This window comes from Urtica dioica, chromosome 7 (genome assembly GCF_054948205.1).
Source record: "Urtica dioica subsp. dioica isolate 48M chromosome 7, U.dioica_male_clone48M_v1_H2, whole genome shotgun sequence".
Classification (NCBI taxonomy): Eukaryota; Viridiplantae; Streptophyta; class Magnoliopsida; order Rosales; family Urticaceae; genus Urtica; species Urtica dioica.
The window spans coordinates 26,041,641-26,113,729 of NC_142762.1; the positions used below are offsets into that span (position 1 = coordinate 26,041,641).

General features: G+C 39.2%; 3 protein-coding genes across 6 annotated transcripts; 2 read left to right on the forward strand and 1 right to left on the reverse strand.

The window, feature by feature from the left end:
* Positions 1-16,252: 16,252 nt before the first annotated feature.
* CLT2 (CRT (chloroquine-resistance transporter)-like transporter 2) lies at positions 16,253-19,540 on the forward strand. The gene is made up of 10 exons (XM_089619194.1): positions 16,253-16,713; positions 16,805-16,950; positions 17,360-17,397; positions 17,644-17,759; positions 17,878-17,977; positions 18,053-18,088; positions 18,173-18,223; positions 18,370-18,493; positions 18,639-18,764; positions 18,846-19,540. Exons 1-10 carry the CDS (start codon positions 16,304-16,306, stop codon positions 18,989-18,991), a joined length of 1,293 nt encoding a protein of 430 aa, XP_089475320.1. The 5' UTR covers positions 16,253-16,303; the 3' UTR covers positions 18,992-19,540.
* A 70-nt stretch (positions 19,541-19,610) lies between these two features.
* Positions 19,611-22,552, reverse strand: LOC149390558 (Sas10/Utp3/C1D family). Its single transcript, XM_089619195.1, has 9 exons — positions 22,448-22,552; positions 22,282-22,341; positions 22,068-22,155; positions 21,649-21,828; positions 21,341-21,523; positions 21,073-21,240; positions 20,844-20,998; positions 20,562-20,688; positions 19,611-19,901 (listed from the first exon to the last, which is right to left on the reverse strand). The coding sequence occupies exons 2-9, from the start codon at positions 22,311-22,313 to the stop codon at positions 19,890-19,892; spliced, it is 945 nt and encodes a 314-aa protein (XP_089475321.1). The 5' UTR covers positions 22,314-22,341; positions 22,448-22,552; the 3' UTR covers positions 19,611-19,889.
* An 11,055-nt stretch (positions 22,553-33,607) lies between these two features.
* Positions 33,608-56,260, forward strand: SAB (HYPERSENSITIVE TO PI STARVATION 4). 4 transcript variants are annotated; one of them, XM_089620447.1, is made up of 23 exons: positions 33,608-34,212; positions 35,071-35,182; positions 35,473-35,733; positions 36,090-36,355; positions 36,654-36,876; positions 37,220-37,390; positions 37,499-37,576; positions 38,628-38,879; positions 41,750-43,855; positions 44,576-46,454; positions 46,845-46,945; positions 47,306-47,662; positions 47,862-47,980; positions 48,212-48,461; positions 48,709-48,933; positions 49,235-49,374; positions 49,862-49,934; positions 52,539-52,640; positions 52,756-52,929; positions 54,029-54,370; positions 54,461-54,628; positions 55,150-55,531; positions 55,624-56,260. In XM_089620447.1, exons 1-23 carry the CDS (start codon positions 34,142-34,144, stop codon positions 55,737-55,739), a joined length of 7,968 nt encoding a protein of 2,655 aa, XP_089476573.1. In that variant the 5' UTR covers positions 33,608-34,141; the 3' UTR covers positions 55,740-56,260. The 4 variants fall into 4 exon arrangements, with proteins under 4 accessions (XP_089476573.1, XP_089476574.1, XP_089476575.1 ...); XM_089620448.1 differs by having other exon boundaries at positions 54,041-54,370; XM_089620449.1 differs by lacking the exons at positions 33,608-34,212; positions 35,071-35,182 and having other exon boundaries at positions 35,532-35,696.
* The last annotated feature ends 15,829 nt before the right edge of the window (positions 56,261-72,089 follow it).

Below are 72,089 nucleotides of genomic sequence, written 5' to 3' on the forward strand. Positions count from 1 at the left end.
TTGAAGCACTAAAGACGACTGTGTATATATTGAACCGAGTTCCAACCAAAACTACTTTAAAGACGCCTTTTGAGTTATTAAAAGGTTGGAAATCCAATTTGCGACATATACGCATTTGGAGATACCTGTCGAGGATAGAATCTATTATCCACAAGAGAAACTAGACCCTAAGATTATTAGTGGTAGTGACCAACTGCATGACTCAGTCTCTACATTGGATCATTATGAAGCTCAACCTTCTAGCTCAAGTGATAGACGGATTATCATACACTCCTCAAGCTCAATCGTGTGTAAGACAACTAGCTACTGAAATTCCACAAGCTAATGATGCTGATCCTTTAAATCAAGTTGATGATCAAGATCATGTTGAACAATCAATCGAACAATCAACTGAACAACAAGATCTTCAAAAAAAAAATTGATGAAGCAACATTAAGAAGATCTACTAGAGTTAGAAGATCAGCAATCCCTAGTGATTATGAAGTGTATCTGTAAGAAATGGACTGTGAAATTGGAGCCAAGAATAATGCCAAAACATTTTCACAAGCTATAAGTTCTAAAGAATCTAACTTATGGTACAAAGCCATGATTGAGGAGATAAATTCTATGGCAATCAAATATGGGATCTCGTCGAGTTGCCTGATGGTGTCAAAGCCATTGGATGCAAATGAGTCTTTAAAACAAAGAAAGACTCACAATGCAACATTTAGAGACATAAGGCAAGACTTGTAGCCAAAGGGTTTACTCAAAGCGAAGGAATCGATTACACAGATACATTTTCTCATGTATCAAAGAAAGATTTTCTTTGCACGATTATGGCATTAGTAGTTTATTTTGATTTTGAGCTACATCAAATGGATGTGAAAACGGCTTTCCTTAATGGAGATCTAGGGGAAGATTTCTACATGAAACAATATGGAGGATCCTCCTCTAGTGATGGGGAGCATTTAGAACTCAAATCCACGAGATCAAAAATCCACATTTAAAACTCAATTGTTTTTCATCCGCGAAATTCAGCAAGGTGATGAAATTTACTGTTTCAATCGGAGAATTAGAAAAGCCTCAATTTGATTTCAAATTCAAAACCCTAGAAAAATCCAAATACAAATTTGTTCATGAGCCTTGCCAACCGAAATAAGAAGAATAGGAAGAACAAGAATGAAGTGACAAGAGTTACCCATGAAGAATCCAGCGAAAAACTCTCTCTATCACTCTTTCTCTCTCTCGGCCGTCTCTTCACGCGCGCAACTCTAGCAAGAGAAATTAGTCAGCTTCCGCTCCTTCTTTCAGCTTCTCCCTTCTTCTTACTCTCTAAATTTATCTCTTCCACTTAGTCTCGCTCTGTCCCTCTCTTTCTCTTCTCCGATCTCTCTATCTTTTTCTCGTTCACTTTCTTTCTTTCCTTCGATTTTTTTTCTCTTTGTGCGCATCAGATAAGTAGAGGGAGATGGTGGATAAAGGCTTGAAAGAAAGTTCTCGAATTTTGCTTTTTAAATTCTCATATTTTTGTCTTTCATACTTTTCTCCATAACCCAACCTTTTCTTTTCTTTTTCGTTGTTGCAAATTGATCCTTGACAATTAAAGCTTGATATTCCAGTCTAAAATAATGGAAATAAATCTTAGAAAATTAATTACGTAATTTTCTCATCCTTTAGTCTTCGAACAAAATTTATTTCCATTTTCGATTAATTCTCGTCCATTCGAGAACCTTAATTTTCCAACATTTTTCTTAAAATTTTGAGTCGTTACACGTTCAGACGGACTGATGAATTAGAGGTAGTTGGCTAGTCTGACGCTGACTTCGCTGGCTGCATGGATTCAAGAAAATCCATTTCAATATATGTTTTTATGCTAACTGATGGAGCCGTGTCTTGGAGAAGCACCAAGCAGACATTGACTGCTACATCCACTATGGAAGCTGAGTTTGTATCTCGTTTTGAAGCTACATCACACGGTGTTTAGCTGAAGAACTTCATATCTAGTCTTAGAGTTGTCGACTCTATTTCTAGGCCGCTAAAGTTGTACTTTGACAATTCTGTTTTTATGGCTAAGAATAACAAAACTGGAAGTCGAAGCAAGCACATCGACATCATGTATCTAGCCACAAGAGAATGTGTTAAAGATGATAAAGTGGTCATCCAGCACAATAGCACTGATTTGATGATTGCCGATCCTTTAACTAAAGGCATGTCACCAAAGAAATATAAGGATCATGTAGAAAGCATGAGACTTGGTTTCATAATGTAATCTTTCGTTGTACGGTATTTTTATTTTAATTTAATCTTATTTCAGTTTGATATTTTCTCATATGGTATGGTTTATCCACTAAAGAATAAAATGGCTATTGAATTGAGAGACTTAATATATTGTAATGCATAGAAGATAATACTCGCTCATAGAGTACATATCGTCATGACTCATATATTTTGTTTCTTTGTAAGTTTTGAGTTATATTGACCAAGTGGGAGAATGTAAAAATATTTTCTTTTAATATGGTATTGATGAAGAAATATTCTCTCCATTATAAAGGTCCGTATATATTAAGTTGACCAACTAATTAATAGCCAAAATCGTGCTCAAATAAATGGTAAAATCAAGCAATTAACTACAATAGTAGAATTGTGATTTTTCTCATTGATGGTTATGAGGCTATAAATACAAACATTTTAGGGTCCCTAAGCTCACTCACATATTCAAAAAACCAACACCATCTAGACGTGAGAACGAGAGCTTAGAAGAATACTCGAAATATCTCGCCGTAGTCCTCACCGAAAAAAAAAACACAACGATAGTCGGAGGTAAATCGATCATTTTCGCTTCCGCTTTAACGTGTTCATGTTGTTAGAACACATTTAATATGTGTAATAAGTTCTTACAAGATTTATAGAGTTTATAATAAGAGTTATTAATTTTTCCGAAAAATAAAATACGCAGATAATTTATTAATATTCACGATAACAATCATAAGAATAGGGATGGCAATTTGACCCGTTACCCGCGTTCCAACCCGTTACCCGATTTATTCGGGTCAGGTAATACCCGTTCTTTTTGGGTAAACAGGTAATACCCGTTAAGGTTTTAACGGGTCCGGGTACAGGTAACGGAATAGTCATCTCGTACATGGTTACCCGGGACCCGACCCATTGCAATGAAGATGACCAAATTTACAATGAAGGTGATCTAATTTGCATTGAAGACTTCTTTTGTATTTTTTATTTATTTATTTTGAATTTTATTGTTCTTTATATTATAGTAGTATTTTGATATTTTTCACCTAAATTTTATTATTTTTAAACTTTATATTGTTGATGGATTTTTATTTTATAAACGGGGGAACGGGTAAGCGGGTCTACCCGACCCGCTACCATTTTTTAAACCGAGTAAACGGGTAACGGGTTCAATATTTTTAACCCGCTTATCCGGCGGGTATCCCCATTACCCGGCCCGTCTCAAAATCCGGGTAAACGAGTACGGATAACGAGTAAAAAATGTTATGAACCCGGGACCTAGATCTCGTGATTCGTCCTTCGTAGGAAGTATTCGAATTAGTGGCCGTGTTGATTTTTGTTTTTCAGCCTCTCTAACCTAGAGAGACTGCTCTCTAAATTAAAAGGTTGGCTGAAAGCTGTTTTTCATTAATCAAAAAGACCTATTTATAAGTAGGTCAAATTACAAGCGGGCCGGGCCCAAAACGTAAAACCTAGACATAAGATAAATGACTTAATTTAAATGACATAAATAAAAGACATAATTTAAAGACGGATAATTAAACGAACTACTTGGCCCGCGGCTCATTCTCGGTCCCGATGTTACGACACTTTCGATGGTAGGACTTTCCATTGAAAGTGTCTGTAACATTACTCCCCTCCTCCGCGAGGAGCTTGTCCTCAAGCTCGAAATCTGGATATGCGTCGGTGAATGTCTCAAAGTCCTCCCATGTTGCTCCTTCGGGTGCTTCCGCGACCCACTGGACGAGTAGCTGTCGGCACCCTTTGAACCAGCGCGAGCGGTTGATGGAGAGTGGTGTTTGCAGAGTCCGCCCATCATGGGTTGAAGGAAGCTCAGTGATGGTCTCGGGAGGCGGTCCGCGGTGCGGTTTCAATAGGGACACGTGAAAGACATTGTGAATGCGGCTCCCTTCCGGTAGGAGGAGACGATACGCCACCTCACCGATACGTTCGAGTACCCGAAACGGTCCGTAGAATTTTGGTGAGAGTTTGGTCAATGCCTTCCGCGCCACCGTCAGCTGTCGGTAGGGGTGGAGCTTTAACCAAACAAAATCTCCCTCCCCAAAGTCCAACCGGCGGTGATGCCCATCGTATATTGCCTTCATGCGTTGCTGCGCTTGCTGCAACCTTTCCCGGGCCTCCTGGAGGAACGCTGTGCGCTCGACCAGCGCGTGATCAGCGGCCTCTACCTGCGACTTACCGGCCGTGTAATCCAGCAACCGCGGAGGCTCGCGCCCGTACACCAACTGAAACGGTGTGGCTTTCAGCGCCGTGTGGTAGGAAGTGTTGTAGCAGTACTCCACCCACGGTAGCAACTTGAGCCACCGTCGCGGCTGATCCCCGGTCAAACACCGCAGATACATCTCAAGAGTGCGGTTGACCACCTCCGTCTGCCCGTCGGACTGGGGGTGGTAGGCAGAAGAGAAGGCAAGGTCCGTACCGGAGTGTCGAAAGAGCTCACGCCAAAACTGGCTCTGGAAGACCTTATCTCTATCTGAGACGATGGACTCTGGAAGCCCGTGTAGCCGGAATACCTCTGCGAAAAACACATGCGCCACCGAGACCGCCGTGTACGGATGTCCCAGTGGAATGAAATGGGCGTACTTCGAGAACCGATCAACCACCACAAGAATGACCGACTTCCCCAACACCTTTGGCAAGGCCTCGACGAAGTCCATGGAAATGTCGGCCCATATCGCCTCTGGGACTGGCAGGGGCTGAAGCAATCCGGCCGGTTGGAGAGTTTCCCATTTGTTGCGTTGGCATACCTGACACTGTTGGATGAACTCGCCAATCGTCTTTTTCCACCCCTTCCAATAGAAGTCGCGGCGAACTCTCTCCACAGTCTTCTGGATGCCCTCATGAGCCGCGTCATGGAATTCGGAGACTATTCGTTGCACCAAGGGAGATGTAGGCAGAAGATAAGCTCGATCGCAGAATAAGATGAGGCCGTCTCGCACCGCCCAATCGTTGCTCTCCTCGCCGCTGGTAATGCGAACGCGCAGCTCTCGCAAATTCGTGTCTGCCTCTATCTCCAGTCGTAGCTCGTCGAGAATCCCGGCGCGGACCTGCGAAAGTGCAAATAGCGTGCACTCCCCGGTGGCGTCCTCCTCGCGCCGGGATAGCGCGTCCGCGGCGCGGTTCAGGATACCCGCCCGATACTCAACTCCAAAGTCGAAGCCGAGGAGCTTGCTGATCCAATGTTGCTGTGGCGAAGTAGTGAGACGTTGTTCCAAGAGGAACTTCAGGCTGAAGTGGTCGGTGCGGATTTGGAAACGGCGCCCCCCATAAATAAGGTCTCCAATGGCAGACTGCCTTGGCGAGACCAATCAATTCGCGCTCGTAGGCCGGAAGCTTATGATGGCGATCGGCGAGCTTCCGGCTAAAGAATGCGATAGGATGTCCGAGCTGCTGTAGCACCGCGCCGATGCCGCTGCCGGAGGCGTCGCATTCGACAACGAATTCCACCGAGAAGTCTGGTAGTGCGAGGACCGGTGAGGCTGAGAGGGCTGACTTCAGGGCGGTGAAGGCATCGTCGGCCTTGTCGTCCCAGGCAAAGCTGTTCCGACGCAGGAGACTAGTGAGTGGTGCCGAGATAATGCCATAATCCCGGATGAATTTTCGATAGTACCCCGACAATTCGAGGAAACCCCGTAAGGCACGAGTCGTTCTCGGTCGGGGCCAGTCGACAATGGCCGCGATCTTGCTCTGGTCGACGGCGACACCCTCGCGTTGTATCACGTGCCCCAAATATGCTACCTCCCGACGCCCGAACGAGCATTTGGCGCGCTTGAGGAACAATCGGTGGCTTCGAAGGAGATCGAGAACAGTGCGCACGTGACCCAGATGGTCGGCCCACGACGGGCTGTAAACCAGGATGTCGTCGAAAAAGACCAATACATACCGTCAGAGGTGCTCGCGGAAGACCGCGTTCATGAGGCTCTGGAAGGTGGACGGCGCGTTCGACAGACCAAAGGGCATCACGAGGAACTCGTAGTGCCCGTGATGGGTGCGGAAGGTCGTCTTCTCGATGTCTTGAGGGTCTATCCGCACCTGGTGATACCCCGAGGTCAAGTCAAGTTTGGTGAAGAAGGTTGCACCATGTAACTCGTCAAGGAGCTCGTCCACCACTGGTATCGGGAACTTATCCTTGACGGTCTTGGAGTTCAAGTCCCGATAGTCCACACAGAAGCGCCAAGAGCCATCCGCCTTCTTCACGAGCAAAACCGGTGAGGAAAACGGGGAGTGACTCTCGCGAATGATGCCGGTGCGGAGCATCTCGGTACATTGCCTCTCGATCTCGTCCTTCTGTAGATGCGGGTAACGATAAGGCCGGACGGCCACCGGCTCCGACCCGGTCAACAGTCGAATACGGTGATCGCAGGGTCGGGTCGGAGGTAAGCCCGTTGGGGTGGCGAAGACGTCGGCAAATTCGTCGAGGAGAGTGCTCAGCCCCGAGTCTGGGCCGTCGGACCCCTGGAGAGCCGCCACCCTTGCCCGCTGATCCGGAACTTCCACGACCCAAACCACGCGGTTCCCGTCGACGTTGAACTCCACTTCACGGGTGGTAAAGTCCCACATGATTCGGCCTAAGCCGTTCATCCAACGAATTCCAAGGACGGCATCGAATCCTTCCAATGGAATGGCGTAGAAGTCAGCCTCGAAGGAATGGCCTTGGACCGACATATGGAGGTCGCGGCAAACCCCGCCGCTGTCTAGCTTGCCGCCGTCGGGGAGGGCGACACAGAGTCCCGGTCGATGCTCGATCAGAATGCCCAACTGCTGAGCGGTGCTACTGCGGACGAAATTGTGGGTACTCCCGGTGTCGATAAGCACCCATACGAAGCCCCCCGCCACTTCAGCTCGCACTTGAAAGGTGCTGGCCGTGTGTTCGCCCTTAATGGCGTTCAACGAAATCTCCGGAATCTCGTCAACAATCGGCGCCTCCTCGTCGCAGTCCTTGTCCTCTTGAACCAACTCAATGCGGAACAGCTTCTTACAACGATGACCCGCAGAGAACGCTTTGTCGCAGTTGAAGCAGAGACCCTTTGCGCGTCGCTCGGCCATCTCTTGTCCCGTGAGTTTCTTCCAAAGGGGTTTCGGGTTGTCTCCCCCCACTCCAGGCTGACGAGGACCCCCGGGTGTGCCTCGTGGACCGCTGTTCGGTGAAGGACCAGGCTGTCGGGCGGTCTGTAGTGGAAGTCCGCCGAAAGTACGCGTTCGGCGATCGTCCGGAAAAATCAGCTCGTACTGCCGGGCTAAGTTCATGGCGTGACACAAGTCAATCGGTCGTTGAACCTCCACGTGCCGACGAAGATTGTCGGAGAGCCCGGCGCAGAAGTGCCACACCTCGGCCTTGACCGGAACACCCGAGGTACGACCCAACAGGAGCTCGAACCGATCGCAATAATCCTCCACGGATCCGAGATGACGGAGGTGAGTCAGTTCCCCGAGAGGGTTGGTGCTCAAGGGTGGTCCAAATCGAACGTTAACCCTCTCTGAGAACTCCTCCCAGTGTAGCCCTGTCACCTTCCTCCGGAGGGTGTGGTACCACATCTGTGCTCGTCCCGTCAAGCTAAAAGTGGCATGGCGCACCTTCGCGTCGTCGGGGGTCATCTGGTCCTCGAAGAAGTCCTCACATTGTCGCAGCCAAATGATCGGGTCCCCCTTTCCTTCATAGGACGGGAAGTCCATCTTGCGGAATCGAGGAACCGAGCCTCCTGTGCCGCTCAAGATCTGCCCTACATCTCCTTGATCGCTCCACGTCTCGTCCCCTTGCCGATAATCCCGATATTCACCAACTCGGTTTCCCCCACCTCCGTTTCTGCAACCGCGGTCCCCGGTCCTGCCTCGGCCCGGTTCACCGCCGCGTTCCGGGCGGTAGGCTGAACTTTCACCCCCGCCGAATACACCACGGCCGCGAATCCCGAAACCAAGGTTTAAGGGCTCTGAGCCTCGACCGAAGTCGCGACCCAGTTGATCGCTGATCCGGACGTCCCCACTTTCGCGGAATCCAACTCCCCTACCGCTGCGCCCCAACCCTCCGCCACCGAAGGTGTCACTCCCGTCGCCGGAAATCGTGCCGCGTCCCAAGCCGCGACCAAAGCCTCCGTTGCCGCGTCCGACTTCTCCGCCTAGGGTTTCGCCTCGCCCCCGCCCGAGTCCGCGCCCGCGGTTCTCACCTGCCCGCGCGAGCTGATCGTAGTCGTCGCCTAGGGTTTCGACCGGGTCCGGGTCGCTGAACCTTTTTAAGTTCGGGTCGACCTCTTCACCATAGGGATTCGAACTCCCGCTCGCCTTTCCGTGCGTCCCGTCCCCCGCCCCAGCGACGTTCGCTGTCCTTGCCGGTTTCACCGCCAAAGCCAGCGCCTCCAGCCGCTGGTCCACGGTGGTCTGCCTCGTCTGGAATTCTTCATGAAGCTCGTTGAACCTCGCTGCCTGAGCAATCAGCAGCGCCTTGATTTCAGCCAACGGATCGTCTGCTTGTGTCTCCATCACGAGCGGCTCTGATACCAAATTGTTATGAACCCGGGACCTAGATCTCGTGATTCGTCCTTCGTAGGAAGTATTCGAATTAGTGGCCGTGTTGATTTTCGTTTTTCAGCCTCTCTAACCTAGAGAGACTGCTCTCTAAATTAAAAGGTTGGCTGAAAGCTGTTTTTCATTAATCAAAAAGACCTATTTATAAGTAGGTCAAATTACAAGCGGGCCGGGCCCAAAACGTAAAACCTAGACATAAGATAAATGACTTAATTTAAATGACATAAATAAAAGACATAATTTAAAGACGGATAATTAAACGAACTACTTGGCCCGCGGCTCATTCTCGGTCCCGATGTTACGACACTTTCGATGGTAGGACTTTCCATTGAAAGTGTCTGTAACAAAAAATTATAGCGGATATGGGTAACGGAATAGGTGTACCCGACTTTACCCATAACCGTTGCCATCCCTACATAATAATCATATAATAGCGTATTTGTTTCCTATTTATCCAATTTCTCATTAGAGACAATATATGCTTTTTCGCCAGTAAAAAGTTAAAGGCGAAACAAAAAGGGCTGTCAGCCACATAACTTTATCAATTTTTTTTTTCATATATAAATTCATCATAAATAAAAATCGTATGGAATGGCAAGTGCAATCTCACATGGTATCCATGTTACTCTAAACCTTTTGTGTCCACATCCAGTCCTTTTTATGGGCAATCAATCGGTCACATGTGTGCCACGTCAGCAACAGTGTAACAAAATTGTATGTTTCTTATGTAACAAAATTGCGCAAATATTATTTACAGCCTTATATTCTTCTTGCCAACCTGAAAATCCTCCTCTTTGTCTCACCTCGAACAAGAACGGTACCAAACTTGTTTCCCAATTTTAACAGATTGCCTCACTTGAAGCTTAAATTGAGGTCATATAGAAGAAGAGACCCGTTTGAAAGATGACACTCCATTAAAAATATGAGAAGCATCCTTAAATAAGTGAAAACCCATGACCCGTTCGAAGGCATTAGCCATAACTAGCATGTGGCATACCGGCCATGGCATGTCCGGAGGCAACGACTATAGCCTTTTTAGAGCCAACAGCCATGATTCAAGGTTAAACCGGACCGTACATGATTATATGTTTTTTTTTTTGTAGAAAATTAATGGTTTTTTCTTTATAATTATGTAAAACGGTTTGAAACGGTCCAAACGGTTCAAAACGGTCTAGAACGGTCCGATCTAAACGGTCCAAACAGTTCAAAACGGTTTAAACCGGACCGCACGTTCAAAACGGTCCGGTCCGATCCGATTTTCACTGATTTTGGATCGGTCCGGTCCGGTTTAGATTTTTTTGGACTATTTTGAGCAGTCCAGCCTGATTTTTTCCGGTTTTGGATCGGATCGGACCGTGCACATCCCTAGTTTTATTATCCCTAATGTTCTCCTTCAGTTTTGATGTATTAGCTTTGACACTCTTGTCCCAAAAGCAACAATGAATATCATACAACTATGAGCTGAGAATCAAGATTGTATACTCAAATATATTTTAGTTTAAGGATGTAAGTATGCGCTTAGGTGAACAATGGGGACTTAAAATCAACTTTTTGAGCATCCAAACACCACAACTACACTCAAAAGATTAGGAGAGAGTAGAGGAGAAGAGAAGGCCAAGCAAACCCAAAAGAAGAATCAAATTATAAGCTCTTTTTCTCTCATTCGGTAATTTAAACAAATAAAAGCACTAAATGTTGTATCGTTCAAGGTGCATACGTTCGGCCATACCCATTTAAGAAGGAGTGATGCTATCTGACACAACTCACGATTTTTAACTATCCATACACTGCCTGACACGTGTACAATTTTAAACAGTTTTTAGGCTTTTTATTTGTAGAGTCGTGAGTCGTGAGTCGGGATAAAAATCATTACCGTTTAAGAAGACCTACCAATCACCCTGCATTGTTTGAGTAACTCTTATTTACTCATCAGCACGACCATAATCACCACAAATAAACCTTGACTAATAAATGTTGAATTATCATTAATCCCAACTACGAATAGACCTAGACTCCAAACTTAAGTAAAAAAAAAATCAAAGGGGTATTTTATAAATATTTAGGGTAAAAATAATTAAATTAATTAGGGTAAAAAAATGTAAAACAAATTTGAAGGAGGGGGAGCGGGGGGTTCCCTGGTAGGTCTATGTTGACTCTGTCCCTGATCCCCACCACAACGTTTGTATCCCTGATTTTTTTTTCCTAATAGATTAAGTGGCACTCAATCATCTCTAATAAATGAGGTGACTTTAGATGGCTTTACACCCAATAAACGATCCGATAATCAATATGACAAAATTCAACTCAGTCCTTTGGAAACTTTGAAAAATGTTTGTTCTAAAGGTTGACACGAACTAAGAAATCACTTAAACTCAAAATCCAATTTTTAATTTATATCTAAAACAAATTTTAGCCCTTTTATATATGTTTCTTCAACATGTCCCATATCTTTGGTCTAGTGTTGAGGATTCATGGACCCGTATGGACAAAGCTTCTAAATAAATCTATGGAAACAAAAGTTCATAACACATTCGAAGCTTTTCATTCTTGATACTGATCGATTCCACTAAAATATTGATCATCATTCTAAATAAACAAAAGCTTGATTTTAATCTATGATATTTGGCCTCAAACTTTCAATCTCCTCGAGATTCGTTCTCTTCTCTTCAGGATGTGCAGGAGGAACAATGCAAAATTGCGAGCGCTTTTATTGTTATTGAGGATGTTGTTGTCGATGAGGATGTGCATAGTATTGATGTTGTTGAGGTGGGGCCGGTTGCATCGGCAAGTGGTTTTTGGGATTCTTCCATGAGAGATCCGGGTGATTATTCTTCACCCTCGTGTAGTAGTTCTTCGATTTTTGGTATGTGGGGCCGGTTGTTATTGAGGATGTTGTTGTCGATGAGGATGTGCATAGTATTGATGTTGTTGAGGTGGGGCCGGTTGCATCGGCAAGTGGTTTTGGGGATTCTTCTATGAGAGATCCGGGTGATTATTCTTCACCCTCATGTAATAGTTCTTCGAGTTTTGGTATGTGGGCCGATTTTGATTTCTCACGTATTTTGACTCCTTGATCTCCACTCAATCGTAGGTCGGGTAAGGTCCCGAGCACAAACCCCATTTGTTGTGCGAGGAAATTTTCACCGCCTTGGCCGCTTCCTTCTTGTGGAAACTCTTGGAGAGGTTGGCAACCTCAAGTGTCAACGATTTAAGGAGCTCCATCTATCGCATCATCGGGTCCCTCTTGAGCAATTTTCTCTAAACCCGGCATTGGTCGCTGACGAGAATCAATTTTTGAGCAGCGCGAAAGCGTCAGTGGAGTTGTTGTCAATAAGCGACCCATTATTCTCGACATTTACTCGATCTTGGATCGATGGGGTGAGTCCGCTATAGAAGATTTGGAATTGAATCCATCGAGCGATACCGTGGTTCGAGAATTTTCGCAGCATGTCCTTGAAGCGTGCTCATGCCTCATAGAGTGACTCTCCTTCAAACTTCACGGAGTTTTGAATCTCATTCCTTCTCTATCCATCTTCTCGAAAGTGAAAAATCAAGAGATGAACTTTGAGTAAAGATTGTTCCATGTCGTGATTGACTCCTAGGTGAGTGAGGTCAACCACCCTTGCGCGCGGTCTCGGATGAAAAATGGGAAAATCCGGAGTTGAGCAACTTCTTTGGATAAATGCAGAATGTTGAGGTGGCTCTGCAAGAACTTGTTGACATGATCTTGCGGGTCTTCAGAGGGGTACCCGGCAATTGATAGTTTTGCACCATGTTGATGATTGAGATTTTAATATAAAATTTAGGATTTTCCTTCAACCTTCGGGATGCGAATCGCGATTGGTACTTGTCGAATATTGGTTGACCATATTCGAGGATGGTCATTTGCTCATCTTCATCTTCAAGTCAACGACGCGCATGGTGTTTGGGCTTGGTTCCCACTCGATTCCTTCAGGGCCGTGATGTTTGAACGGAGAGCCGTGATGTTTCCATACACCTTCAAAACACAAGAGAACCGTAAGATAAGAAAACAAAACAACTCAGAAAACTAAACTAGTTAATTCGATCAAAAATAGAAAGAAAAAAAAAAATTCCCGGTAACGGTGCCAAAAACTTGATGGCAAATTTTAGATTCACGAAAACCTCTTACGACTCAAACGCATGTGTCGTCAAGTAACTTAAATTATTCTAAAATATATATTTATGTTCCAATACGATGCTTTTCGTGAAGATCCATTTTTTGACTTTAACGTTACTAGTTACGAGATTGTGAGGGATTGGAAAGGTTTTCTTATATCAGTTCAAAAAAACTTTTCTCCGTCCTAGACTATAAATTTAGACCAAACATGATGATCTATTGTATGTCGGAGCTGTTGAAAAATTTGATTTCAGTTCAAATACTACTTATGTCTTATATTTTCGAGTTTGTTTTAGTACTAATGAATTAGTGCTTCTTTTTGTGGTTTTCACGTTCATGATAATCTTTTGTATTTAGTATCAATGGGTACATGTGGCCATTGATACAGCGAATCACACAACTTACTATCTAAATTACTTTAATTAAAAAAAAATACTAGAAGATTTGACAACTATTAGACTATCTCATGTACTTGTAATTTTTAATTTAAAACAAGTTTCATTAAAGATAGTACTAATTTTCAATTAGTTACAACTTAAAGGTATATATAACACAGGTATTAGATGTACAGACTAAAAATTAAAGTGATGTATATATAAAAATTGATTGTTGTTTTTGTGTTTTAGGCACCTCAAAATTAAGGGACATGGAATGTAGAAAAAGTTAAAGTCAAGAATATTTATTTTTTTTCTCCTATTGGTTGTATTAAAATGAGAAAGAAAAAAAAAATACTTTTCCACAAATGGGTCTTATTAGTGTCTATTTTCCTCAAATAAATTGTAGAGAAATTTCATCATATGTTGATTTTTATGCATTTTAAGAATATCAACTATCAAATCTTTTTCAAAAAATGAATTTCTTGAAAAAAAAAATGAAAAAAAAAACTGTATTAAACTTTTATTCTAAATAGATTTGAAAATAAATTGTAAAAAAAAGCGTTTAAAAAAAACGGAGTTAAAATAAGACGAATAAGCAAACCTGTATACAATTGATATGTTATGATTTTAAAATAACTTGGTTTGGTTTTAGAGAATTAAATTTAAAAGGTTAATATGTCACATATATTTAAACTATAAGAATTGAACTCCAACCTTGTCCGATGAATCAAATGCGGTCGTGTTCGGTCGGTGCCGATGCTCCTTTCTTTATCATTCTTGTTTTTTTCTCTCTACTACACCTTTTCTTTTCTTTGGACGTCTTCCAAAGACCTTGTGTGTCTCAATTTTGGAAAAGAATGGGCAGAAGTTTACTTTTAAATAAGTTTTTTCGAGTTTTTTCTTTTGTTGTTGCAAATGAGTTTCTTCATTCGCCGTTTCTTCACCACCATTGTCATGGAACTGCGATTTTGCTGCCAAAATTGCTTTCTACACCAACCCAAACTGCAATGATTACGAAGCTCTCGTCTTCAACAAGTAGTATATTTTTTTATATTTTTTCTTTAATTATTGTTTTATGTTATTGTGTTTGAATTTTGATTTTGTGTTTCACATTTCAATTGTGATTTTATGTTTCGCATTTCAATTGTGATTTTATGTCTTGAAGACGTATTTATCATCTTTCGGATTTTTTTACTTGAGGTTTGGCCGTAAAAGTACTCAGACGTCCTTTCTCGTGGTGGTGGGTCTCAGGTATTTAGATTTATCCATTAACCTTGTACGGTTTATTAAACGAGCCATAGAGTTGCTTTAAATATAGTGTGTACGATTATTTACACACGATGTGTCACCAATCCATCAATTGATTCTAGTTTTGAATTTTATTCAATTTGAGTTCACAATTTTTTTTTGTGGATTGGTGTTTGATATATGTATTTATGGGTATTTTACTCGTTATCTAATGAAAAGCCTATTAATTGTTTTTTTTTTAATTAGCGAACATGGAATACGGAACAAAAGTATAGTCGAAAATATATATTTTTCTCTCCTATAGGTTATATTAAAATGGAAAAGGAAAAAAAACACTTTCCCACAAATAGGTCTGAAATGATGATACTTGTATTACTATAGTGTCTATTTCCCTCAGATAAATCACAGAGAAATTTAACCGTATGTTGATTTTTATGCATTTTAAGAATATCTGACTATCAAAAACTATATTCAATTCCTATTTCTAAATATATTTGAAAAATAAAATTGTAAAAAAATATTTAAAAATATTAAACCGGAGTTAAAATAAGGCAAATAAGAAAAACCGTATAAATTGGTATGTTATGACATTAAAAAATTTTGGCTTGGTATTTAGAGAATTAAATTTAAAATGTCAATATACCACATATTTCTTTTGTAAATAAGCCCTCCTTTAAATTAACACCCTTTAATACTTTATATTGACTTTTTTCTTTTTTTTTTACTGGCATTTTTTTTATAACACATAGCAACAATGATACTCGTTTTAATTAGGGCAGTAATACCATATAATTATATTTGGTAGCCGTTTTTTTGTATTTTCTCTTAAAAATAACATTTTTATATTTTTATTACGAAGATAACTTTTTTTAGTTATATACGTTTTTTTTTCTTTGATTTTTTTAAAAATTAATTTTTTTTTATTGTATTGGGCTTTATTTAACTTTATTTATGGTATACAATTATAAATGCAAGAATATATTTTTTATTTTGAGGAAAGCTCTTGTTACTCGTTGATAAACGGCTCCTCAAAATAGATATATTGAGGAAAGTCAAAAGTTTAAATTACAAAAATAGCGCAAAATAAATTTTAAAAAAAATATATAAAAAACAAAAGATACGGTAAAGCTAGGACAGGTCTGCCCAATGCTAGATGCAAAGACACATAATAGATAGATATAAACATCACGAGTTGCCTCGTAATAAAATTTATTGTTGTTGATACTTTACTTTGTTTTAGTATAAATTTTATCTTTTGTGAGTGTAGACAACTATCTTTTTGTCTACCTATTAGAATACTATTTTTCAATCAGTCTTATTTAACAAAATTAAGATTATTTTAGTGTGTATACCAAATAAAAAAAAGCACTTTTTTATTGAAATATATATATATATATATATATATATATATAATTTAAGGTCTGTGGGTGTATGATTTAATTTTATGGTAAAAAAATTATTTATCTCAGTTATTTCGCATGGAAAAAAAAAAGAGAGACAAGAAGATATGAAGAAAATAATTATTTATCGTTTGAAAAAAAAAATTATTTTTGAAAATATTGAACCCTAAAATGTGGTTGGTATAATTTTCGAGAAAAAAAAAAATTAATAAAAAAATGGGTGAAGCTTTAAACAAATTTTTGACAAATAAAGATTTTTTTTGCATAAAATATCAAGACCAAGACTTTTGACAAATAAATCTGATATAGTCGTAGTCGTCACTCATAAGTCACCGCCACAACCGCGCGATCTTTTTCTCTCTAAACGCGCCATGGGTTTTTATTGCACAACAACCACGTCGTTTTCGTCGCCTTCCATTCCGATCCCTTCGCAGACGACGACGACACGTCGTCGTACTCGGCCTCTGCCTCCATTTCTCTCCTTTGCAACGACCTCTCCGAACTCTCTCTGTTTCTCTTTCCAACGCAACCGAAACAGCCGACCAGGGTTCGCTATCCGCGGCGGCAATGGCTCGCCATTCTCTCCGGAGCCGCGCGGCTTCAGAATCAGAGCCTCGGCTTCAAGCCCTGACTCGCCGCTGGCACTGTCGGACCGTCAGTGGCTCCTCGTCGGCTCGGCGTTGACCGTCGCTTTCGCGGTCGCAAATCGCGTGCTCTACAAGCTCGCGCTCGTTCCCATGAAGGAATACCCTTTCTTTCTTGCTCAGTTCACCACTGTCGGGTGAGCATTTCGAACGCTCTTCCGATTTTGTTATAATAAAAATAAATTTGTGTTTAGTGAGTGTGCAAGGATTTCGATCATGTTGGTACAGGTACGTGGTGATGTATTTCTTGATACTAGGCATGCGATACAATGCCGGGATTGTTACCAATGAAATGATGGACCAACCGAAGAGGCTCTATGTGGCCATTGGACTCCTCGAAGCTGTCGGTGTTGCTCTTGGAATGGCCTCAGCAGGTACTTAATTTCTTGGGATTTGTTTACTAGTTTATTTTTAACAATGCGGAGCATTGCTCTAAGTTCATTTTTTACTTTTTCAAAGACGGAATGAGAGGGAAATGGAATCAGACTTGAGTGCGTTTTGGAATTTATGAAAAGAAATAAGAAAGAGGGTGTTATTTAGGTATGTGGCATAAGAGTTACAGTAAGAAATACGTGGGATCAGACCTAACGGCTGTTCTTTGTTCATCGCTGTGAAGGTTGATTTTCAATTTATACACATCTGTCGCTCAGAAAAACTCTGTTGTGTTTTGTTTTTTGTTTTCGAGATTAAGATGAAGCTAAATAGCTATTACGAATTGTTTAAACTAGGCAGGTTGAGTAGAGTTGGTGTTTAATTCTGCTAAATTTTGTGCGTCCTCAACAGCCATGCTGCCTGGACCAGCCATTCCCCTATTGAATCAGGTACTTCCTTTCGAATTCCCCAGAAAATGGTTACTTCCTTTCAATAAGCCTGTTCATTGCCCTTCTCTGTCCGAACTGCAAGCGGACCACTTATTGGACTGGCTTATATGGTTGGTTCATGAATTTTTCTTCGCAGAGGGCTTAGATGAAGAAATACGCTCGACATAGCTACCACACAAAGTGTTGCACTTTAGAAGCAGATCTAGATTCTCCTTTGACCTTAAGACTCTGTTTGCATATTTGCAGACGTTTTTGGTGTGGCAGCTGATGTTTTCTGTCTTCATTTTGAAAAGAAGATACACAGTGAGACAGATAGCTGGCTGCTTGCTTGTAGCTGCCGGGGTAGCTGTGGCTGTCACAAGGCATTCCTGATACCTTTAAAATGTCCTTCCTGTCATTTGATTTTTTTTATATATATATATATATTACCTTTTTAGCATAAGCATAGGACTAATGGTCATTCATTTTCCTTAATCGCAGTGGTTCCAGCGCTGATCACATGTTATCGGGAGTTGAGTTTGTATGGCCGGCATTACTGATTGCTTCGTGCGGTTTTCAAGCTGGTGCATCAATCATCAAGGTCAAGATCATTTGTATTTATTATGATTACGGTATAAGCTGAATGAGTAGCCTTAACTTTCATCTCTCTGAACAGGAATTCATGTTTGTTGATGCAGCGGCTCGCCTTAAGGTGACACTAATAAGTTTTTTTTTTTCTTTTTTTTTTTTTTTTTGCGTCTAGTGTTATGTTTTAACATTTTGTGTAAATATGCAGGGAAAATCTCTCGACATATTTGTTGTCAATTCCTTTGGGTCCGGATTTCAGGTAATAGTATGGTTTTAATTGCGTACATGTGCAGTGTTATTTTGGTGGCCAGATGATGGGGTTGAATCGAATACATCTTTTTAGATATTTAGGTCGCGTAACTACGAGATATTCTCATCCTACATGCTTTCTCTGTTTCTATATAGGCGCTTTTTTTAGTTCTCCTTCTGCCTTTGTTATCGAAAATCAAAGGCATACCATTCGCTCAACTTCCTTCTTATTTTGAAAGTGGACTCGGTTGCTTTCTGAACATTGGAGCCAATGCAAAAGGCAAGTTCTCGTGGTATCACTATACATACTGGTTTAATCGTGGTTCTGTTTTTTAATATGGCTGGTGTGAGAATCATGTGATCAATTTTTACTATCATACGCTAGTTGATAATGTGATCACATACGATTTTGAGCATGGTTTCAGGATGTGACGGTTCTCCGTTGCTTCCACTGCTGTACATGGCCACCAATCTCATCTTCAACATATCAGTCCTCAATCTAGTCAAGACTTCGTCGGCCGTTGTTTCATCTCTTGCCGTCATGTTATCAGGTTCTCTCTCTCTCTCTCTCTCTCTCTCTCTCTCTCTCTCTCTCTGCTAACATAACACCTACTTGTGTTTGGATTTTGCAGTGCCAATTTCGATTTATATACTTTCAGTTCCATTGCCATATCTACCAGGCGGTTCAACGTTGAGCCCTTTTTTCCTCTTGGGGAGTTTGATTCTTGTCATGGGTCTCATCCTCTACACCTTACCCCAATCTTCAAAGCAATACTGAAATATAATGCTATTTTAGCGCCATTTCCATCCCTGTGTAGATTGATGATGTCTTTTTTTCTATCACGAATCCGGGTCCTTCTGAGAAAATCAAAGCTTCATTGATTTTCTTTTTCATTTTTTGAAGAGAGAAAATATTATTATATTTGAATAAAATGTGATCCTATTCAGAAAGATCCTCTACTCAAAAGGTGTTCTGCTTTCTGTTTGATACAAAGTTTTGCCCACAGACAATGATGCGAAATCCAAACACTCGTGAACCAATCCTGAGCATGTTCTCCTTCTCGTTTAAATTGTTGTCTTAGGTCTTTAGCATTTGTAAAAGGTCTAGACCTCTTATGTGAGTCATCTGATAAGTGTCGTTTTGAAACATTTCCTTGCTTTGCAAGTATTATCTAGTGAGTAACTGAGTATCATCCGACAGGTAACATCGACTAGTTAATTATGGGTTCCGAATTTCAAACCTCATTATTCGAGTGCATTAATCAATTTATTTTATACACTTTTGCTCATATCTCATTTTATTTTATCGTCGTGTGTGAAGACTCATCCCCAATTACATGTATGTTCTTCATTTTTTCTATCTTGAATTTAACCAACTGTTGTAAGAAAGCAGCAGGTTAAGGAAAGCTAAAATCGATCATTTGTTAAACTCATTCCTAATTAATAAGTAAATACAAATAGTGTAATACATTTGCCCATCTTTATCTTAATTGCTTACTCTTGTGCTACAATCCATATTTCTACTAGTAACATAACAAAGGACATCACTGTCTCTTCTCAACTCGCTATCATAGTTGCAAAAACAAATTAGCAGAATCAAGCAATTTTCGATGTGTGAAAAATAAAATAATCTGCCAATAGTGACAGAAAATGTCTGGTGGCAAAACCTTTGCCCCTTAATGCTTTCTCTGCAAACAAACAAAGCAAGAATAATCATTACTCCACCTAATAGACAGTAATTTGAATTACAGAGAAGCATAAAGCTGGATGTGGGAACCATAGAGAACTAAACCATGACCAGTTCAAGCACAAGAAGCCAAAAGGAAAGAAAAATGCACAGCAGAAAAGACATGATACATATTGTTAAAGAAATAAAAATAAACCTAATACTTGGCCTTGTCAAGTTATACCTCGAAGCTGCAAAAGATTGTTTTTGCAAATGACTGTTTTCTTATGGTTAACAACTTGGCTGGTTTAACGTGGAACCACGATTTTCGATATACAATGGGTTTCTTCGTGGATTAAAAGTAAGAACGGAACCTTCAAGATAGCAAGTTCCTAGATGAGTAATTTCTTTAGAAGGAAGGCAAAAGCTTAGCTTCTTTACTTCACATTGCATGCCGAAAATTTTTCCTTCTAGCTTATATGTGGCAAGATTTGATAGGGATGCGACCCATTGATCTTGTTTTGTTCATTTCCTCTTATAGCTTATATGCAACTCTTAAGAGGATTAAATTATCATCTTTCTCATTTCTACTATCTAATTAAACCGTGATGAGTTAATAAAGTCCCGTTTTTTTTTTTTTTTTTTTTTTTAAAACTATCTATTTCAGAAAAAATGGAATTACCTTCCGCTTCCTGAATTTTCCTGATCCACCCCTACCACCGCTAAAACCTCCCATCTGATCGTCATTTTCATCGTCAAATCCCAAAGTCTTGACCTCTTCATAGAAACTGTCCGTCAGACCGACCAACCTGTGATGCGCACAAATATATAACAGTCATATTCCACATTTGTAAAGCGAGCAAATAAATAATTTCTCATGGAAATTGACTAATATTGTGTCAAATGGATGGTGAAGATGAATCAATCCACGAAAACAAATAAGTGTACAATATTGCTCGCATACCCGTTTCTCGATTTCTTCAACTGTTTCTCCTTCCTTTTCTCTTCCTTTGTAAGAGGAGCACGCATGAAGAGATCCTCTTCTCGTCGTGCACGGTCCTCCATCTTCTCCTTAAACCTCGTCAGTTCTCTGCTTTCTATTCCAATAGCATCACTGATCTGCATTTCGGTATGAAAGGTGAATCAACTCCTGCAATATTTGTGTCTAACTCTAATGGTATCTTATAACTTACCTCTTCGGGTCTACCTTCCAAGTCATCCATAAGCTCTCTGACATAATCACTCTGCCTGGCTTCTCGTAAAGCATTCTTCTCCTTTCTGAATGCATTTCGTTCTTGCCGCGAGCTCTTCTCTTCATCCATCGAGGTAGGAGCAAATTTGGGAGGTCGATATACATTATCCTACAGAACCACCACAAATATTTAACAATATCGTGAGATATTACCATGCCAATAACTTCACAGTAAGAACTTATAACGCTCGCTCAGACAAGTGTCTCACCTTGGCAGTTTCTTCTGTTTTCGTGACAAGCATGTCAGGATTCGGGCGGTATCTTAGCGGATCCTCTTCTTCCTCGGATCTCTCAGGTTTCTTTTTACTCTGTTCCACAATATCTAGTGTGCTCGTAGAAACCTTTAAGAGCTTCTGGATCTGGTATTGAAGCTTTTTGTCGATCGGCCGAATCTGATCGAAACCAAAAGGTGAGAATCGCGCTAGACTAAAAAGCTCTCCAAAAATTATCTAGTACTTTCAAACTTTCGTTTTAAGGACCCAGAAAGCCAAAATATAAAAATGTTTATTCAATGTACCTTTTCCAAAAACAATCTGATCTCGGCAAGACTCCGAACCACGGGATGCTCCTCAATCGAGAACCCTTTAGCCTTGCGAAGCAAGTAATAAACAATTGATTGGCAGTAGTTTAAAAGCAATAAATGCTTAGCTTCAAGATAGCTTATTCCTTCTGCTGTTGGAAACTGATCTGCCTTGACCTAATATCATATATTATGGAGTAGAGGAACGATCAATGACACATCAATAAATCGTAATGGGCCGTGATGACTGATGATTTTACAGAACAATTAAGCACATTTTCCCATTCGGAAGCAGAACGCAACAGTTGAATTAACTTGCAGAATATCCACAAATCAGAAAATAGCCTCCTAATAATTGCTTATGCCTTTAATAAATAAATAAAAATGTGTAGCTATAGGCTAACTATCAGTGATACCTTCGCAGTTATAGCTTGCACTTTGATTCTCACAACATCCAATCCACCTTTCATCTCTTTCAACACAGAAACCAACTGAGGAGCATCTCTAACGACAGGAAAACAAAAACCAAAACAATATTGTTACTGATAATTTAAGCTACATAATCCAAAATAAAAAAAAAAAATAAAATAAAAACAATAACAATAGCAATAAGGGGAAACAAAATCTTACTTTTCGATTCTTGATTTCGCTTCTTCCTCCATTAGGTCTGGTACGTACTACCTACCCAACCTGTTGAAACCAAACTAAGATTGATCGCCAAGCAAGAAATAATACTAAAATGAATAACAGCGTTCGGAAGCATGAAGAGAGAGAGAGAGAGAGAGAGAGTGGTTGCCTTCTCTGGTTGCGGCGGCGAAGCGATGACGGCGAAAGATATTTAGGGCACGGTGAGAGAAAGAAAGAGGGCGGGTTGTGTATGGACAGGGCTTAAACAAAGCAAAAATATCGAACACATCCCTTAACTTTCAGGTAATGGTAGATTCATGCCCTTCAATTTGAGTCAAATCACCGATCTTTTCCATATTTACGGAAATTGTCTCCTACGTTAATTTCATAAAAATATGACTAATTACATGTCAAACTGAGTTTCTATCCCTAAAATTTCAAGAGTTAGTAAATATAAGAATTAATGACATTTTAATTTTACTTCAAATCCCACATTTTTTTTATTTTCAGTTTTATGTGGATTTGAATTATTTCTTGCTTTGCACCTAAAACCTAAACATGACAAAGATATTAAGTAAACAATTTATCAGCATAATTACTCATGTGATCAAAAGAAAGATTGTGTACCTTTGAAATAAATTAGAGAAGATGCCATAATTTTTACCTTTTTTCAAATGTCATCTTCAACGGCCAAATGATTATGAAGGAAAACAAAAACTTCCATTAAAAAAAACAATTACTTCCATTTTGTACCCAAAAAATTAAAATAAATACTTCTTCGAAAGACAAAAACTTCTTTTATTTAAAAAGACAATAAAAATTATTGTATATTTTCAACAAGTTACAATAAAAACCAATGAGATTAGTTTTTTTCAATGCTTTGAGGATTATGTACTGAAATGATAAATGATATCATTTGTACCTATACTGGGCAATTATTGCGTTAGCAAATTGCTTTCTTTAAAAATGACTTATTTTAGATACTTGAAAAAAGAAAAAAGATTAAGAAACAGCTTTCGAGAGATTAAACTATAGAAAATATCTTCATAAATTCGGAGAGAAAATAGATAGATAAAAAAAATTAATTTCTATTTCTACTCAATCTTCATGTATCAATGCATGAACTTTGATGAATCAGTCCATGAGTTTTAGAGAAAGTGTTTAGGTTGGCATTGAAGTATTCGGTTCCGTTGTATGATATTAGCACTGAATTTGAGATCCAAACTGCGTTTTAACAATTTGCTAAATAATAAAAAATTTGAAAATAGAACATACTTCAAATTTATCTTTCAAAAGATACACCCAACATGCACGATAATGATCATCAATGAACGAAATAAACCATTTTTTTTCTGTAAAGTGAAAACTTGGGAAGGACCCCACAAATCAATGTGAACGAGGGAAAACGTCTTAGAGGAACATAAGACATGGTGCATATGAAACTCTAGTTTGTTTTGCTAATTGACATATTTCACATTGGATTGTATCTGAAGAACGTATTAATTGGAGAAACAAACACTTAAGGTAGAGTAGATTCGGATGACCTAGGTGACGGTGAAGAAGAAGGATATGTTGTTGTCTAAGATCATAATTGGATGTGAGACATAACTCCATTTGTGGATGTATGAGATAGTAGAGACTCAAATGTTCCTTAGCACACCCAATCGTCCGACCCGAAATCAAGTCCTGAAAGATACAATGAGTATGCTGAACAAAGCTGAACTTTTAAGAGTTGCAGTAGTCTTGCATACAAATAATAAGTTGCAGTCAAACTTTGGTACATGAAGCACATTGACTAGTTTAATCTTTAACTCGAGGCTGAGCAAAACCGAACCAATACACAAAATTGGAAGAAAAAAAAATTACCATCGGCGGTTCTGATCTGTCGTGGAATGGTGCTAGGGACATATGAGTAAAAAAAAGCTTACGATCGCCGCTCATGTGGTCGGTGGTTCCCGAGTCAATGATCCATGGACTCGAGACTGTATTTTATGTGAAAAAAGCTAAAGTTGTACCCGTATGAGCAGATGACATTGCTCAAAGACATGTGAAGAGATTTCGCAGGTGTCGTGGAACCTAACCTGTAGGTTTATCGTGAATATTCCACCATTTATCCTTTGTATGATAAGAGCATTGACAATGATCACACCACCGAGAGTTACGTCGATTCTCTTTATTACTTTCTAAGGACACCATCATGGACGCTTCTATGGTTGTCTCAACACGTGTTGGCATCGCTAAGCACCTGAACTCTACACGATGTACTTCTCCGAAGACATTGTCGATGGAGGGAAGAGGCTTGATTGCTAGAAGCTGACCACGGACCCCGTCGAAGGATGGATGTAGACCTGCGATAAAGTCGAAGACTCATTCTCTCGCGATGAGATGACGATAAGTTGCAGCATGCGCGTTATCCTCCCATTTTGATTGAATGAAGAGGTCGAGTTCTTGCCATAGTTCTTTCATACTAATACAAAAAAAGGTCTTTGTCGCTTCTAAGAAAAAAAAAGTCGCTTCCTTCTAATGGTAAGTCGTTTCTAAGGCTAAATTTCTGGTCATTCAAAACAACATCGTTTCGTTTAAAAATTAAAAAAATTGGCATAGAAAACAAACACTACTATAAAATGGGCTATCCACGTCGCCCCTATAGTGTCACTATAGTTTCTAAGCGACGCTCAAAATATTTTTCGCGTCAAATATGACGTGGCGTGATAAAAACAGGCTACGTGTAAAAAAATTAGGTGTCGCTTAGTGAAAAAACGACACTGGAATGGCGGTTTTAATTGGGCATTGTTTGATTTAAAAGCGACGCTCTGGTTTTCCCGTAGGCAAACGAGAATCCGCCACATGGTGGGGCGTTGCTCGATTAGCGAGCGACGCAGTAGACCTGATGCGTCGCTCACTAATCGAGCGACACACCACCATGTGGCGGCTTCTCATTTGCCCGCGGGAACTGGGGCGTTGCTTATAAATCAAGCGTCGCCCAAATTCTAATATATATTTCGCTATTTAATTAGTGAAATTGCGATTTCACTCTCTTCTTCACCGAATTCTTTGTAACACCTCTTCTTCACCGATAACCACTCTTGAAGCTTCCGTCGATCCTCCCTATTCTGTCCAAAGATTCTGTCGTTGTTGGTCCTCGCAATTTTGTCCAAAGGTAATCTCAGTACTTTGATATTTAATTTTAAAGTTTTTCCCGAATTTGAAATTTTGATATTTTTTGGGGTTTTTTTCCGTAATCTTAGTTTCCACCACTGCCCATCTAATTCTCGATGTGCCGTTGATATCATTGGACTCCGCCGCTTGTATTCCCGACCGGCCACTTAAGGTTCAAGTTTTTTAAAAAAATTTCCTTGTTTTTTAGTATATATAATCGGTTTTAAATTTTTTTCGTTTTGCTTTCAAGATTAGCAATCGTATTGACTTCTTTGACAGCACTGGGCCACTTCGATCATGTCTCCGTGCTTACGGCCGAGGTGAGTTTTTTTATTATATTTTATTGTATTTTCGGACGTCATTTGATATATGAACAACTCTTTAGGCATAAAAAATGTTTTATTTGTTGTGTTGTGGTTTTGGCCGTCGTTTGATTTTGAGTGATGCTATTGATTTAAATATTGTTGTTTTGTCATTTAATGATAACTTTATATTGAAATTGGAATTTGTGGTAGAATAAGTGATAATAATTTAGTGTTGAAATTGGAAGTAGTGTGCGACGGTAATAGTGATATTAGTTTGTTGAGTCTTTTGAAGTCGTTTTTTTAACCGATGTCTTGTGAATTAAATATTGATTGTGATAAGTAACATGCTTTTGTAAATATTTTTCTATTAAAAAGTTTTTTTTATTATTTATTTTCATCATAGATATATTATGGATAAATTATGGATGTACGCTCGTAGAGATATGATACAATATGTGAACGGGGTGAAATCTTTCTTAAACCATTGTCGAAGTGTTTGCAAAAAAGTGAAAAAAAAAAAAAAATCATGTCCGTGTGTCAAATGTGAAAATTATAGTTTTGTTAATCTCCCCACTCTAAATGATCATTTGATCCTAAATGTATTGATCAAAGCTACAACATATGGACACATCACAGTGAGAATTACAAGCTCGAAGACTGTGAGACTTTAGAAGACATGGATGTTGATGCTCCTAATATAATTCAAATGGTTGAAGATTTGAAAGATGAGATACTTGACAACCCCGACGCGCTTAGTTCGTTGTTAAGTGATTCAGAAACTCTTGTTTATCCCGGCTATGTCAAGTTCACAAAACTTTCAAGCTTAATAAGGCTATTCAACATGAAGACTAAATATAGATTGAGCGATACGATGTTTTCAGAATTTGTTGGCTTGGTAAGTGATATGTTTCCTAAAAAAAATCAATTATAGCCGTCTTTGTACGAGGCCAAAAAAACTCTAGCGACTATTGACTTAGGTTATAAGAAAATTCATGCATGTTCGAATGATTGCATCCTATATCGTAAAGAGTACGAAAATCATCAACAGTGTCCCGTGTGTGAAGAATTAAGGTTGAAGAAGAAGAATGATAAAGATCAAGAGCGGTCCACTATTCCCGTGTGTGAAGAATCAAGGTAGAAGAAGAAGAATGATAAAGATCAAGATCAATCCATTATTCCCACGAAATAATTGTGGCACATTCCAATCATTCCGCGTCTATGTCGATTATTCATAAATCCTAAATATGCTAAAACTTTAACTTGGCAAGGTTCTCAAAGGACCGATGATAGAAAACTTCGACATCCCGCAAATTCTCCGTCCTAGAAACACATGGACACAAAATGGTCGACGTTTAGCACTGATTCGAGCCTACGGCATCGCTTTAAATCAGCGACGCCCCACTTGATATAGGCGCCAAATTTGATGAGGCGCGTCATAGAACGTCACTTTTTGAAAAGCAACGTGCCAATCCTTTAGCGTCAAGGCTTCTTGCATCGCCCATAAAGCAACGCACATGACCTATTGCATCACTTTTCGGGCGACGCGGATAGCCCGATATGTAGTAGTGAAAGAGCCAAATATTTCGATCGTGTGGAAGATACATGTTGCTTCTAAATGGCAAAAAAAAAAATTAGAAGCAACAAAAGTCGCTTCTAATCTTCTAATTTTGACTTTTTCAAAACAGAATACTTGAATTTTCATTGATTATGCTGGAAGTGACAAGTCACTTTTAATCGAAAATGACGCTTCTAATTTCGAGTGTCGCTTCTAAACGTCGTTTTTGTAGTAGTGTCAGAGAGGTAAAGTATACTATGAAATAGCCATGTTCCTGAAAAATCTGTTGAGCTTTCATTCAAAGGGAAAAGTTTAGATGAATCCTCCGTATCTGAGTAGGCCAAGACGATTGCATCTCAAATAGCTTTCGTTGTGGGATACATGGGATAAATATCGGCAATTGCCTCGTCCATGGAGTTAATCAGCCATGTCATGACCATGGGATTTTGGATTCCAGAGTTGCAAATGCGGGATCAGATTTCGTAGGTTGAGGGACTGAACCATCCATGAAGCCGATTTCCCCTTAACCTTGAATTACCATTTGAATGGACCGAGAACAAGGATGAAAAACGTCCATTCAGTTTGAAGGAGGTGATAGTTAGAGGGGTTGAATTTTCAGAGGAAGGAATAATCCAAGTCAAAGTATGTTCTACGGTCGATGAGGTTACCTCAGCGGCATAAGCTCGGCTGAGATCAGGAAAGACAACTTTAGCCATAGAAATATCGAAACTTTTTTTTATCGCTCTAATACCATAAAAGTTTTTTTTAGAATGAAAGTAATCATATGATATATAATTCTAAATGTTTTACAACAATATTAATAGAGAAACCACATACGGTTTTAATATCTAAAGAGCTACAAATCATGAATTTAATAGCAAAATTAATCATAGAATAATGGCAATGATAAGCAGATATATTTTAATAAAGGAAAATAATCTAAACTCATTCCTAATTTTAGGAAATAAAGAATATGCATTTAAAAATCTTACATTTTATAATTTCGGCTAAGATGAGATTGATTTGAAGTTTTATATTGGTCAATTGGAACAATGCAATCGATCAATGGTGCACTAGGTCTTTTGGATGAGAAATTTCGTAAAATAGACCTCAAATGGGTCGAAATATCAAACCTAGACCATTTACTTTCAAAATATCTAAAAATGATCTTTTGACCAAAAAAAAGACAAAAATACCTGTCTATTTATCCTTCGTATTTCATCGTACACCATCGTAATTCAAAAAATTAAAAAATCTAAGCATTTGAATGTCATTGTACACCATCATTACACTGTCGTAAATTGTATGAATCTCATCGTTCATAGTCGTATTTGCTTCAATATCATCATAATTTTCCTAAAATTCAAAACCCTAACTTTACCGAGTTCAATTCGAATCATTCCAAATCATCTATAAACAATGGAACACGAAATAAACAATAACTTCATACCTATTTCGGTATTTTACAGGAGACGAGCTCAAATCCACGCGAGAACATCAAACCCACGTCAATCCCGTAAACAATCTTCATGAAATTTGGCGAGTGAGAGGAGGGAGAGTAAAAATGAGAAGAAAAAAAAGTAGGAAAACAATGATTATTTGGTATGAATGATATTTTTTTGTCCACTTTTGAGACACAAGTTCAGTTTTAGATATTTTTAAATAGCAGATCTAACCATGATATCTTGTTAATTATTAAGCCTACTTTATGATATTTCTCTTTTGGAATTGAAAGGAGAAAAAGAGAACGGCATACAAAAATTGGAGATGTGTGACTTTGAGATAAGCTTGTTTGAGAGTCGTGTCACGTGTTTCCAATTGTAAGTCGAAAATACGCTTTGAGCAAATCGAAGTAGTAGCATCGTCACAATTGAGCTTATCGATCTATGTATAGTCAAAGTCTTCCATCGCTATTTAATATTGTCACAATAGTATTATGCTTTGACTATGTTTAATGATGTTCAAAAATTTATTATTATCTCTTTTTTAAATAATAAAATTTATTAATTTAGTGGAGACTTAATTTGTTTTTTATGCATAACTTAGATTCTCAGATTGATGTAGGTGAAAAGTACTTTTTCTAACCATACACACATTATATAAATTGAAAATTTTCCCATAATAAATTATAAATAATATTTTTTTAGAAGTAGCACTATTAGCCAAGATTACATGATATATTAACAGTGCAAACCTCTAGTGGCACTATCGGCCAATATTACATAATTTAGGCTAAATTCTAATGCGGCATGCATATCTGCAGTCCAAGGAGTTCGAACCCAGGACCTCTCTCTCGAGCAGGTATGTGTGAGATTACCACTAGACCAAACTAGCTACCACAATTATAAATAATATTTTGGAAAGATAACAAGTTTTGGATATATTTTGATATTGGCATTCATCCTCAATCTAACAAGAGAAGGATTTTGCCCAGTACAAGTTAGTTGGGTCCAAGCCCATATATTTGTCATTAGCAGGTCAGGTATTACGCCAACCCGTCAAAAGATTCAACAGTCGGCTCGAGATAACCGTTCCCCGAAAACCCGGAGATACAAAGCTTGTCAGCCCGATCAATCCGTAACCCCTTCTCACACGAATAGATCTCCAACGACAGGTGTCCCAAGATGCAGTAGTGAGTTCCAACTTACACACGACGTGTCCCGAATAGTCCGGAGCTCACAACCTCGCATTTCCAGACTATAAATATATGACAATTAAGCCCATGTAGGGCACGTTACTTTTAGCTTATTTTTATTCTTGTCATCAAGTTCACATCTTTGTACTACTCTGAGTGATCTGAATACAAATAGCCTCGAGCTGATTTTACATTCTACATTTCATCTCTATTTAATTTCTAATTCGTCAAGAGTTTCGGTATGGTCTTGTTACGGAGAATTGAGGCCCATCTACAAATCTAAATCGACCTATTTCCAATCATATATTTGTCATGACTGTTTTGATGTGATTTCTCGCATCAACAATATATATATATATATATATATATATATATATATATATTATGTTAACAAGTTTTGGATATTGAATAGTCACTATTATTTTTTCTTAAATTTGTATTGGATCTTGTTGGCGCTGCAAATTGAACAATTATTTCATGATTCGGCCGGTTCGACCCAAGGCCGGAAACTCGAAAGTCACGAGTTGTCGCTCCTCTAGCTCAAAGGGATTCTTCGCTCATCGCGGAGATCTGAGAATAAGAAGAAGAGAAATCAAGTTTAGAGTGACACAGAGGCAGTGCCTCTAGTGCGCCTCGACGTCAACATTAGTTTAATTGCTATGTGAGGTGGAGAGCCACTATTTGTTGAGTGCTCGACAGAGGAAACAAGATGCTAATGGTCCTCGGCAGCATTTCAGAACTCTAGAATTGAGTAATTTTGAGAGAAGAGAATTGTGTGTACCTGTCCTATCTGAGAATGGGTTTTTATAGTGCTTGGGAAGGTGGGGTAAGCCTCTTGGTCATTTGGCATGGAGCGCTCATTGGAATTTTGTGAGCATGGGCGCAAAGAGCAGCGCGCACACATCTGCGCGCTGACGTGTCGCGCTAAGTGCTCGACTTGACGCGCCGAAGGAAGCACGGATTACGCCAAATGAAGGGCGCTTCGCACGTGCCCGATTTTTGAGGCGTACGGGAGACGTGTTTGAGGAGCACGCTAGAATTGGTCTTTGATGTGCTAGTGCAACGTGCTAAGGGGGAGGCGCGACACGCCAAGCCTCTCGTGCGTCGCGTGCATTTGTTTTTCTTCGCGAATGACCTCGGATTTTGGGCCTGTTTCATATGACCCTTGGCTCTTTTTGGACCTGGATGGGCTTTATAGTGAACCCGCCCATTGGCCTTAGAATTCGAAATTCGACGCGGGTCACATTGAATTTAATGTTTCAGATTTTTTGAGAACGACCGACAACATTAGCCCACAAGTTCGTCGCTCGGGGGGCCTGAGCAATAAACTCTAGTCGTCTTACGCCGGGTGTTTGAGGAAAACTTTAGTCGAGGTGGTGCGTTGCGTCAAGTGTACGTAGGAGTAGGAGTACGATTCCTCTTTTGGAAATCCTATTTTTCCTTCTTCCCACATGCCTATAAATAAAGGCACGTGGCTCTTATTTTTCACAAGTGCACGTGCTCTCTCCCACTTTTCCATCTGTCTCAACATCAGTGACGGAAAATCAATTCTCTTTCTCAACCGGGGATCCCGAGTTGGATTTCTTACACTTGGTTCAGAACCCTGAGCATGCAGGGAGTGACCTCTTCGCGGGATTGGAGAAGATTCCTCTACATATGGAGGAGGATCCAAGTAGGGTAGAGCAGTGGCTTACTGCGGAGGACGCGGACGCGACTCCGTCCATCGCTCAGCCTTCAGAGCAGGAGGATGCGCGCGCGTCAAGGCTAGTGCATCGACTAGGTGCTTAGAGAAGACAGAGTGGTATCCAATCAAAGGTTTTGCTACTCCGGATGGCTTCGACTGCTCAGAGGTCGATCACAGATCGAGTATATGTCGCTCTCAGGGAGGTTTATGACATTTTGACTTTGGTGGCGCTTCTCCATCCGCTTTCAAAAAGATCAACCATTCTTCTCGAGCATGGCTTCGCCGCAGTACATGTGGCGAGTCTTCAATGTGGGATGTGCTTGCCATTTTAGCCCACCGTCCAACAACTCTTTGCGCAGTTGGGAATGCATGCCAATCAGATTAGCCCAGTTTTTTATCGCTTGGTTGTAATGTGCCACATGGAGTGGCATAACTAGACAAAGCGTGCTATGACTGTGGATGACTTTCGCAGTCTCGTTACAGTCTTCTCGGTGCCGAGTCAACTTGGATTTTCACGTGGCTCATGATCGTCGTAACGCCAAGCTGATGATCACTGATACTAAGACCACCAACAGGAAGGCTTGGGTGTGGGTCTCGACTGAGGACTTTGCAGCGGACCCCGCTCCAGTTTGGCCCTTTTGCTGACTTCTCTGCCGGCGCGGGGCAGATAGTCTTGAGTTCGTGGAGGCGATCCGAGATTTGTCGGATGCCCAGAAGGCGGGCGAGTACATTTAAGCTCGAAGGAGTTGATGGCGTCGACTGGGTGGTTCCTGTCTTTCCCTCCCGATCCTAGGAGCATTCCACGAGTGAAGGAAGTCCCATGCGCTGCATCATCTCCTATGAATCCCGGTTCTAGTGCCAAAGTGTTGTCTCTGCAATTTGAACAACTATTTAATGATTCAGGCTGTTCGAGCCAAAGCCAGACTAAGTGACCGCATCCGACTCAACTTGGGAAACTCGAAAGTCACGATTTGTCGCTCGTCTAGCTCGACGGTATTCTTCGCTCGTCGCGGAGTTATGAGAATAGGAAGAAGAGAAATCAAGCTTAGATGAGCGCAAATGCAGTGCCTCTGACTCGCTCTCTGATGCTCAACATTAGTCTGATTGCTATATGAGGTGGGGGCCAAAATTCATTAATGAATATTTAGAGAGATGTGCTCGACAGAGAAAACGAGATGCGGAGGGTCCTCGACAGTGTTTCATAACTCTAGAATCGAGTAAGCAATGAGATTGATTTGAAGTGGTATTTTGTTACCTAGAAAGTAGAAAACATGCGGTTGTTTTTTTAAGATGAAGAAAAAGGGAATTGAAGACAAAATTTAGGCTATGTTTGGTTCTCATCTCAAAAACAGTTTTTGAGTTTAAAAAATTGGAAACAAAAAACGAAAATGCGTTTGGTTTAATTTTCCGGAAAATTTTTTTAAAATTTTTTGCAGTTGTTTTGTAAAAGAGTAAAGAAAACTGAAAACAAATAAAATGTGTTTTTGGAAAAAAATTTCTTCTGTTCTCTCCTCCTTCTCCTCATCTTCTCTTTTCATTTAAAAAAAAAAAATGAAAACTGTACCAAACACTTTTTTCAGTTTTTTCAATTTCTCAAAAACAAAAATGAAAACTGTACCAAACAGCTTTTTGAAAACAACTGCAAAATAATTTTTCAGTACAACTAAAAAAATTAAAAAATAGAAAACAAAAACTTTTTGAGTTAACTACCAAACAACACATTAGAGATTTGTTATTTAATGTAACATAGTCAACCGGCTTTCATATTCAATAAAAAAAGAGTTTAAGAACATTGTAATTTTAAATTAATATTTAGAAACCATCTGAGTAGAAACATATATGTCCAGAATAAATAAGATAATTTTCTTCTAAAATATTATATATTTTTCATTAAGATAGACGTCTTCAAATACGCATGGAACGAGTTTATATTATAGAGATACACAAATTAATAACAGATTTTATTTATAAGAAATATGAATGATTGTTGTCAGAATCTCGAAACGTAACGTTTCTAGATTCAGTTACACCGATAGCGTCGGGTTTAGCCACGTTCTCTCTCGCCACTCCTTACAGCGACCTCTCATGCACGTTTTCCAAAATCCTCGCCCTCACCGTAATCCCATCCGTGTTCTCTCCCGTACCCAATCTAAACCTTCACAACTCTCTCTCTCTCTTTCTCTCTCTCCCCCTCGCGGATCGGATCTGTGCCTGGTTCGTACACACGACGCTAACTCCGATCGCTACGCCTTCGAAGACTCGCCCTTTTTATATAAACACACATATACATATACGTACGGGTATATTCATAGTTTCTAGGGTTCTTCGCTCCCGCGCTTTTTCTTTTTTCTTCTTTTCTCTCTCTCCCTTTCTCCTGCAACGAAAAGCAAATGATTGCAAAGACCACCATGGAGTCATTGTCCGCGCGGTGGTCCCGCTGTATGATTTTCCCCTGTTATTCCTCGATCTGATTGGAAACTCGACGTTTGCTTAGAGGCCTCTCCCCGTTTACTTGCTCGCCGGAAATGGCGGCTTCTCCGGTCAAGTTCCTCTTCGGCTTCCTTTTCATTTCAATCGTCTTGTGGTTGCTCTTCATGTATGTCGATTCTCTCTCTCTCTCTATATATATATATTTATATGTATGTGTATGTGTGAGCGCGCGCGCATTTGGGTGAGAAGTCATTTGCTGATACACATTATATAGTGGTGGAATGACTCATAAATGGATTGGACATTTTGCGTTGGAGAATCGGGAATATCATAGTGGGGGAGAGTTCTTACTAGGATTTGTCGAATCGGCTTATACAGGATGAGTGCTTGATATTTTTTAATAGGGTGGATAGATAATTTGTTAATGCTTGCAAACGGCTTGATGTGCTGAATTTTCGATCTAGTAATCGCGCTAAAAAACCTGGGTTTAGACCTTATGATTGGCAAGTTTAGAAGAAATAGAAATTAAAACTCGACCATTATTTCCTCTTTCGAGAAAAAGTAATATTTATTTTGAGCGAGATAGACCGTTTATGTAAACATATCCCCTCTATTTGGGATAGAAAAATTTGCAGGACTAGGGCCTACTAGTATTACGCTATCTTTCTTAACTTCTTTCGTCATGGCTAATTAAAAGATTAAAAGTTTAACATGTGTAATAAGTCACAACCTTACTGGGTAGATTGATGAATTTAGTGTAAATGTAACCTATAATGAAAGGTTAGGTTGAGGGGTTTAGCCAATAGTTCGCAACTAGGAAACTTAGTACGATTTGTATCATAAACCCCATACATTGAAATCCATAAATGGATGTGGTGATCTGTCTGCCACATTTTGCTGTGGCATTTTCTTTGTATATTGCATATATAAAAAAAAAAATTCTAGTGTCGGTACCACCTCTATTGTTTCTAAGCTTATTTACATGCACTTTGCTTAACTGTGTAATTTATTGGCCATTTTACAGATTTGTTTCAAGGTTGGTTGCTTGGTTTTTGAGCCGCAAATTGGGAGCATTTGTGAGATTTCGAGTTGGTGGCTGGAAGTGTTTTAAGGACGTGGTGGTGACATTTAAGAAGGTTTACTCACACTTTGGTCGTGATTTAATTGTGAACTGAATAAGGAATTACTGACTCTGTATTGTGTGTTCTTAGTATCTTGATAAAGCCATGATAGTGAGAATTTGTTTACAGTTAGAGACAAAATGCTGAAGTGATATATCATTTCTTAAGAGTTTTTCAAGTTACTTAGCTTTATGTTTTTCCGGCTTTGCCGCGGTTTTAATAAAGTCAGCTGTTTCTTTTAAAAAAAAATAATCGGTGGAAACTTCCTTAAATGTCATTCGTATTTATACTTACATGATGTACAGGGACCTGTTGAATCTGTATCTATTGGTGAAATAAAGCTCAGCCTACGGCAGTCGTTGGTCAAACTTGGTGTTGGTTTTATCTCCAAGGATCCGAAGCTGCAAGTTTTAATATGTGACCTGGAAATAGTGTTGAGACCTTCTTCTAAGAGTGAATCAGAGGCTAAAACCAGAAAACCACGCTCTTCAGGCAGGGGAAAATGGATGGTGGTAGCGAATCTAGCAAGGTATTTGTCGGTTTCGGTGACCGATTTGGTATTGAAGGTACATAGCTCGCTGTCACAAATTTTTTTCCTATGATAACTGTCCTGGATGATTGCTGGGACCTTTCTTAATCAATGTTTTGTTTCTAAGATAACAAAAAAATGGCTCTTACACTTGATACAAGTTTTTATTTTGATGTTTATAGTGCACTTTTTGGAACATTAAAAACTGTAGTGTGATTTGATTTACACTTAAATTCACGTTTTCTGTAGCATGTTTCAATTTGTAAACAAAATAACTGCACCTCATTAGGATCTCTTACTGAATTTTCCCTTTCTTTCTTTTGGATTGCTTTACACAACTTATCCCAAAAATATGTTTTATGGTGATAAAAGTTAACCCTTCTAAATGCGCAGACTCCCAAAGCTACCCTTGAAATTAAGGAACTGGAAATGGATATATCTAAGGACACTGAATCAAAGCAAAATCTGTTTGTTAAGCTGCACATACAACCTATTGTCATTAACATGGGTGAACATCGAGTCAGTTGCGATCAATCTTCCAATATTAGCCATGGAGGAGGTGTTTCTGCAGGCCAGTCATCCTGCACAATAATGCAGAGATCACCTGCACCTTTTATCTGTGAAACGTTTTCTCTCTCGTGTGAATTTGGTCATGATAGGTACTGTTTAAGTGATTCGTATAATTATTTTTATATATCACAACGCCATAACATTTCAGGCCATTATTTATACCGATACATATCTAAGGGACAGCTTTGTAAGTGTACAAACATTCGTTGATAAATTATACGAGGCATTTATCATCATGTGTGTGATCATTATGTTGTTTCACACATCTTCATATGGGACTATCTAAATTATCAAATCTCCTACAACGCTGTAACTGTTTTGTAATCAGTAATAATATATAAAAAAAGTTTAGCTAATGTCGCTTCTATTTCATTCATTTAAACTTAGGGAAGTTGGTGTAGTTATTAAAGACGTGGACATAACCAGTGGAGAAGTAATTGTGAACCTGAATGAGGAGATGCTATCTAAAAGCAACAGTTCTATACAATCTTCTTCTCAATTTGCTCAAGCTAAAGGGTCGACTTTTGGTACTTCAGTCTTTAGGGAAGAAAGAAAAAAACGCAGCACTGTTCCTGCGCTTTCAAAGTATACCTCTATGCTTCCTGAAAAGGTCTGTGAGTTGTTCATTGTCTCTCTGTGTGTGTGTGTATATGTATTTATGTCTATTTTGAGAAGAAACTAATATATCATTAATAAAAAAGAAGTAACCTGACTACAAAAACCAGTGAGATAGTTACATTTATATCATATATATATATGTATATAGAAATGATTCTTACACTGACTCCAAAGCTTGATAAATATGATTTAGTATAAGATGGCTTATAGTTTATGTTGTTAAATTTTAAATTTTGATATTTTGTTACCAGTTATCCACATAAGAACTAAGGCCAAATAAATTCTATAGACTGCTTCTCATTGTACCAACTGACATAATTATATGTTTGTGACAGTTTTGCTTTAATCTGCCAAAACTGGATGTGAAATTTGTGCATCGCGAATATGATATTGTTGTGGAGAATAATATTATGGGAATCCAGTTGAAAAGTGTCAAATCGCAAGCCAGTGAAGATATGGGGGAGAGTACCCGCCTTGATGTTCAACTGGAGTTTAGTGAGATTCATGTATGGGAGTATCTGTTGATGTTATTACAGCTCTTTTAATGTCCTTACGTTGCAATGATCACGTAAAGCTAGGCATCTTCTTGACAATGGTTTTCCATGACATTTCAGCTTCTTAGAGAAGCTGGCACTTCTGTCCTGGAGATACTAAAAGTAGACGTTGGCTCGTTTGTTTATATTCCAATGCAGGTATACATGCTTTTCAGTGTTTTTATTTTATCGCTATTATGTTTTCACTACAGTCTCCCGCGTTTCTTGGATGTCATATGTACACTGTTAGTTGCTCTAAAGTTATTTAGTATACTTTGACATGCACATGAAATTGTTTTTTTACATTCGAAGAGTTCCATTTTCTAGAAAGATACTAGATACATCATCAGTCCCTCAATTAATTTTTTTTCTTCAATAATTTCGTGGATAAATTGAAAGGTTTATCGGTTAAGATTGTACCGGCCATTTTTGTTTGAGCACCTTGTCGTAATCATATCATCGTTGTGTCATTTAAAAAAAACGGAAAAAGATGATTGGCGATTTCGTGGTTGTAGAATTTAGCATTCTATGTTTAGTATATGAGTTCTATTGATTTTAGTGAAAGAATCAATGAAATTTATACAAATATTGATCAAAACTGTAGTCGTTGCAATATATTTGATACTTCAGAGGATTTATGATGCAAAACTTGAGATTGATTTACTTTTTTCAACTGTATGTATCTTAACGGTATAGGTTACTACATATATAAAAACACCACTATATAGTTCTAGAGTTTACACGTGTCGTGGGATGAATACCTAATTATCCATCGGTTTGTTGTGGAAGGTTACGATCTGGTCTGGAGTGCGTTTTGCACTCCCTTTTTGTAAATTGGCTTTCAGCCTGTTAATATAAATATTCTTGTTTAAAAAAGAATACCTAATTATCCATGTAATTTTTTTTTTGATTAATTGAATGAAGATATTTTTATTTTTGGTTTTGTTTTGTTACACTTATAATGATAAGATCGAATTAGTTTTTCTTGTTAAAAAAAAAAATGAACACCAAGCACCTTTGTTTTTCTCTGAAAGAACAATTAGAATTTGTTTGTTTGTCTTTTTTTTTTTTTTTTTTTTTTTTTTTTTTTTTTTTTTTTCTAAGTTTGGGATTTTCAGCTAAATGAAGTCTGTTTATGCTGAAGACCTGGATTGAAATTTTTCATCATTTTATAAACTGAGAAATATAGCTTGGTGCTTTTACATTTCAGCCATCTGCACCTATCAGGGCTGAAGTTGACATGAAGCTGGGAGGTACTCGGTGCAATATCATAATAAGTAGATTGAAGCCATGGCTGCGTCTGCATTTCTCCAAGAAGAAGAAAATGGTGCTTCGAGAAGAACAGCCCATTCTTGAAAAGCCAGCAGGTAGTGGTGCCAAAGCTATCATGTGGACATGTACTCTCTCGGCCCCTGAGATGACTGTTGTGCTTTATAGCATCAGTGGCTCGCCATTATATCATGTGAGTTAATTTGATAAATTGCGTGCTCAATCATGGTCCTTTTGAAATACTGACACACACGGGTCTATGTGTTATCAACACCAGTATGTTAATAAATACTTTAGAAGGTGTAGATAAAATATAAATAAATGATATTTAGGATTGCGAAAATTGGTGCCCTTCTACTATTTGAGAACTCAAATTGATCCGAATAGAAGTGGTTACCAAAAGCAAAGAAAACCATGCTGAATCTGCTTGAATGTACTGCACCAATAATCTGATAAGGAGAAATCTTTTAATTCCGGGCATGAACCAGAGAACAGCGCTGTAGTTCATTTTTTTATATACCAAAAGTTCCCTTATAACGCCTTCCGTTTCATATAATAAAGCCTTGTCCTCCCAATCTGATCTCCATTTAGAGCTTCTCCTTGGAATAGGTCTGAAAATCTCCTCCAGAGGCAAGAAACCTTCGCCTGATAAAATAAGAGAAAATTAAGAAAGATCCCCTCTAAAATCTGATTCCATGTTGCTCTAATTAATTTACAAGGATCATTTTTTTACTTTTTCATGGTATTATAGATTTACATTTGCCACTTATTTTTTTTTTTTATTTTATATAAAAAACACTAGGAAGCTTTGTTAAAAGCGGCACAACTGTGAAAAATTACAAAACCAAACTACGAGATATGTAAAAGACACCAGAGCTAATGCTACACGAATACACTACTCGAAATCCCAAAACCACCACTTTAAAGTTTCTTAAAAAAGAAGAAGACAAAAAGACACCTAGGAAAGAAAATAATAAACTGCTAGACCAACACCAACACAAATCCGCTATACTGTACATATTGAACTCATTACAGCAAGAAAAGAGCCATAGTGCAATACAACGATTGATATTATCGACCATCCCACTCATAGTTCAAGGCTCGTCATCGAAGGTCCACTTGTTCCTTGTATTTCATAAGCATCACAACATGCTAAGCACTCCAGTTTTCACTGCCACCCTCCATTTAGAACTGCGACCAGAAGAATTGTGAGTCTGTAACAACGCGTCGGTGGAGTCAGGGCAGTTTCAGACGATGCCCAGCTTGGAAAGAGCCAGATCCAAGCCTCAGAGGCAGCACTACACCGAAGAAAGTGATGATCCACATCTTCACCCGCTCTACAGCTCATGGAGCAGCATTGCGGCCACAACGCTAAGTGAGGATTACACTTCTGGACACGATGTGCTGTGTTGACTCTCTTGAAAGACTTAGAAGAAGCATAGCCCTCCTTCCTTCCGTCTCTGGTATTTTACCTCTCGCTAAATTGTTGACCCTCTTGGACACGACAATGCTAAGTGAGGGTTATACATTTTCCACTAGTCCCACCACTCCTTCCTTCAGCCTCTGGTATCTGTGTTCATGAGGTTCTTGGAAAGCTCAGCACCCATTCAACTCTATACAACTGCAGCCTCAAATAGAAAATTAACTTATTTTTTTTTTTTTTTTTTTAAAAGAAACATAGGGACTTTATTCATTCTAGAAAATTAACTTATAGAAAGGGTAATTTTCTAAAGAAAATAAATGTTGGGTAATGTGTAGGTGTAGATATGATTACTAAAAGCAGTATGGGGTGTTGTTACATCCAGCTATTTCGATGATGGCCTATGATCTATTACATAATTCTAAATTCAGTGGTAGCCGGAGGGATTTATACTAGGCTGGTTCTATCTTGCATCTATATGGTCATCATATTAGATATGTCTTTTTTTTTTTTTTTTTTTTTCATCAAGGAAACTGCTTATATTTTTTTTTCGTTTTTGTTTTTGTTTTTTTTTTTCAAAGAAACAGCCGACTTTATTAAAATTACGGCACAGCCGGAAAATCCAGAACAAGAATTACAAAAAATACAGGGGAGAGCCCAAGACAAGAATAAAAGCCCTAGAAAACTTAAATTACAGCGAACTAGACCAGTCCCTAGCCAAGTCCGCTAAAGAAAAAGACTTGAACTCTTTTTTTAAAAAAGAAAAAAGAAAAAGAAACTCTGATCTTTTATTGATTGAAACGGCTTAGCCGTAGAAAGTTCATAAAAAAGAGCTGAAGAAACCCGAAAACAGCTCCGAAAAAAACAAAAACAAATCCCTGCGCAAAGGGTTACAGATTGCAGACCCAATCCCTGGCCAGATCAGAAAGAGAAAACACCTTAAAATCTTTACAATTCGAGTGAAGCCAAAAGGCTATACAGTGATTAATGTTGTCGACCATACTGTCCCAGTTCCAAACCTCCTCGTTGTAAAGCCGGTTATTCCTCGTAATCCAAAGACACCACAAAGAAGATAAAACTCCGGTCTAAGCAGCTGCGATCCATGTGTCGTTGTGCCCTTGCATCTCGTGGATACGAAGCAACCCTTCTATAGAATCAGGCATGAAAGGAATTTCCAGCTTGGAAAAGCCACTTCCAGATCGCCCCCGCCACAGGACACCCAATAAAAAGGTGTTCGGCATCCTCACTCGCTCTAGCACAGAGAGGGCATAAGCTTGGCATCAAGGATATATGAGGGTTGATCTTTTGAATACGATTTTTTGAATAAGACTTGAACTTGTTACAGCAAGAAAAGATCCAAAGAGCGATACAATGATTTATACTGTCAGCCAAAGCGTTCAGATTCCACGGCACATCATTAAAGATGGATTTATTCCGGGTGTTCCAGATACACCACAAGGAAACTGCTTATGTTATTTTATATAATATTGTAACATTACGAAATTGCCTCACATAAGTTATTCCTTTGTTTAAGAATACTCTGGTCCAACTTCAATATCTAAAGTGTTGATTTCCTTTTCATTTTAACTGTCCTTAATTTTATAATTTAAAATTTACTGTTTGATTTTTTGTTTTCCTGATAGGGGTGCTCTCAATCATCACATTTGTTTGCCAATAACATTTCTGATTCTGGTACCACTGTACACACGGAACTTGGGGAGTTAAATTTGCACATGGAAGATGAGTACCAAGAGTGCTTGAAAGAAAACCTTTTTGGAGTGGAATCGAATTCAGGCTCCTTGGTGCACATAGCAAAGGTTAGTTTGGATTGGGGCAAGAGGGATATGGAATCATCAGAAGAAAATGGTCCTAGAAGTAAACTGATGCTATCTGTTGATGTCACTGGTATGGGGCTTTATCTAACTTTCAAGCGCATTGAATCTCTTATATCAACGGTTATGTCTTTTCAAGCTCTCTTGAAGAGTCTGTCTGCTTTGGGAAAAAGAGCATCACAGGGGCGGGGAAGCCGTTCATCAAAAAATTCAGGGAAGGGAACTCAAATATTGAAATTCAATCTTGAAAGATGTTCGGTGAATTTCTCTGGTGATTTGGGTCTTGAGAATACTGCTGTTGCAGACCCCAAGCGTGTGAATTACGGATCACAGGGTGGTCGAGTTATAATAAGTGTCTCCAGTGATGGAAAACCTCGATCTGCAGACATTATGTCCACGGTTTCTGATGGATGCAAGAAATTGAAGTATTCTATTTCTCTGGACATATTTCACTTCAGTTTATGCGTGGATAAGGAAATGCAGTCAACCCAGGTGGAGTTAGAAAGAGCTAGATCAATGTATCAGGAATGCTTGGTCGGACAAAAATCTGAAACTGTAATAACACTGTTTGACATGCAAAATGCTAAATTTGTGCGTCGTTCTGGTGGTCATAAAGAGATAGCTATCTGCTCTCTTTTCAGTGCAACGGATATTACAGTAAGGTGGGAGCCGGATGTACATCTAACACTATTTGAACTGAGCTTGCAACTGAAATTACTAGTGCATAATCAGAAACTTCAGCGACATGGCAATGAGTACACGCAGGATGTAACCTTGAGAGATGCTGAAGAGGCAAAAGAGGCCATTGCTGAATCAGGGACTAATGATAAGCACAAGAACAAGGAGTCCATTTTTGCAGTTGACATTGAAATGCTGAGCATATCTGCGGAGGTTGGTGATGGGGTTGATGCATTGGTTCAGGTTCAGTCAATTTTCTCTGAGAATGCCCGTATTGGAGTACTTCTTGAAGGACTTATTCTTAGCATTAATAATTCAAGGATTTTCAAAAGTAGCCGCATGCAAATTTCACGCATTCCCAGTGTCTCAACTGTTTCATCTGATGTGAAAATACCTGCACCTACCACATGGGATTGGGTAATTCAAGGCCTTGATGTTCACATTTGCATGCCATATAGGTTGCAACTACGGGCCATCGATGATTCTATTGAGGATATGTTGCGGGGTCTGAAACTTATCACTACTGCCAAAACTAATCTCATCTTTCCAGTGAAAGGTGTCCCAAAACCTAAGAAGCCGGGATCCATGAAATTTGGTTGTTTAAAGTTTTGCATACGCAAGCTAACTGCTGATATAGAGGAGGAGCCTTTGCAGGGTTGGTTTGATGAGCGCTATCAGCTGATGAAGAATGAGGCGTGTGAGCGGGCTGTGAGATTAAATTTTCTTGATGAGCTTACTTCCAAGCTCAGCCAATTTCCAAAAACTGCTGAAACAACAGATTCTAATCAAGAAAAAAAGATTTTCTTTAATGGAACCGAGATTGATGTACACGATCCATCTGCTATAAGCAGAATGAAAGAAGAAGTTCATAAGCAATCATTCCGATCTTATTACAAGGCATGTCAGAGTTTGTTGCCATCAGAAGGTTCAGGTGCTTGCCCTAGTGGATTCCAGGCTGGCTTTAAGCCAAGCACTGCTCGAACTTCGCTGCTTTCCATTACTGCGACGGATTTAGATCTAAGCTTGACAAGGATCGATGGTGGGGACGAGGGCATGATAGAGGTTTTGAAGAAGCTGGATCCTGTTTGTTGTGAAAATAATATACCATTTTCCAGGCTATATGGGAGAAACATAAATTTCCGAACCAGCTCTCTTGTCGTTCAACTGCGGGATTACACTCTTCCGCTGTTTTCTGCAACCTCTGGTAGATGTGAAGGTCGTGTTATTCTAGCACAGCAGGTAGAGTTGTTTTTTTTTTTATTTTTTTATTTTTTTATTTTTTTTTTTACATTCTCCCTCTTGTTGCATGATTTATGGGGGGATGCAAATGATGTATTGGGAGGGTAAAGCCTGTTATATTTCCTTTATAATTTTTTTTTTATCATTTTAGAATTTATTCTAAAACTCCAAATTTAGGTTGAATAATTTAGGTTTAGAATATTTAATAAAAAAATTAGCCGAATAAGCCACTGAAAGTCTAACAATTGCTAGGTAGCCAACTTTTTGTAAATTTTTTGTAAATAGACACCTCAACTTATTTACGGCACTCATAAAGACAAAAATACCCGAAAACATTTCCGCCTATTTTGGGTTTTTTTTTTTTCTTTTTGAGTGCTGTAAATAAGTTGAGGTGGCTATTTATAGAAAATTTACAAAAGTTTAGCTATTATACAAAATGCTATAAGTCAAATGGCTATAAAGCTAAAAGACCCATATTTAATTGTCGCGTGGAAAAAAAATATTGAAAGTCTATTGTGTGGATAATATAAAACACATTTAGTTTTTATTTTTAGAGAAAAAGTACTATTATTGGTTGAAAAAAGTCTGACCGAGGTCAGGTAACGAGCATATACATGCCAAAGGGCTGATTTAAATTATAAGAAGAAAACTTGGAAGTTATTTAGTTGCTCTGCTTGATCATGACTTTTTTTATTTTTATTTTTTTATTACTGGTATTAGGCAACATGTTTTCAGCCTCAAATATACCAAGATGTCTTTATTGGGAGGTGGAGAAAGGTGTGCATGCTTCGTTCCGCAAGTGGTACAACTCCTCCTGTAAAAACGTATTCGGATTTGCCAATTCATTTCCAGAGAGCAGAAGTTTCATTTGGAGTGGGATATGAACCAGCTTTTGCTGATGTTAGCTATGCTTTCACTGTGGCTCTTCGTAGGGCTAATCTAAGTGTTAGGGATCATTCACAGATGGGTGGTTCGTTTGTCCCACAAACACAGCCACCGAAGAAGGAGCGTAGCTTACCTTGGTGGGATGATGTTAGAAATTACATTCATGGAAATGTTACCTTATACTTCTCAGAAACCAGATGGAATGTGCTTGCAACTGTCGATCCATATGAAAAGCTTGACAAGCTACAAATAATATCTGCTTATATGGAGCTTCAGCAGTCAGATGGCCGTGTTTATGTTTCTGCAAAAGAGTTTAAGATCATATTGAGCAGTCTAGAGAGTTTGGCAAGTAGTCGTGGTGTAAAACTCCGTAGAGGCGTATCTGGTGCATTCATTGAAGCCTCGGTCTTCACTCTTGAGGTTACAATGGACTGGGAATGTGAATCTGGTAGTCCATTGAATCATTACTTACATGCACTTCCAATTGAAGGGAAGCCACGGGAAAAGGTTTATGATCCTTTTCGGTCTACTTCACTTTCCCTCCGCTGGAACTTTTCCCTTAGACCTTCTCCTTCAGACGACAAGCAATCGACTTCTAGCACGAGAGACACTGCTGATGTAGATGGAACCGTCTATGGCCCTCCTGCCAAACATGTTTTACCGACAGTAAATTTTGGTGCTCACGATCTTGCATGGATAATGAGATTCTGGAATATGAATTACATTCCGCCTCACAAACTGAGGTCATTCTCTCGTTGGCCTCGTTTTGGAGTCCCAAGAGCTACAAGGTCAGGAAATTTGTCAATGGACAAAGTGATGACAGAATTCATGCTCAGAATTGATGCTACTCCTACCTGTATTAAACATACTCCATTAGATGATGATGATCCAGCCAAAGGTCTGACATTTAATATGACAAAGCTGAAATATGAGCTCTGTTATAGTCGAGGCAAGCAAAAATATACTTTTGAATGCAAGCGTGATCCTCTTGATCTTGTGTATCAAGGTCTTGATCTTCACATGCCAAAAGCAGTTATAAACAAGGAAGATAGTGCTAGTTTTTCTAAAGTGGTTCAAATGACAAGAACCATTGCACCATCTTCATCCAGCGAGAGAGTGTATGGGGAAAAAGGTAATCTCCCGACCAGTTGCACAGAAAAGCATCGTGATGATGGATTTTTGTTATCATCCGACTATTTCACAATCAGAAGACAGGCTCCCAAGGCTGATCCTGCTAGGTTGTTATCATGGCAAGAATCGGGAAGAAAAAATCTTGAGATGACATATGTGAGGTCTGAGTTTGAAAATGGGAGCGACAGTGATGAGCACACAAGATCTGATCCAAGTGATGATGATGGATACAATGTGGTGATTGCTGACAATTGTCAACGCATTTTTGTTTATGGTCTTAAGCTTTTGTGGACTATTGAGAATAGAGATGCTGTCTGGTCCTGGGTTGGTGGTATATCCAAAGCATTTGAACCTCCAAAACCATCCCCATCTCGACTGTATGCACAGAGAAAGTTGCTTGAGGAAAACCATGTACACAATGGTGCCGATTCGCAAGGTGTTAACTCAAAGCCCCCTACTACCAGCCCTAGTCCATCTGCTTCTGCACTAGCTTCCGGAGCTCACTCTTCTTCGTCGAATTCTGTCAAACTAGACAACAATGTGGCTGCAGCTAAAATGGAGAACTCGCCTCCTATTTCCTCTGGTATGTTTCTATGCTTTTGAAATCATATTGGAGAGTTGATACAGGAACTGCTTATTTCTCAAACACTAGACTTTTGACAGCCTTTACCAAGCCTAAAGTGTGGAAAATCAGCATTATTTATAGAAAAAAAATGTTTATAGCTTTTCTGTCTGAATGGAAACTTTGCCTTCGATTGATTATCTTATGGCACGGGGTGCTTTCTTTTATTTTTCTGAAGATACGAATATATTTAACTGATTATGAAAACTTACAATAAAAGCGTAAACTAAAAAAAATTAATTGATTATGAAAAGGTGATTGCAAAGAAAGAAACAGTAGAAACGAAAATATGAAAGAAAACAACCCGGGATAACATGATTACTAAAGAGGCATTTGCTCTTATGATGGCAGTTAAAGATGGAAAGCTAAGTGATTCAGAAGAGGAAGGAACTCGTCACTTCATGGTGAATGTTATTGAGCCACAATTTAATCTTCACTCTGAAGAAGCTAATGTAAGCTTAAACCTTTTAGAGACTTGGAAAATCATCATTTATCCTTTTGATTACATGATGATAGAAGAATTGGTGTCTTTGATTTATAGTAAATTTTGTAAAGGATAACTGTCTTGCCTACGGTTAGGTTTTTGACTTATCTATATCCAACACCAATCATCCTATCTCGAATGGAAAATATTGATTGTAACTTTTTTTTTTTTAAAAAGAAACAGCGGACTTTATTAAAAATCACGGCAAAGCCGGAGAACAATAAATGAAAATATTGATTGTAACTATATCTTAGCTATCAGGGTATGCGTGTTCCATATTGCCTGTTCAATTCTAATGCTCATGCAAACTACAACGATTCCTGAACAGGGTAGATTTCTCCTTGCCGCGGTCAGTGGCCGTGTGTTAGCTCGATCGTTTCATTCAGTTCTTCATGTTGGTTTAGAGATGATTGAAGAAGCGCTTGGTACTGGGAATATTCAGATTCCTGAATGTGAACCGGAAATGACATGGAAACGCATGGAGTTTTCTGTGATGTTGGAGCATGTTCAGGCTCACGTAGCACCAACAGATGTTGATCCGGGGGCTGGGTTGCAGTGGCTTCCCAAAATTCTTAGAAGTTCACCCAAAGTGAAGCGCACTGGTGCTCTTCTTGAGAGAGTCTTTATGCCCTGTGATATGTATTTCCGATACACAAGGCACAAAGGTGGGACTCCAGAATTGAAGGTAATAAGGCATTTTTTTTTGGTATCTGTAGATTATTGGGCAACTTTTTCATTATGTTGAGTTAGTATGTTCTTTGTTCGGTGTATTATGCATGAAGTCCTGTTTTGGTTTAAATTGCCCCATTGGAAAGTTGATGTCAGGCCTGATGCATCTTTAAGAATTCTTCTCTCATGCATTTTCTTTTTCCTTTATGCTGCAGGTGAAGCCTTTAAAGGAGCTCACTTTTAATTCTCACAATATTACGGCGACAATGACCTCTCGCCAATTTCAGGTCATGCTGGATGTCTTGACTAATCTTCTATTTGCCCGTCTTCCCAAGTAAGAGTCTTTATGTGTTTCTGCCTCAAGATATAACTAGTGAACAGTTTTTGCAATCAATCTTGACTCAATTAAGATAAAAGAATAGTTTCTATATTAATATCTCTCTTACGAGTTATATTAATTATAAAGCTGAAATAAGATGGAGCTTAGGTTATATTAGTAGAAAGTTAATCTTAGATTTCGTTTATTTAACCCTTCAAGTTGTATGAATGATTGAGCAAATTATAGGCCTCGTAAAAGTAGTCTCTCATTTCCTGCTGAAGACGATGAGGATATTGAGGAAGAGGCTGATGAGGTGGTACCTGATGGTGTTGAAGAGGTGGAGCTTGCAAGAGTGAATCTCGAAGAAAAAGAGCGGGAGCAGAAGTTGATTCTTAATGACATAAAGAAGTTGTCTCTTCGGTGTGATATTTCTGGCGACATAATTTTAGAGAAGCAGGGTGACCTATGGATGATATCCGGTGCAAGACCGATACTGGTTAGAAATGAATATTTAGAAGTACATGTCTTGAAGATTTGTGATATTTATAATTGAAATTGGTTGTTTCCACCACCACCACCCACGCCCCCCCCCCCTCCCCCCCCCATGAATCTAACGTGGCTGTAGCCCCAGGTGTTTTTTGTTTTTTATATTCTTATGTGCAATATAAAGCATATTTTTTTCTTTCTTTCTTTTCATAATGTACTATTATAGCCTATCATCATGATGTGTTTTCAAACTGCAGGTGCAAGGGCTAAAAAGAGAGCTCATGAATGCACAAAAGTGTAGGAAGGCAGCATCTGCATCATTGAGGAAGGCTCTACAAAAAGCTGCCCAGCTTCGACTGATGGAAAAAGAGAAGAACAAAAGTCCATCATACGCTATGCGCATTTCTTTACGGATTAACAAAGTGGTTTGGAGCATGCTTGTTGACGGAAAATCTTTCGCTGAAGCTGAGATAAATGATATGGTGAGGATGTAGGTCTGATAGGTTACATGGGCTAGAAAACAACTATGCGTTTCTGAGTAAATTGTGCTTACCAAGATAGATCCTTTCTTCTATTTTTACTTTTATTGTATTGGCGCATTTGTGTGCACACATGCTCACATGATTCTGTTCGGTTCTGCTGTATTTCTTTCTTTCTTTCTTTCTTTTTTTCTTTCTTTCTTATATTCCAATCATAGTAGCGATGATAAAAGTATCACATAATTCTCAAATTACCAAATTAGACGGTGGTTGATAAGGTTTTTTTTTAAATCACATTGAACAGATCTATGATTTTGATCGTGACTACAAGGATGTAGGAGTTGCTCAGTTTACAACAAAGTATTTTGTTGTTCGGAACTGCTTGCCTAATGCTAAGTCAGATATGCTTTTGTCTGCATGGAATCCTCCGCCGGAATGGGGAAAGTAAAGATTTCTTTCGTTGTACTTCTATAATTTATTTATATATATATATATATATATATATATATATATATATATATATATATAAACTTCTGTAGTTTAATTGAACCGGCTAATATGAGTTGTATATTCATATACTAAGTATCGGTTCTCGGCTATGCCCGTTTTAAAGTAATAATAAAGTCCCGTTGTTTCTTTAAAAAAAGAAAGTATATTCATATACTAAAGGTGATCCATTCGTATATGTAGTTTACCCCTAAATCATGTAAATATTTTCTCCTAATTATAATATTTTTTTCCACAAAGAATCAACTTCCCTCTCCTCTATCTGATTTTTCTTGTTCCCAGTCAAGGTAATCTAAACTTGAGACTGATAATTTAGTGAATGGATATCGTACCGTATCAACCGATTAGAATCCTCTTTTGAAGATTCATCCACTCCATTGAATATGTGTATGCATTTAGAAAATTTATTATGTATGGTCTGCAGAAAGGTTATGCTCCGAGTGGATGCAAAGCAGGGGGCACCAAAAGATGGGAACTCTCCACTTGAACTGTTTCAGGTAATTGAATTCTTATTTTTTTTTTAAAAGAAACATTGGGGCTTTATTCATTCAACACGGCTTAGCCGAAAAACAGTACAAAAGAATTCAAAAAATCAAAGCGAAAAACATAACCCCGAAAACAGGCAATTTCAAAGCGCTAGGCCAATCCCTAGCCAAATTAGCCAAAGAAAAAGACTTAAACTCAGAACAAGAAGAAAAAAGCCACAGGGCTAAGCAGTGATTCAAACTGTCGATCAAACTTTGTAAATTCCAACACTCGTCCTCGAAGATAACCTTGTTCCGAGTGTTCCAAATGCCCCACAGACCAGCCAGCACCCCAGTCTTGGCGGCTGCTGCCCTTTTCAAACTGAAACCGGGGGGCTCGTATGTGTTCAGCAGCGCCTCAACGGAGGTAGGGTTGAAAGCGAGTTCCAGCTTCGAGAAATACCACCACCATAGATCGGTGGCCACGACACACCGGAGGAAGAGGTGATCGGCGTCTTCGTGTGTACTTCGACAAAGAGAGCAGAAACTCGGCGACAGGGACAGATGAGGATTCAATTTTTGAATGCGGTCCGCTGTGTTGACTCTCTTGATAGCCACCGGCCATGCGAAAAACTGTACCTTATTAGGGGCAGCAACTTTCCACACAGCATCGTAGAAAGAAACAGGAGGGTGAGAGGCAGCGGGAGAGAGATCCTCAGCCAGAGATTTAACAGAGAAAACGTCTTCATCGCCCATCCACATGCGCCTGTCTTCAAGACCTTCCCAAAGCTTAAAACCTTCCAATAACCCTGTCAGACCAACCGCTTCACAAGATTCTCTATTCGTCAGAAACCTAGGGAATCCAAAGTTCCAATCCACCTGACCTGGAGAAGAGGTAGAAGGAAACACGAATCTGATGATGGGGGCGTTCTGAGAGTGACAAAGTTTTGCCAAACTTGGAAACCGATCTTTTAAACACGTATCTCCACACCAAACATCCAGAAACGCACGATGGACCCATCAAAAACCTTCCAAGAACATCAACTGTAAAACAGCTCACGAACTGTCGAAACCGAACGCCAAGGAATACGAAAAGTGCGATCCTTGGGACCCCCCGGTTCCCATCCGTTAGGAGAAACACCATAAGCAGCGGAAATAACCTTGTGCCACAGCGCATCTTCTTCGATCGGGAAACGCCACAACAACTTCGCAAGGAGAGCATTGTTCTTGACCGCGAGATTACCAAAGCCGAGCCCCCCTTTGTTTTTTGGGAGACAGCAAGTGTCCCAACCCACCGCTGCGCGAGACCGCCCATCATTGTACCCTTCCCACAAAAACCGTTTCATGATCCTTTCAATTTCGGCAGCGACCCCCTCCGGCATTTTAAAGATAGGCATAAAATAGGGAGGCAACGCGGAAAGAACAGAACTAATGAGCGTCATCTTTCCTCCCTTGGAGAGAAACCCTCGCTTCCAACCATCAAGTCTCTTCACCACTTTAGCCACCACCGGGTCCCAGAAAGCTTTTCTTCTTGGACTATCTCCCAAAGGCATCCCTAGATAACAAATCGGCCACTTGTCTTCTTTACAGCCTAGCACCCCAGCAAGGGCTGCTGTCTCAGCCTCCGTGCAATTAATACCCACAATGTTGCTCTTTCCAATGTTGATCGTGAGACCGGATGCGTCGCAGAAGTCCTTGACAATACCAAGCAAGTTCTCCCAATTTGTCGAGTCATTCTCGCCGAAAATCAGCGTATCATCGGCAAATTGGAGATGAGAAATTGCAATGCCAGGCGATCCGATAACAATAGGCTTGAAAGAACCTCTACGCACTCCGCGAGAGATACGACGCGAGAGAGCATCCGCCGCGATTATGAACAAGAAAGGGGATAAGGGATCTCTCGAACCACCGAACCTATCGCGCGGTTTGCCATTAATCAGAACGGAAAAAGAAATGGACGAAGCGCAGCCTCTGACCCACTTTCTCCAACGCTAGTCGAACCCTTTCTTCTCTATATATGCTTGAGACCAACCCCAAGGGGTTGGTCTAGTGATAAGGGCGATTCTTGGGATATTATCAGTCCCCCGTTCGATTTCCCCTGGACACAAAATTGGGGCTACTGGGGTAGTTCCCGGTTGATAATGCTAGAGCCTCGTGGATTGTAGTCAATGTTTATAAAAAAAAATTGCATGATACTGATATGGGGAATTCTGTTGTTATAGATTGCATAAAGTTGCACTGTTGAAGAACCCCAAGGGGTTGGTCTAGTGGTAAGGGCGATTCTTGGGATCTTGCACATCCCCGGTTCGATTCCCCCTGGACGCAACAATTGGGGCCACTGGGGTAGTCTCCCGGTCGATAATGCCAGGGCCTCGTGGATATTAGTTGGGTCTAACCCGGACACCACGGTTATAAAAAAAAAAAGTTGCACTGTTGAAGAAAAATGATTTTGGAATATTAGGGTTGCAATTTTTGATATTTGGTTTAACTATTTAATCGTGTCATGTGTACATAGGTTTGTTATCCGGTGGCTTTGTGTATAAGGGTATCTCTGCTTGGATGATTTGATTTGAAATATGCAGATTGCACTCTTGAAAAGTCAGTTCTTGCTTGATCGATTGTTTGATTTCACTGCAGGTTGAGATTTATCCCCTCAAAATACATTTAACAGAGACAATGTACAGGATGATGTGGGAGTATTTCTTTCCCGAAGAAGAACAAGATTCACAAAGGCGGCAGGTCAGTTGAAATGATAGAAGACGAATTAACCCCAGCTCTTTTATGCGATTGAAGCTTATTTTGTATATAAATTTAGGTTATCATTGCTTGTTATAATTCTCCTTTTCAAATGTAGGAAGTTTGGAAGGTATCAACAACTGCTGGTTCAAAACGTGTGAAGAAAAGCTCTTCAACTCAGGATTCTTCTGTATCGAGCAATCACACAACAAAAGAGATAGAGCTCTCATCAAAATCAAGTGTCTCTATTTCTTCTACCAGTCATCCCCTTCTTCTTGCTGATTCTACTCACGTGAGTTATACTCGTCCTTCTTTTTTATAATTATTTTCTTGTTCTTTCAAGTTTTCTTTTGTATATAATTTAGCTAACCATAGTTCTTTCTTCGGCTAAGCCGATTTTCTCAATAAAAGACCTGAGTTTCTTTTTTTTTAAAAAAAATTTAGTTAACCATAATGTTTTTTAGAAGAACCATAAACTTGGAATTTTTTTTAATTAACTTTATTTTATTAATAGAACAGGGACTTTAATTAAATAAAATTAATGAAAACACGAGTAGAACAGGGACCTGGGGAAATCCAGGAACCCAAAATTATTCCCAACTATCATAGCTTCCCCCAAGACACAGATCAATCAGAGACTGCCTACCTGAGCCAAGGAAACAAGCTTCTCGCATAAACTAAACAAACTTACATCACAGGGAGAGCCCAATCCCTAATTGATTCAGCCAGTGAGTATTTTTTTGAATTCCTTGCAGTTTGCTGATAACCACCATCCCATGTGGTAATTAAGCTTATCGGTGATTTTCTCTCTGTTCTAGACCTCTTCAAAAAGACATTTGTTTCTATTGTTTTAGAAAAATAAGAACAATTAATTTTGCTACCAGTCTCCTCCACACAATCAGTTATCACACCGTTCCAGTATTTCAAGTAACTTATTTTTAAATGAAACAGAAAATTTTATTTATGGGTGTGGAATTTACCAAGAACACTATTTCAAAGATACTTGCACATATAGTGAACTGGAAAACTCGGGCCGCCTGGATCAGTCACAAACCGACACACCAGCCGGGGAGTCGAGAAAGAACCAATCACTTTCGGCTTATGATTTTTTATTAGGATTTTGCTTTGTAATTCTATAATAAACTGCAAGGGTATAATTGTAAGACCTCTTGTCAATATCAATAAAAGTTGTCTCAGTACCTAAAACTCTCTAGTTTATGCTTTCTACACTAGTTATACACTATCGTCGTACACTGCGCCAATAGACGTGATTTTTGTAGCTTGTGCCTTAATCTGATTTCTAAATCTCTTATATTGGGCATATGATCACTTGTTTAGGTCTTTCTTCCTCCCTCTACTTTAAATTTATTTATGCTAATTATAATTTTTAGACATCTTTGCAGTCGTCCAAATCGCAAAATACGGCGGTAACTGCAACTACTGGACCAGCCTCAGAGTTACGAAGAACTTCTTCCTTTGACAGATCATGGGAAGACACTGTAGCGGAATCGGTTGCTAATGAAATCGTCTTTCAGAGCATTTCTTCTGCTAAAAGTGGCACACTCGAGTCTTCGGATCATCAAGACGAATCCTTAAAGCATAAATTGAAGGATCCTAAATATCTCAAGTCGGGTAGGTCATCCCATGAAGAAAAAAAGATAACGAAGTCCAATGAAGAGAAAAGGTCCAGACCTCGAAAAATGATGGAGTTCCATAACATCAAGATAAGCCAGGTTGATTATAGCTACATGCCTCACATCTCTTCTGGATATGGAAAGCTTAGCATTTTTAGATATTGAAGCCGTTTTTGTTATGTTGAACAGGTTGAGCTGTTAGTTACTTACGAAGGGTCAAGATTTGTTGTGAATGATCTCAAGTTACTTATGGATACATTTCATCGTGTTGAGTTCACGGGGACTTGGCGAAGATTATTTTCGCGTGTTAAGAAACACATTATATGGGGTGTCTTAAAGTCTGTGACGGGAATGCAGGTAAGGACATGCTTGCGTCCTTAATCTTTTTGTTTACTGTAAATATACTCCATAGTGAAAGAACCTGATCTTATTTCTGCCAAGTACAGTCCTCCATCAGAGTGATTTGAGATTACTACTAGATTTCTAACCCCACTTTTATTAACAGACGAGGGTCATAGTGATGTTTACGAATGTAAGGATACATTACCATTAGTGTGAAGGAGGAGTAGAGAATTTGTAGTATGAATGTGGAAGGATACATATGTACTAGGAAAAGACCCATCATATCTATTATGGAAGTGTACATAGATAGAGGGCTTCTTTTATTCTTTGGAGTAATATATGGAGTCAGCTTAGCTCTTTGAGAAATCATCTTCAATTATTGTAGGCAAAAGATACAGCGGGTCGTTTAGCTCTTTTTTTTAGGCTTCTGTTTACTTCATTTGCAGTATTGGTGTTTTGTTCTGCTATTAACATAATGTTTCGTTGTGGTTTTAAAAACAAAACGCCTCTTTTTATTTATTTATTTTTATTTATAGGGCAAGAAGTTCAAAGACAAAGCGCACAGTCAAAGAGAGCCAAGTGGGGCAGGTTCTATACCCGAGAGTGATCTTAACTTCAGTGACAATGAGTGTATGGCGGGCAAAACCGATCAGCATCCCATGACTTGGCTGAAGCGTCCAAGTGACGGAGCGGGCGATGGATTTGTCACTTCCATCCGAGGCCTTTTCAACACTCAGCGTCGCAAGGCAAAGGCGTTTGTCTTGAGGACTATGCGGGGCGAAGCAGAAAACGAATTTCAAGGTGATTGGAGCGAAAGCGACACCGAGTACCCTCCCTTTGTAAGGCAGCTCACGATGACAAGAGCTAAGAGGCTCATCCGTCTCCACACCAAGAAGTTACGCTCGAGAGCCCAAAAAGGTTGCTGATATTATTATTTCCTCAAGTTTCATTATTTTATTCATTGCTCTGCCCTGCTTTCGTTTTCTGAGTCTCCCATTGCTTCCTTGCAGGCTCTGCGTCAACCTCTCAACAAAAAGAATCGGTACCCTCGTCGCCGAGGGAGACCACTCCATACGAGAGTGATTCTTCTAGCGGGTCATCCCCGTATGAGGACTTTCATGACTAAGATCTCACATCAGATTTCAGGATTTCCTCTTCCTAAAAGACTCCAGAGAAGAAGCCTGGGTGTAGGCCAATGAAGCCCCACAATATCGAGTGGGATTTATGTTGGCCGTCATGATGGTCCACTCCGAGCTTCTGTGGAAGATCATTCAGGTACCGAGTTTATTGGTGGCTGTCTTCTCTCAGAATCTCTACGCAATTTTGTTTGTGGGAAAAGAAGTTTGTTATTGTATACCTGTACTGTAGTCAAGTTTGTATAGTTTTCAGTCGGACAAATTTAACAGGAATCACTGGCTTCGGTATTTTGTACATACATTCACATACATATCCAAAATTTTAGAATTAAGTGAGAATCTGTATCTCTGTAAAGATTAATGGAGGGTGGAACAATTTCGTCCAGATAAAGACTTCGGGAAAGTTTGTAAACTTGTGGCTGATTCGAAAGTTGACATGTTAGATTGCTTTCAATGAATTATTTGATGTCATGAAAAATTCTTTTGTAATAGTTTCTAATATTGAACTAGATGATCATGGATTCATGTATATCATGTTCTCAAGAAGCGATCGATTATGTAGAAAATCTATGCAAGAAGCCATGAACACGGAGATGCAATCCCTTAATTTGGTTTTGCGTCTTGTTATCTCTAACTCGCTTGAATTGCTGTCGATGTTTAAGAAAACAAGTGTTTAGACCAAAGATTGAAATCTCACATCTCGCGGCTTTACAACGCTTTTAATTTTGAGGGTATCAGTTCTTATATCACGGCCTTTTGCGATATTTAACGAACGTTCGGGATATCTCGTACTATGTGGTAAATTGCTTTCCGTGAGATATACCGCAAAAAGAAGAATATTCCGTGGGGTATTTAAACAATGAATAAATTTACATAAACTATTTTTCAATTTTCACGCATACATGGAATCATCAAAGATAAATTTAAAAATAAAGTTTTCACATATAAAATTGTCACACAGAGAATTTCACACACATATATAGTTCTTAAAATCATCCTTGTCTTTAGAGATTTTGGACCGACGATATGCTTCAAAACTACTTTCATGCATACATATATGTTTGGTAAGTAATTATTGTTTTCTTAATTAATTAAATGATGAATTTAAGCGTTTACAATAATTAAAAAATAAATAAGGAATAACTACCAAAAAACATTAATAATAATAATAATAATAATAATAGTAATAGTAATAGTAATAGTAATAGTAATAGTAATAGTAATAGTAATAGTAATAGTAATAGTAATAGTAATAATAATAATAATAATAATAATAATAATAATAATAATAATAATAATAATAATAATAATAATAATAATAATAATAATAATAATAATAATAATAATAATAATAATAATAATAATAATAATAATAATAATAATAATAATAATAATAATAATAATAATAATAATAATAATAATAATAATAATAATAATAATAATAATAATAATAATAATAATAATAATAATAATAATAATAATAATAATAATAATAATAATAATAATAATAATAATAATAATAATAATAATAATAATAATAATAATAATAATAATAATAATAATAATAATAATAATAATAATAATAATAATAATAATAATAATAATAATAATAATAATAATAATAATAATAATAATAATAATAATAATAATAATAATAATAATAATAATAATAATAATAATAATAATAATAATAATAATAATAATAATAATAATAATAATAATAATAATAATAATAATAATAATAATAATAATAATAATAATAATAATTATTACAAGACTACAAGTACAAATATAGAATTGGAGTGTTATTCTAATATGTTTTTTTTTAAACAAGGTCACAAATAGGACCATCTCAGGAAAGATAAATTTTTTTTTTTCTCCTTTTACCCCCACTTTGCCGAATTGTAATGACAATTTTACCCTTGTTTCAGTTTTCATTATAATATGTTAATTTAAGTTAGGACAGTTAAATAACTTCATTAACATAATTTTTTCCTTTTTTTTTTCTTCTGTTCCACATCTTTGTCACAAATTCACAAAATTCATTAAGTGATGAACATCACAACATCCTTTGATTCTGTGACATTATCGTCACAAAAACATTAATTTTCGTTTCATCTTTGTCACGAAACCATGTAATTTCACAGCAATGTTGAAACATAATGCAAATTGTAAAAATTGAATGGTAAGGACGTACTTGCATTTCGGTAGAATTAGCATGGTACTCGACAAGTTTTATATACGCGTCTACGGAAAAGATTGTCAACATTCCCGCTGCTTTGGAATTACATTCGTAAAATCATTTTGTCATTCTTTCAAGAAGAAAATTGAACAACTTTGCGATCAAGAACTCTCTAGGTTTGACATTCACGGCATTCAGAGACTCGACGTTGTTGGATGTCATTACCGAGTACCTCTTTTCCCTGAAGAAACAATGAGCCCAATTCTAGTTGCCTATGTCGTCTTGAAGGTAATCTCGGACTCCTGGATCCTCTACGTCAATCATACCCATAAAGTTTTCAAAGTATTCATACGTGTATACCTTTACGGCAACGTAGAATATCTAATTCATTCCCTTTCCAAAACCTTTGAACTTAGTCTTCACGTTCTTCAGGAGACGAAACATGCAATAACCATGTTCTGAGAGAGCGAATACCTTTTTAACACTATTAATGATTCCTTGGTTTCCATCGGATACAATGACCTAATGTCTCCTATCCCCCATTGATTCCTTTAACTTTGTCAAGAAGTAAAACCACGGTTCATTAGATTTCGAATCACAGACACCAAAGGCGAGTGGGTAAGCTTGTTCGTTCGCGTCCATACCACATGCTGAAAACAATGTGCCTTAATAATAACTCTTCAAAAAAGTCCAGTCAATGATAAGTACGGGCCGACAATACTTTCATCCTCTTTTTCAAGCACTAAGAGACATGAAGAGGTGTTTGAAATGATGGGACGAGGAGGTTTGACAAGGTCGAATGGTGAACCTGGATTCATGGTCGAAACCATGTGTATAAATTTAGGCAGAAATGCGTATGAGTCATCCTTGATGCCAAATAAGGATGCTAGTGCTTTCTGCCTTGACCCCCATGATTTTTTGTAACCCATTTCCACTCCAAAATCCTGCTGCATGTGGTACATCATGTCTATTGGTTTAAATGGAGAACACGCAAGATCGATATATTTGGGTTTGACAACGTCGCCGACGAATGTGCACATAGCCTGGGGATGTATTCCTTGTCTGAATTACGTTGCACACGTATGCTCAAAATCATACCTGAAATAAGGTTGGAAGATTTATAATTTGCAACGATGGTATCACGAAATCAATAAATTTGGTTACGATGTTTTCACGAAATAACCATGTTTCGTGACGTTGTAGTCACAAACTTAACTTGTAATCCGTGACGATATTGTCACCATAGATAGAAGATTTGGTGATATCATGGTCACGAAATGTCAATCATAAATTTAAAATATTGGAGTATAAGATATATAAGTATGTTTACCTTCTCACAACGAAGACTTCACCTTGCCGTAATTTAATTCCACGAACTAACCACGCACATGAGTCATCAACTTAGAGTACATGGATGAGCGGGATCAAAGGAGTTTTTATATTAAAACAAAAATGGTTGTGGATCGCGAACATGCTTAAATGTTTCTTCAAAGATGCTTTGTTGATATACATATTCCTCCTTTGAATATATTGTTGGAGAATGAATATCCATCTAACCGACGTCAACCATCCAATCCGTTCGGTAGTCCATTAGGTCTTGTGATGAAGGCGAATGGAACTCCTCTGGAGTGCCTGAAGACGCTGGAGTGGGCTCCGGTGTGCCTGAAGACGCATGAGTGTGCCCCGGTGTACATGAAGGACTTTGACTTGGGTCGTGGTTGGGAAGCTCAGAAACATCATCCTCTGTATTTGGAAAAGACATATCACATAATTTTTGAGTTGAAGCAACTAGTGCAGGGTCGTGGTTGGGGATCTCAGAAGCACCACCATCCGGCTCTGGGCACGGCAAATCTAGTTGAGTTTGAGTAGAAGCAATTTGTGCCGAATAGTGGTTGGGGTTCTCAGAAGTACAACCCTCTGGCTTTGGACACTGAATGTCAGGTTGACTCGTGCGGAAAAGTGGTTGGGATTCTCAGAAGCACCACCCTCCAGCTTTGGACATGACATATCAGGTTGAGTTTGAGTAAAAGTAACTCTTGCCGAAAAGTGGTTAGGGTTCTCAGAAGCACCACCCTCCGGCTTTGGACATGACATATGCGGTTGAGTTTGAGTAGAATCAACTCGTGTAGAGTTGTGGTTTGGGATCCACCCTCCGTCTTTGGACATGGCTTATCAGAGTCGACACTGGGTTGGTCTGGCTTCAATTGCTCCATGTCCACTACCAAATTCAATTTTGATCTGTCCGTTTTCTCCCTCCGAAGAAAATAACGTTATAAACTTAGGTCCGATGCAATAATAACTGGTGGCACTGACCCTTCAGTCTCGTACTTAACATAGAGCATATGAGTAGAAGGTGAAAGCTTTAGCGTGACATACAATAGATGCAAGAACTCCTCGTATGTCGCTTTTGCAAGTATTATAATAGCCTCACTCATTTCGGTCAAGTAACGTGAAGGTTTCACCCATCTTCCGCTATGCTTGACAAATGTATGTACATGTCTCATCATTGCACATAGTCTAAATATACAGAATAATTCAAAATTTATAACAAAATAAAGTAATATTTGAGGAAAATAATGAACGGCAAGAGTATTTCTTGACGACATGTTATCAAGAAATACACATGTTTAGTGATCATATCGTCACAAAATATTATTATGAGAGTTTTTGTGACAATGTTGTCACGCAATAGATATATTTCGTGATAAAATGGTCACGAATTAGGTATTTCGTGATTATGTTGTCATGAAATATATAACCAAATTAGGTTTTTCGTTGAAGATTTAGTGGCATCGCTGTCACGTAGATCCTAATTTATGACAACATAATCACGAAATACCTAAATCGTGACCATGTTATCACGAAACATATCTATTGCGGTAAGAGTATTTCTTGACAACATGTTATCAAGAAATACACATGTTTAGTGATCATATTGTTATGAAATATTCTAATGATATTTGTTGAGTTTTTGTGACAATGTTGTCACGCAATAGATATATTTCGTGATAACATGGTCACAAATTATTTCGTGATTTTGTTGTCACGAAATATATTACCAAATCTTGTTTTTCCGTTGAAGATTTAGTGCCATCTTTGTCACGTAGATCCTAATTTATGACAACATATTCACGTGATTTTCGGAGCCGATCACTAACAAATCTCACAGATTTTGGGGAAAACGTTTAACTAAACCTAGGTCTATGAACAACTTACTGGAATCAGCTTAATGTCGAAACTTTGGAACTGTTAAGTGTGCTGTGGATCTTTGTCGCTGAGCTGGACACTAGGACAAAAAACGTCATCCGGTGCGGCGATTGTCGCACCTAATACCTCATATGTCGCACCTAAAAGTTTATTAGGTGCGACATTAGGTGCGACAAAGTCGCACCTAAAACCCCGTCGCTAAAGGCATTCGGTGCGACATGTCGCACCTAATAACTATACCTTTAGGTGCGACACCTTCAGGTGCGACAATCTCGCACCTAATGCCCAAAATATTTTCCTGCCAAATTTATAAAAATTGGCGGGTTATTCATATCGGGTGCGACAATGTCGCACCGAATAACATTCCCGCCATTCTATTCGGTGCGACAATGTCGCATCGAATATGTTTTTTTAATTAGAAAAACTAGAAAATTAAATCAAAATTCATTTAGAATTAAATAAAAATTAATTAACAAAATTCTAAATTAATTAGAAATAATATTCTGAAAATAGAATTCTTAATTAAAAATACAAATTCATTTTAAAAAAGCGAAAAAATAAATTCCTAATTTTTTTTTCCTATAAAACTTATCGATAGTAGAATTCCCTCTACCGAATAAGTTGCCAAAACTTCGGGAATCGCTTCCGCGTCCTCGTCCACCGCTACCTGACGCGCTGCCGCTCGCTCCGCCGCTTCCGTAAGGACGGTCTCGCAAGAAATCCAAAGAACCAGGCGTAGAACCTGGCGTGGAACCTGTCGTCTGCTGATCAGTCTCACCTGGTTGCGGTGCAGGCGGAGGTTGGGGAGTCGTGGGAGGCTGGTTGTGCATCTGGCTGAGGAATGCGATCTGTTGCCGCATCTCCTGCAGCTCGCCTTGTTGGGCATCCATCTGAGCTCGGCAACCAATGGATCGGTCTGAGATGACGAACTTGACGAGCCTCAATCTAGCGTTTGGGCAACACCCAGCGATGACCTTGGGATCGAAGGCCCTAAACCGACTTCCCAGTCTCTACGTACTCCCAAAACATCGCGCATCGCGTACATCTCCGCATCTTCTTGGCCGTTTTCGTTCGGGAGTTTGCTTGCAAGGCGGATAAACTCGTTAACCCCTGTTTTATATTGCAAACTCAACCGATTGTTCTCGGTAATCCAGTCCCTACTTGGATTTGACATTATTCTGAATGAGACGGGAAATTGAGAGATAAAAATGAATCGTTAGGATTCATTTTGTAAGAGTGAATATTAGGAAATTGAGAGGTAAAATTGAGAGTGAATCGTTAATATTTGAAATTTAGAGTGAATTGTTATGAAATTGAGAGTGATGAATTGTTAGAAAATTGAGAGTGAATCGTTAATATTTGAAAGATTCGAGAGCGAATTTGTAAGAATGAAAGAGAAATTGTGAATGACATGTATTAATTTTGAAAAATGGTTAGAATTCGTTATTATATACAAATTCACTACTGATTTCATTAACGAGTTAACCAATTTCGACAAATTAGTTAATTCGTTAAAATATATTATCGGAAGAGTTAATTTTTTTGACAAATACGTTTTATTCTACGGAAAATTCGGCAGGGTTTCCCCTAAAATATTGACTAACCAAAATCTGCAATTTAAAAAAAAAACACATATATAACCAACCAAGACTATCCTATTAACATACTAAATACTAAACTAAACCTCCGTAGCTCGGTTGCAATAAATTTTCAATAAGTTTAAATTAAATTTAACATGTTACTAATTCATTTTACAATATATTTATATATATTACTAATTAATCTAACTAAAAAAGTATTAAATTAATTAATTAACCAAATTTTCAACAAATTGCAATCAACTTAAACAAAACATGTTATAATTACATTAAATTACACTAAACATGTTACTAATTAATTTAATATATTACTTTTAACTTAATTAATCTAATCTAACATGTTACATATTATTAAAAAATTTGACAATTACTATATGTTACTATTTTCATCAAAGTTATATTTTCATCTAATCTAACATGTTACTATTTTCATATATATTACTAATTAATCTAACTAAACATGTTACTAATTAATTAATTAATTAACTAAACGTGTTAACATCTAATCAAAGTTATATTTTCATATATATTACTAATTAATCTATATGAAATAATCTAAAAATATTAAATAATCTAAAAATATTACTAATTACAAATAACTAAATTTTTCCGAGGCGACGACGAGGCAACGCGATACGACGCGGGGCTGCGAGTGACCAAGCTGCTGCGAGGTCGGGGACGGGCTGCAGGAAGTCGAGGACGAGCTGCGGCAACATACATCGTGAAATAAATTAATAAGAATGCTCACAAGTCACAACCAAATGTCACAAACATGCTAAAATCTATTAATGAATATTCTATTGAAATCTATAATATTTCAAGTCAATACAAAATTATTTCCCTTCTGTTTTGGTCATCATTTTGCCTAACTTGTGCTAGTCACCAAGAAAACGAGTGTCTATGTGACTAGTTTTAGGGTAATGTAGTCACCAAGAAAACGTCGGGCAGGGCCGAGGGCTGGGCCGAGGATGGGCCGGGGTCTGGGCCGAGGGAGTGGCTGTTGTGCGTGAGCGAGTCAATCGTGGAGCTTAGGCCGATGGTGCATGAGCTGTCCGGCGGAGGGGTGTTCGAGGTGATGGTCCCGCGGCAGCACTCCGACCTGCAGAAGCTGGGTGGATTTGGGGGGCTCGGAGTTCAACAGGGGACAAGTGGTGGCTGCCGTTCCCCAAGGTGCCTCGCAGGGGGCTGTCGGAGGAGACTCGGAAGCGGGTTCAGCAGAAGCTGGACGGGTTGGGCGGCAGCGGGAGGGCCGAGGAGATGGCGAAGAGGAGGGATGGGTGCTGGTCACAGGTGGCGGGGCGGAGATGGTCGCGGACGGCGGGACAGGCCTGGTCGGAGAGAGAGAGAGAGTGAGATTGAGAGAGAGAGAGAGAGAGAGAGAGAGAGAGAGAGAGAGAGAGAGAGAGAGAGGCGTACCTTGGAGGACGGCGAGATTCACGGCGGAGAGGACGCAAGTCGCCGGAGATAGGCCGAGTGGAGGCTGGTCGGAGAGAGAGAGAGAGTGAGATTGAGAGATTTGAAGACTCGGGTAAGGAAGAAGGAGTCTCGGGTATTTATAATACCCTAAAACTATTGGGTGCGACAATGTCGCACCTAATACACATATTCGGTGTGACATGTCGCACCCAATGTCGCACCGAATATGAAATCCGAAACTCAAAAAATTTCGGGGGAATATGGCTGACAACTTTAAATTTTAAAACTATTGGGCGACACTTGTCGCACCTATTACTATTAGGTGCGACAATTGTCACACCTGAAGGTATTAGGTGCGACAAAACCATATCCGGTGCGACAATATCGCACCGGATACCACTAAACATTAGCGAAATTTTTAGTCATCTGGCGGAGTATCCGGTGCGACATGTCGCACCTAATATTAGCTTAGGTGCGACTTTTAGGTGCGACATGTCGCACCTAATACCCTTCCGCACCCAATATGTTAATTTGTAGTAGTGGGAAGACACAGCATGTCTGAGATAATGAGGAAGAGAACAAAGAGAGAAAGCTGAGCTAGAGAAAATGAGGAAGAGGGGAGAGAGAGAGAGAGAGAGAGAGAGAGAGAGAGAGAGAGAGAGAGAGAGAGAGAGAGAAAGAGAGAGAGAGAGAGAGAGAGAGAGAGAGAGAGAGAGAGAGAGAGAGAGAGGTCTGGTCGGAAAATATGTGGAAGATGAGAGAGAGAGAGCTGGTCGGAATAATGGGAATAGAAAGGAAGATAGATAATGAGCTAATTGTATTGGGAATAGTTTTTGAGCTGGAGTAAATGAGGAAGACGAGGGACATAACTTGTCACGAAACGGAGAAGATGGGGAAGATGAGAGAGAGAGATGGTCGGAATATATGTCACGTAAATGAGCTACTGGGTAGAGTTCTTTTTTGGGTTAAATAATAATTTCGTAAGGAATGTGTTAATTGATACAAGGGTGGATTAGGAAAAATTAAACTCTCTGAGCTGGTCCTATTTGTCACTTTAAAAAAAAAAAAAGTTTGAAAAATCCCATATTTTGATTCTATGATAGGGAAAATCCAAAAAATAAATAAATACAATATTTCAGACAAGAATATTACTAAAAACAAACATATGGTATATGTACGTGACTAACGTGGCCTATTATTAACTTGGCGTAAATAGTAATGTAATAATAATAAGGGTTAATAATAAGGGTTTTGTAATAATAATGTTTATGTGTGTGTGTATATATATATATATATATATATATATATATATATAAAGTGTGACTTGTTACTTAGGAGACATGCGACAACATGCACACCAAATTCACAAAAAAAAAAGAATAAATGAAAAGTACAAGACAAATGCACAAAATGCACAATATACAATTTCGAAGATTTTATGCGTGCATATTGTTTAAAATGCTATACAAGCTACTAACAAATGCACAACATTTAACAAATCACTGATCAATATTTCCCAACTGAGAAACAAAAAAAGAAGTCCCACATTGCTTGTGTATTGGAGTTATAGTAGTTTTGGAGCTTTATAAAATGAAAAGGAAATTTCCCTACAATTCTAACCAATTGCATTGTAACCTCAATGGCATCATAATACCATTGAATGATACCTATGCTATGAGAGAAAACGAAACCTATTGCCGGACGCATGGAAAGTTTCATCACGCAGCATGCTCTTTCTTTGTTTTTTCTGATGTCTGAGCCTATCTTCATACCCGCCCGAACAAAGTCCGTTTCATTAAATGTTTGGTTGTCAGTCTCTTATTATCAAGAGATAGGAATTCGTATCTTCTGGTTTAATACCGTAGAGCCAGCCTATTACAAAAACATCACTTATCTACATATCATTGATTGTTGTTGGACGGTTTGTGTCATAGTTGTCGAATTGAGTCGGAAATGTTAGAAGGGTCTAAATCAATAGGTGCTGGAGCTGCAACAATAGCTTTAGCTGGAGCTGCAATCGAGCGGTATTGGAAATGTCTTCAAGGCATGTTTGGTTGGTGCATATTCACTGGAATGGAATAGAAATCATTCCTTAAAACTCATATTACTTTGTTTGGTTTTAACTTAGTTGACTAGAATGACCATTCTTTTGAATGCTCATTACTCGAATTTGATTCCTTATACATTGGAAAGAATCCTCCATTCCATTTTAACTATATTATTTTTTACGTAATTATCCTCGCACTTAACTTCCTAAAATGTTGTTAATAGTCGATGACCTCATTTCAATCATCATCTGGGTTGCCACCACCAAGAACAAGAATCGCCGCCGTCGTGCTATTCTTCAACATCGATATTGTTCATCTGTATCGATGCCATTCCGATGTAAAATTCCGATGGCCACCAGTCAATTGTCGTTTTGCCGCTACCATCCCCAACCTCTCGTTCCACCCCCCGTGGAATTGGCGCTGCTACCGTCTTCAAACCCTTGCTTTTTCTATTGCAGGAACCACAAAACTAAGTTATTTTGCTCCTCCGTAGACTCTACTCTGTCTCTGCATTGCTGTTCCCCTCGTCGTCGATTTTGAAATTAGGTTTTTAAAATTTGTTTTTGATTTAGTCGATCGATTTCATATTCCTTTTCACATGAGCGTGAATACTATTTCTAGGTCATGTTAATTGGTCTTAATGGAGAAAAATTCAATTTGAAATGAATGGTTTAGTTACTTTCAATATTATTCCATTATGCTTGTAATAGATTAAAAAGATATACCAAGCATGTGCATAACTTCTCATTTCCATTCCATTGTGATTCTCATTATGATTCTCATTCAAATTCCATTTTTCATTTTTAACCAAACATGCCCTCAGTTCTTGAATTCCTTCCGTGGCAAGAAGTCCATCATTGGCCAAACAATCATTTGGTTACACCATCTTGGGGTTTGCTCTTACCGAAGCTATTGCATCGTTTGCCCAAACGATGGCCTTTCTAATATCATTCGTATTCCAAACAGAGGGCTTTTCAGGTAAAAATCCCAGAAGTGGCTAGAATCAAGAGGTTCTGTTTGTATTCGCATATCATTGAGATACTGTTCCTCGAACGGAGTGGATTTTAGCTATTGAGATAAGCGGACATGTAGAACTCCCTTAATTAGAGAAGTAGGAGAATTGGCAAGAAGAAAAGGAAGATAGACCAGTGCTAATACTTAGGCTCTCGGAATTTGTAGGCCCAAAAGAAGTTTAAATTTTTTTTAAACTAAAAGTTTTATTTGTTTTACGTTTTTGGTCTTCGCTGCGGAATTTGTTATATGCATCTTGCGGGAGGTTTCAATTCTTGGTTTAGATGCAATCATCTCTCCAAATAATTCTTTAACTTTAATTATAAAGTTACAACTCAACATAAAAAATAAACATAAGAAATAAGAAACCAATAAATATTAATAAAATTTCTAACATAGGCGAAGAACCTTTGTCAGCTAATGAGCTGACCCCTTATTCTTAGCGTCTCAAGAAATTGACTTTTCAAATTAGGAATGGCTGGATATAACTTTGGATTTTATTTTTGAGCCTTGTTCTTCCCATCTCAAGAAATTGACTAGAAAGTTAATAATTCATTCGACACCTGAGACAATACATAACTCAACTTATTCATGATATAGTTGGATGTGAACTGTATGAAATAACTCGACAGGGAGTTCAGTATGATTTTTAACTTAAGTAACCTCATTCATTTATGCCCCATGGAGTTCGGCTTTGGTAAAGTAGTTAGTCATTTCATGACATGATCCCTTATTGGAATCCCGACATCATCCTACTGCTAGTGCATTTACGGGTGAGTTCTATGCGAGATTGCTCGCTTTGCATCTCAAACATTTCTTGTAGCGAGTCAATGATTTTCACATCAGTCTCCTTACCTTTCATCTTTGTTCGCAACACATCAGATATTCTTACGAGCATGTAGGCTACGACCTTGTTATTGATTTCCACAAAGCGGATGCTTTCACTCACTATCATAATATTCAGGTTTGACTTCCACTTAGGAAAGTTGTCACCAGTGAGAACGTGTTTCGACAACGGGCCATAATAGGGTTTGACATGATTACTGAATAAATAAAAAATTATTGAATTAATAAATTGAAAATAAATAACTACAAAAAAATATTTATGAAATAAAAACATATAGCACATATGCAGAAGATAAAATACTAATATTAAAAGAATCCAATTTTTATGTTACTTGGTAATTCAATCCGTAGTCACCCTATGCCTCTCTACGGGAACATAGTAAATTGCACCTAGCCAAAACTGAATATCATTTTAGATTAATGAGCGATTATCGTTCATGTACTATTCATCATTATGCTCACAATGGTCCTCTTAAGTACCTTCATTCACTTCATATCAATTTTTTGACAAATCTTGATCGATCCATTCTACATATTCATTAAAACTTATTTCTAATTAATTAACTATATGTTTTACATGAGTAAAGCTTTTAAATAATAATAAAACCGACAAACATTCAAGATTAAATAAATCAAACAAGACAAGCTGTATAATCAATTCAAAGAGAGGAATATTAGATGAATAATAATCAAGTTGGTTTGTTATAAAGAATGATCGTTTATAATTTTGAAAAAACAATTGAAAATAAAGCCCATCATAAGCTGTTGGGCACATATAATTTTTCATAAAGGGTTATGCCCGATATCATTGGCCCATAAAATAATATTAATTTTCATAAGAAAAATAATTAGGGATTGTTGAACCGATTTCTCGTCCCAACAATCTATACCAGATTTAATCGAATTGTCTCGTATATTTATTTATACGAATTAAGGGTCTCAGAATCCGATTATGAAGATTAAATCGAAATCCAAAAGAAATTAATAGATAATACTAATTTGAATATAGAATGGGCGAAATGGAATTCCCTTTATAGATTATTGAGTACAAACCTTACAAGAATACGAAATTCGAATGAGAATGAACAATAAGCAGAGTAATAAACTCGGAAATTATATGGCAATCCTTTCAATAATATTCAGTGGCGTAAAATGAAGATGGAATGAGCTTTTATAGCTAGCTCGCTGATTCTCCTGTTTCTTCAGATCGATACACGTGTACGAGCAGAACCGGTCTTCGACTCTTCAATCTCGCGTACACCCCCAGCTTTAGGCGACTTGACCGTTTCCTAGGAGATCAATCGTTCGAATTACTTGGCGGGACCGTCTAGGAGCATTTATGGGCCCGGGTCGAGTTAGGATTCGATCTTCAGTGAAGAATCCCTCGCTATCGTCTTGGGCTGATCTTGCCTGCGCCTGGGACTTTTAGGCCGAATTGGGCTTTGGACCGAACTAGCGATCATCTTGAGCCCCCTTTGGGCCGAACTTGCTCTGGGCCTGGTTGGTCCAACTCGTCTAGTGGAAGGGGACGATATCCACTCGCCTGGTGAAATATTCGAGTATTTCTACTTTTTTGTTGTTTCGTGGCACACGCCATTGACATGTGTCGTCACGTCCGCGCCTTGGAAACCCCGAGATTTCCATGATCATTGCGATTCTTTCGGGATTCTCAACCGTCGATTTGACGCTTAAATAGAACCCTGACTCTTCGATTTTCTTCATTAATATCAACCCATTCGCCGCCCAGAGGTAAAAATCACGACTCTTCTCTTCTTCTTCTTCTTTCTCTCTTCTTGAATTTCCGGTTTCTGCCATTGCTTTTGCGGCGAAATTTTTCTTTTTCTTCTTTGCTGTACTAGCGAATTTTTAGGTCTTCCTAAGCTTAGTCGACCCTTATCCCGGGTTCTTGTTCTTCATTTTCCCCTCTTTGAAACCAATCTTCCTGTAAAGAAAAATGTCGACATCCGACAAGAAGAGCGAGGATCCCAATAGTGAATTGTCGTTGCCGTCGTCATTGACAAAGCGCGACCTCGCCGATATGGGGAAGCGATACAATTTCCCTGATGGGCTGAAGGTGAAAGTAGGAGGCCAGTCCGCCGATCGAATTATCCCTGGGTATGTTTGTGCGTACCAGGTATTCTTCGAAGAGTGCGGACTGCATTTCCCTATCCCCCGACTGCTCATCGAGTTTTGCGACCGTCTGGGACTACAGTTAGCCCAGATGTGTCCGAATTTTGTTCGCCAAGTGATGGCGTTATTGCTATTGTCTAAAGAGGGTGGAGTCTCTTTGGACGTTAATGACCTCGGCCGCCTGTTGGTCACGAAGCGCAACTCGAAGCACCATCCAGTGTGCTTCTACTTGGCGAACCGACCTCGTCAAGGTATCTTTACTGACCTCCCAGGCAAGGACAAGAACTGGGGCTCGAAATATTTATATTTCGAGGTCAGCGAAAAGACGGTCGAAGTGGTGAAGAGTTGTTTGTCTGTTCGGTGGAAGACGGACTGCGGTAATTAGGGGAGGGTTTTGCAGGCGACCTGCGAACTGTTTATTGTTCGCCCAGATGAATTGATGTCCCTTTTCGTTTGTTTTGCAGAGAAGATCGTCCTCTACGCGTCGGACACGTTTAATCACAAAGTCCAGAAGCTGCGCGCCTGTGAGGTTTCTTGGAAATCCTTTTCCGAAGCTCGATTCGTGGCAGCCGGTCTTTGGCCCGTTGCTTCTTCAGGTCGGTCTTTATTTCCGAATTCGTATTTTCTCCTATTTTTGCGTTATTATTTATATACATATATAATTATTATTATTTTTTTTAAACGACTCTTCAGACGACCTCTCCTCCTCGCCCGAGATGAACAACGAGGATGTAGATTGGCGGGCTAAGAAGAAGGCCCTTAGGGCGGCCAGTGAGGCCGGGGCCTCGTTCTGGTCGACCGAGAAGGCCAACACATCTACTTCGGCGGCATCGGTCCCCACTTCTGGCTTTCAGGAACTCTCAGTCGTGGTTCCCCCGGCCACACTGCTCATCGAGCTCGATGGCGAGTCTGAGACCGCCAAGACTTCCGAGACCGCCGAGACCCCCTCTGCCGGGGTCATCAAAGCTTCGACCGTCGAGGTCTCGAAGGCTTCGGCTGCCGCGGTTAAGTCCACGTCGCCTCCATCCTCTCAGGCCAAGAGGAAGGAGGTAGAAGGCGTTTAGCAGAGCGACCCGAAGAAAGGGCGAGCTGATGACCGCGGGAAGACCGTGAAGGGGGCCGGTCAACCGCAGGGGTCTCCGCCAGGCTCCTGCAAGTTGGCGTTCAACTGGAACCTCGACAAGCCGGTCTGTGATGACCCGGCGGTGGCGGCGTGTCTTATGCGCAGTTCAACTTTCCCGAGTATCGGCTTCCGATGGTCTCGAGGATGCACGGGGCGAGCTACTATCGTTCTGTCAGTGCGGCGGGTTCTTGAGTAAGTCTTGATTTCCACGTTTTGGCTTTCATATTATTTCCTAAGGCTAACTCTTATTTTTGCAGTTCATGGCCGAGCTGAAGAAGGGCTTCCTCGGTTACGAGGTGATGTATGACCGCCTCTCCCTCGTGAACCAAGATCTGCGGACTAAGCTGAAGGCTTCCGAGGACGAGCTCTCGAAGTGCCAAGGTTCCCTGGGCCAGATGGATCACCTTATTGCCGAGGCAGAAACATTTGCCCATTGTGCGAAGGATCTTGAAGATCGCCTTCAAGATTCCGAGAGGACGCGGGTCGACCTGAAAAGGGAGCTCGACCTGGCCGAAGCCTCCCATCGCAACCTTGAGTCCGAACTGGACCGGGTGAAGGCCGAGCTGGCGAAGGAAAAGGCGGGAAATCGCTCCTTGTACTGAGCTTACCGTTCGGCTAAGGACGACGGTATTCGTTCGGGCAGAAAGGTCGCTGGGGCGAAGTACAAAGGGGCGCTGGTGGCCTACCGCCAGTTCGTCACGGCCGGGAGGAAGCGGACGACCATCATGTGGAACCTCGACCAGGCCAAGGCGGCGTCGTCGATCTTCCCGGAGGTCATC

Coding starts and splice junctions, on each gene's coding strand:
- CLT2 (XM_089619194.1), top strand. CDS start 16,304: ATGGGTTTTTATTGCACAACAACCACGTCGTTTTCGTCGCCTTCCATT. Junction 17,978..18,052: donor CTGGTGCATCAATCATCAAG/GTCAAGATCATT, acceptor CTCTCTGAACAG/GAATTCATGTTTGTTGATGC. Junction 18,494..18,638: donor CATTGGAGCCAATGCAAAAG/GCAAGTTCTCGT, acceptor GCATGGTTTCAG/GATGTGACGGTTCTCCGTTG.
- LOC149390558 (XM_089619195.1), bottom strand. CDS start 22,313: ATGGAGGAAGAAGCGAAATCAAGAATCGAAAA. Junction 21,829..22,067: donor TGCAAGCTATAACTGCGAAG/GTATCACTGATA, acceptor ATATGATATTAG/GTCAAGGCAGATCAGTTTCC. Junction 21,241..21,340: donor AAACAGAAGAAACTGCCAAG/GTGAGACACTTG, acceptor GTGGTTCTGTAG/GATAATGTATATCGACCTCC.
- SAB (XM_089620447.1), top strand. CDS start 34,142: ATGGCGGCTTCTCCGGTCAAGTTCCTCTTCGGCTTCCTTTTCATTTCA. Junction 48,934..49,234: donor AAGCTGAGATAAATGATATG/GTGAGGATGTAG, acceptor CACATTGAACAG/ATCTATGATTTTGATCGTGA. Junction 54,371..54,460: donor ATAACATCAAGATAAGCCAG/GTTGATTATAGC, acceptor TATGTTGAACAG/GTTGAGCTGTTAGTTACTTA.